Below are 72,089 nucleotides of genomic sequence, written 5' to 3'. Positions count from 1 at the left end.
TGCCATAACTCAAACGTGTTTCGATATAAAATACCGAGCAGTTGTAGTTGATAGTGTGGACGATCTCCGACTTCTTTAGGATCCTTGAAGTAGCTTTGCAATACTATAAGAGAAAGAGAAATAAAAGAAGTAAGCATAAAGCTTAGTAAGTTTACTAGCAAATAAATAACAATATTTAACTTAAATAATTAAACTCAATGTCTATATCTCTAGTTTACTCTTTAGTTAATCTTATACTAGTTCTCTTACTTGTTTACTTAGAATACTTGTGTGCATAACTTACTCAATCCTTGCTGCATCGTTGAACATCAATTGATAGTATAATAAGTTCTTAAGTCTTACAACTTACCTGAGCTTGCCATTTATGCTTTAAACTGAACTTTCATGAACATGATTCGTTTACAAGCCCGTTGAGCTACATTGGAATAATAAGGATACTCGGGTCTCTTCTGATAATAACATGCCAAAGCCATGTCCCAGACATGGTCTTACATGGGATGTTCTCGTGATGGTGCCCATGCCATGTCCCAGACATGGTCTTATAGGGGACCTCTCATCTCGGTGCCAACGCCATGTCCCAGACATGGTCTTACATGGGACCTCTCGTCTCGGTGCCCATGCCATGTCCCAGACATGGTCTTACAGGGGACCTCTCATGATCTTAAGGATGCCAATGCCATGTCCCAGACATGGTCTTACATGGGATCTCTTTACCCAAATGTCATGACATTCATATCCAGTACCATCATTATGTATCAATGGGACTTTTAAATTTTAATTTTCTATCATTTCATACTTGGATCATCATCAAATAAATTCATAAAATAAATTCATAATTGCTGGAAATTAACAGCATTAATAATAGATATTGAAATATATTTATTTACCGTAAACTTACCTCGGTACCAATTATAGCCAAATTCACCAACTTAGTCTTCAACTTTATTCTTCCCTTTGTCTAACCTCGAGTTTCGTACTTCTTGATCTAAAATAGTAAATTTAACTTATTTAATAATCACATTCATTAAAACAGCCCTCGACTCTAACTTTTTCAAAATTACAATTTTGCCCCTAAACTTTTACATAATTACATTTTTGCCCCAAGGCTCGGAAATTAAACTTCATCTCTTATTTTTATGTTTTATAACATTCTGAACATTTTTTCCTTCTATGAAAACATCAAATTCCCACTCTAACATGTACTTATGAACATTAGGTATTTTTACCGATTATGTCGTTTTACTCGCTTTCACTTAAAATCGCTTAGCAAAAGTTGTTTAACATAATTTCTAGCTTCATATTCTATCATAAAACATCAAAATAAACACTTTTCACCTATGGGTATTTTTCCAAATATAAACCCTAGGTTAAATTATTGCTAGAATAAGCTAAATTAAGCTACCGGGATCTCAAAAACGTAAAGAACATTAAAAACGGGGCTTGGGATCACTTACTATGGAGCTTGGAAGCTTGAAAACCCTAACTATGGCTTCCCCCCTTGCTGATTTCGTTCATATGAAGAAGATGATGATTTTTGCCATCTTTTTCCCTTTTAATTCATTTTAATTACTAGATTACCAAATTGCCCTTAACTTAAAAATTTTCTATTTCACTTATCTCATGTCCATTTTTGTCTACCGAGTTACCAATGGTATAATTACCATATAAGGACCTCCAATTTAAAGTTTCATAACAATTGGACACCTCTAACATGTAGAACTCAACTTTTACACTTTTTACAATTTAGTCCTTTTGACTAAATTGAGTGCCCAAACGTCGAAATTTTCGAACGAAATTTTCAAAAAATCATTTGTGAAATTGTAGACCATAAAAATATAAGAAAAATAAAATTTTTCTCATCGGATTTGTGGTTCCGAAACCACTGTTCCGATAACCTCAAATTTGGGCCATTACAACTCTCCCCCCCTTTTTAGGATTTTCGTCCTCGAAAATCTTACCAGTAAAGAGATTCGGGTATTGCTTCCTCATTGTCTCTTCCGGTTCCCATGTTGCTTCCTCAATCCCGTGCTTTTGCCATAGCACTTTCACCATATTTACCTTTTTGTTTCTAAGCTCCTTTGTTTCTCGTGCTAATACTTTAACCGGTTCTTCATTATAAGTCAAATCCGGCTGAATTTCTACTTCTGTTGGAGTAATAACATGTGAAGGATCTGATCGATACCGTCGTAGCATAGATACATGAAATACATTATGAATTTTGTCGAGTTCCGGTGGTAAAACCAATCGGTAAGCAACTGGTCCAATTCTTTCTATAATCTCATATGGTCCGATAAATCTTGGACTCAATTTACCCTTTCGACCGAACCGGAGAACTTTCTTCCAAGGAGACACTTTTAAGAATACTTTATCACCCACCTGAAATTCAATCTCCCTTCGTTTAAGATCGGCGTATGACTTTTGACGATCGGAAGCTGCTTTTAAACTATCCCGAATCAGTCTTACTTTTTCTTCTATTTCCCAAATCAAATCAACCCCGTGTATCTTCTTTTCACTGAGCTCTGTCCAATATAATGGTGTTCTACATTTTCTACCATACAAAGCTTCATACGGAGCCATTTTAATACTGGACTGATAACTGTTATTATAAGCAAATTCAATCAAAGGTAGATACCTTTCCCAATTACCTTGAAACTCTAATGCACAACATCGGAGCATATCTTCCAATACCTGAATTACACGCTCAGATTGGCCATCTGTCTGAGGATGAAATGCAGTACTGAAATACAACTAAGTACCCAAAGCTTCTTGTAATTTGTTCCAGAAACGAGACGTAAATCGGGGATCTCTGTCTGATATAATGGAGACAGGCACTCCATGTAGTCTAACAATCTCAGATATATACAATCCAGCCAATTTATCTAAAGAATAATCCATACATACTGGGATAAAGTGCGCGGACTTTGTCAATCGGTCGACAATTACCCAAATGGCATCTTTCTTCTTCGGAGATAACGGTAACCCAGATACAAAATCCATAGTGATTCTTTCCCATTTCCATTCCGGTATAGTGATTGGCTGAAGCAACCCCGAAGGTACCTGATGTTCAGCCTTAACCTGCTGACATACTAAACATCTTGATACAAACTCAGAGATATCACGTTTCATACTCGGCCACCAATACATCTTTTTCAAGTCATTATACATTTTATTACCTCCCGGATGTACGGACATAATACCACTGTGTGCTTCGTGTAAAATCTTCTGTACAAGTTCTGAATTCTTCGGTACACATACTCTGCCTCTGAATAATAAACAACCATCAGTTCCAATCTGAAATTCTGAATCATTACCTGACTCGCAATGCACCCGTTTAGCCTGTAATTTCTCATCATTCCTCTGAGCTTCACATATTTGTTGACGGAATGTCAATTTAGCTCTCAATTCAGCTATGATTGAACCATCATTAGACAGTGACAACCGGCTATTCATAGCTCGTAAAGCAAATAGAGATTTTCGGCTCAAAGCATCAGCTACCACGTTAGCCTTACCCGGATGGTAATCAATAACCAAATCATAATCCTTTATCAATTCAAGCCACCTGCGTTGTCTCAAATTCAAATCTTTCTGTGTCATCAAATATTTCAAGCTTTTCTGATCAGTATAAATATGACACTTTTCACCATACAAATAATGCCGCCATATTTTCAATGCAAATACAATAGCAGCTAACTCGAGATCATGTACCGGGTAGTTTCTTTCATGTGGCTTAAGTTGTCTTGAAGCATAGGCTATTACTTTATCTTCTTGCATCAAGACACAACCCAAACCATTTAATGATGCATCACTATAAATAATAAATTCCTTACCCGATTCAGGCTGTACCAACACAGGTGCTTTCGTTAACAACTCCTTCAATCGGTCGAAACTTTGCTGGCATCTTTCTGTCCATTCAAATTTAACATCTTTCTGTAATAAACGGGTCATTGGAGAAGCTATCATAGAAAACCCTTGTACAAATCTCCGATAATAACCAGCTAAACCCAAGAAACTTCTAACTTCAGATACATTCTTCGGTGGACTCCAATTGACAATAGCTGAAATTTTACTCGGATCTAGCCTGATGCCTTCCGCGGATACAATATGTCCGAGAAAACCTACCTCTCGAAGCCAAAATTCACATTTACTGAATTTAGCATAAAGTTTCTTTTCACGCAGAATTTGCAACACTATTTTCAAATGTTCTGCATGCTCAGTTTCATCCCGAGAATAAACTAAAATGTCATCAATAAAAACTACTACAAACCTATCTAGATACGGTCTGAATATCCGGTTCATCAAATCCATGAATACTGCAGGTGCATTAGTCAACCCAAACGGCATAACCAGAAACTCATAATGCCCATACCTGGTTCTGAAAGCTGTCTTTGGCACATCTGGCTCTTTTACCCGTAACTGATAATAACCCGATCGGAGATCAATCTTTGAAAATACTGTGGCACCTTTCAGTTGATCAAATAAGTCATCAATTCGAGGCAATGGGTACTTATTCTTTATAGTTTCCTTATTAAGCTGCCGATAGTCAATACACAATCTCAAAGACCCGTCTTTCTTTTTCACAAACAGAACTGGAGCACCCCAAGGTGATGACTCGGACGAACAAAACCTCTGTCAACAAGTTCCTGTAACTGTGCTTTTAACTCTTTTAATTCTGTAGGAGCCATACGATACGGAGCTATGGAAATTGGGGCAGTTCCCGGAATCAGATCTATAGAAAATTCCACTTCTCTTTCTGGTGGCAACCCTGGTAACTCCTCTGGAAATACATCAGAAAATTCACATACAACTGGCACTGCCTGTATCTTTGACTCAAATACCTTAGTATCCAACACATACGCCAAATAAACATCATACCCTTTTCTAACACACCTCTGAGCTGTCATAACTAAAATCATATCGGATAATCCCTTTGTCTGATTAGATTTAACCCAAAGTAATTCTCCATTCTGGCATTTCAACACAACATATTTTTGTCTACAGTTTACTACTGCATCATGCTGAGTTAACCAATCCATGCCCAATGTAACGGCCCAAATTTCAGTGATATCGGAACAGTGATTTGAGATCACTAAATCCGACAAGTATGTTTAAAAATTTAATAAATTAATAATTATGAGTCAAGTGTGAATTTAGAAGAATTTTGAATTAGTGAATTTTGTGTAAAAAAAAAGAGAGAAAAGAATTTAATAAGTAAATTGGGTCTAAAATGAGGTATCGAGACCTCGAATTCATAAACCGAGCCATAAATATTTTTAGAAATATTTATGGAGTGTAAATAAGTTAGTATTAAAGTTTCGTCAAGAAATTTTAAGATTTCGGTAGTTAATTAGGTGAAAAGGACTAAATTGAACTAATTGTAAAATTGTGAGATGTGATTAAATAGCTTAAGTATTTAAAAAGATGGATTTAAAGAGCAATTAGACCCAAAGGTTAATGGCTGGACGGTTTGGGTATGAAATAAGCAAGAAAACAATGTGAACAAGGGGCAAAATTGGAAATAGCATAAAAGTTAGTAATTAAATAATGATGTAATTGAAAAATCTAGACATTTTCTTCATCTTTCTCAGCCAGAAACGTCGTACCAGGTCTCCTATGCTGGTTTTTCATATTTTTACACCATGTAAGTTCAATTTTTACTATTTCTCAGTAATTTTTATGTTTTGGTGACTTTTACAATTAGGTCCAATCATCTAATTCATTAGTTTTTGATTTGGTGGGTGAAATTGGAAGTTACCCTGGCTGAGTAAGGGTAGTATATGATGAATTATTATGAAATTGAAGTTCTAATTTCATATTAAGGTTGTTTTATTAAGTCATTTTGATAGAAAATGGTATTTAGGACCTAATTGTGAAAAAGTTGTGAATTAGATGTTGGTGTTGAAATTGAGAATATCAAAGGTTGTGAAATAATTTATAATGATAAAATAAAGTGTTAATTGAGAAAAAATTAGTTCAATTGATGGGTGAATTGAGTAGGGACTAAATTGTAAAAACTGTAAATTTTAGGGTAAAAGTGTAATTTCAAAATTTGAACAGCATAAATTGTGAAGTGAAGTAGAAATCAAATAAATGCTAATGAGTAGAAATAATTTATATTATAGATCAAGAGAAACGAGATTCAAGTCGTGATCGAGGGAAAAATAAAGTTTACGAGGAATAGGCTCGATTGCTAATATTTTATATCAAGGTAAGTTCATATGATTTTTCATAATGCAATGTGTAATTTAATGTTTTGAAATGAAAATTTCATGAATGATATAGTATATTATTGTATATAAAATGTCATTAAACTGTGATAATTGTAAAATGATATTTGAATAAAAGTACAAATTAAATGGAACAACGGACTTGAGTACTTTCATTCAGTGGCTAAGACGAATTGACGGAAAAGACCATGGTTGGACCATGGCAGCATGTGAAATGTGATTTCCGTATAAGACCATAGCTGGGCTATGGCTTCGGAGAAATGTGATTTGTGCTTCCGTATAAGACCATATCCGGGATATGGCATCGGTGTGATATGTGCTACTGTATAAGACCATATCTGGGATATGGCATCAGTGTGATATGTGATTCGTATAAGACCATGGCTGGGCTATGGCCTCGGTATGTGATATGTGACTATGTGCAAGACCATAATTTTACTATGGCATTGTGATAATGAGGTACTCAATTCCGTAGTTGTTCCCTAATTTGATTATGAACGAAAATGTAAAATGGCCCGAAAAGATTAAGAATTGGTGAATACTATGAAAATGACACGATTTGGAATAAGTTCTTGATACTTGATGACATTGAGATTATGGATCTATGCTTATGAAGCATAATTATGTGTTCTTACCATGATGGATGAAATGATATTGTATGGATTTAGTGAATAATAGTGGTGAATGAATAAATATGGCCTTGGCAGTTTTGGATTACTGCAGTAGTGTAACTTTTGAAATTCACCATAAATTGTGGAAATTGAGTTAAGGGCTGAATAAAATATGAGATTAAAGCCTGATGAGTCTAGTTTCATATAGAGGAAACGGTGCATGCAATTGGATTTTATGTTATAAGATATTTAAATTGTTGTGAGACAGAGTTTGAATGACTTCGAGATCCCCTGTTCTGATTTTAGAAAATCATTAGAAATTGTACAATTGTGGTGTTTTATCTTAAAAGCATGTTGGTAATTGCTTATTAATTTCATATGGACTTACTAAGCATTTATGCTTACTCCCTCCTTTTCATTCCTTATAGTTTTGACAAGCTAGCTCGGAAATCGGGAACGGTCGGAGGCCCACTCACACTATCCGTATACCATCTTGGCATAATGGCTTGTATATTTTGAGTACGGCATGTATAGCATTATAATCATTTTGTATATATGGTCTTATGATATGGTTATTGAGTGGTATGGAAATGCTTGGTAATGATTAGCCATTGGAATGGCTAATCATGATCATATTTGGTGTTATGTATGTCAAATTGCTAGCTAATCCATGGAAACCATGAAACAGGTAAAATTTACCATAAAATAGATTCAGACAGCAGTAGAGATGAGAATTTGAAAAATCACTAAAAATAGTAGAAATGGAATTAAATAATGAATAAGTTATGGAATCGAAGCTTGATGAGTCTATTTTCATATGGAAGAAGCGAAACAGGTATATGATCTATATTTTATGAGATGTTTAAATTTTTGTGAAACAGGGCCAGAGCGATTTCTGGATCCCCTGTTCTGAATTTGGAAATTCACCATAAATTTTAAAAAGATAATTAGAAGTCATGCTTTATATTTACAGATTCCTTATTGAGTCTAGTTTTATTAGAAACAAACGGCATAGTCATTTAAGCTCTGTACATGGAGATATCTGATTCGTAATACACAGAGGTCAGAGTAGTCGAACCCTGAAACAGGGGAGACTTTAACTAATAAACTGTACTAATTGGCCCAACCAAAAATTCTAGAAAACAATTAGTAGATAGATATATGAGTCTAGTTTCAGGAAAAATTTACGGAATTGGATTTCGAGTTTCGGAACTCGAGATATGAATTTTTAAGCAACTATGACGCAGTTGGACAGCTTGTCCGAATTTGTTTAAGTGCTCAAATAAGTTTAGTAATGCCTCGTGCTCGACTCCGGCGACGGTCTCGGGTAAGGGGGCGTTACACCCAATATCACATCAAACTCATCAAAAGGCAATAACATCAAGTCAACCGGGAAACAAATACCTTTTACCATCAGTGGACAATTTTTACAAACTTTATCCACTATCACAAACTGGCCCAGGGGGTTCGAGACTTTAACCTTAAATTCAGTAGGTTCAACAGACAAATTTTTAACAAATGCTAATTTTGTGCATATATATGAATGTGTAGAGCCAGGATCAATTAATGCAATAACAGTAGTATCATAGAGAGAAAATGTACCCGCAATTACAACAGGAGAGGACGCCTCTTCACGAGCTCGAATAGCATATGATCTTGCAGGTGCTCTAACATCTGATCTAACCGCTGAATCTTTGAATGCACCCCTATTACTTGCCCCCACTCCTGAGTTTCTCTGCGGTCTACCTCTGGTAGGAGCATTACCTGATCTCGCACTCGTTATTTCTTCTCTTTTAGTTGTTTCAGGACAATCCCGAATAAAGTGATCGGATGCTCCACATCTGAAACAAACATTTTCACCTGCTCTACACTCTCCGGGGTGGCGTCTCCCACATTGAGGACATTCCGGTCTAGGAGGTTGAGTACTGCCAGTACTTGCAACTGTAGTGGTTTGAGCTCTAAAACCCTCGAATCTTCTACTTCTGCTTCGGCCAGAATATATATGTGGAAAATGTGATCCGCTAGAGAGCTCCCTAGGCCTCTTAGATGTAGACTGAAATGATTTACTCATTTGCCTCTTCTTTGTATCCTGCGCTCCAGCTTCAGCTTTGCTCTTCTATTTTTCTTTTAACAAGTCTTCTACTTTACAAGCTCTTTCTACCAGAACAACAAACTCTCTGATTTCCAATACACCCACTGATAGTCGGATGTCATCATTAAGCCCATCTTCAAATCTCTTGCACATGTTGGCTTCGGTGGATACAAATTCCCGAGCATACTTACTAAGTCTGACAAATTCGCGTTCATATTCAGTCACGGACATCTTACCTTGTTTTAGCTCAAGAAACTCCTTCCTTTTCTGCTCTATAAATCTCTGGTTGATGTACTTCTTTCGAAACTCCTCCTGAAAGAAATCCCAAGTAACCCTCTCACTCGGTACGATAGACACGAGAGTCTTCCACCAATGATAAGCGGAATCTCTGAGAAGTGAGACCACACACTTCATACATTCTTCCGGTGTACAAGATAATTCTTCAAAAACCCTGATGGTATTCTCAAGCCAGAATTCTGCTTTTTCTGCATCGTCATCTTTGGTAGCCTGAAATTCTTCAGCCCATTGCTTCCTAATCTTATCAACAGGTGGTCTCTCCCTGATAAATATACCTGCAGCTGGGGAAGCTACATGGGGAACCTGTGAATCTTGAGGGGGTGGAGGTCTTACAGCCGGATTCGTACGAACGAACTCGGCAAACCAATCAGTCATGGCTTGGAAGAAGGCTTCTCTAGCTCCTCCTCCCTGTCTATCTGATGCAAGTCTTTCACTAACATTAACATCTGATGGCACCGTCCCTTCTGCAGGAATAGGCGCATTACTCTCTACTTCATCTGTACTAGCTCGTTCAGGATCCATAACTATAAAAGAAAACATTTTAAAATCGTCAGGAGTCGTCACACTATCAAAATATATAAGTATGGCATGTATAGGTAGACTCTTATTCTTACTGAGTATTTCCGAGAACCGACTAAACCTGCTCTGATACCAATAAAATGTAACACCCCTTACCCGAGACCGTTTCCGGAGTCGAGCACGAGGCATTACTTAGCTTATCTTACCAATTCGGAGCATAAAAGCTAGGTTTGAAAATTTATTTCATTATTCACAGCAAATCTGTCCAATCGCGCAGCAGTTACTAAATTAATTATAACTTGAGCTACAGAACTCGAAATTTAATTCCGTAAATTTTCCCTGAAACTAGACTCATATATATAATCACCATAAATTTTTAGAATTTTTGGTTCAGCAAATTAGTACAGTTTATTAGTTAAAGTCTCCCCTGTTTCACCACCTGACTGCCCTGACCTCTAGTCACTAAAAATAAGTTTTCTCACTGTAGGATTTTCATATGAAGTTCTTACTTGTTTCTACAGAAAATAGACTCATTAAGGAATCTAAGCATGTAAATTTCAACTCATAACCATTTTTGTACAATTTTTAATTATTTTCTAAACTCAGAACAGGGGACTCCAAAAACAGTTCTGACCCTATCTTACTAAAATTCACATATCTTAAAATATAAATTTCCTTTTTCTACACCGTTATTTTTCCATGAAAATAGACTCAACAAGCTTTAATTCCATATATCATTCACCCTCTAATTCATTTTATACTATCTTGGGTGATTTTTTCAAATTCACGTCACTGTGCTGCCTGAATTCTGTTTCTTTGCAAAATTTTATCCTTTCATGATTTCCATGCATAATTTATCACCTAATCTTTCATAACAACAAACACCTTCATCCTTAACCATTTTAATAACCATACATCATCAAATACTTACACATCACTCATTAGCAAAATCATCATTACAAACATACAAAATAACTAAATCCCTATACATGCCATAACTCAAACGTGTTTCGATATAAAATACCGAGCAGTTGTAGTTGATAGTGTGGACGATCTCCGACTTCTTTAGGATCCTTGAAGTAGCTTTGCAATACTATAAGAGAAAGAGAAATAAAAGAAGTAAGCATAAAGCTTAGTAAGTTTACTAGCAAATAAATAACAATATTTAACTTAAATAATTAAACTCAATGTCTATATCTCTAGTTTACTCTTTAGTTAATCTTATACTAGTTCTCTTACTTGTTTACTTAGAATACTTGTGTGCATAACTTACTCAATCCTTGCTGCATCGTTGAACATCAATTGATAGTATAATAAGTTCTTAAGTCTTACAACTTACCTGAGCTTGCCATTTATGCTTTAAACTGAACTTTCATGAACATGATTCGTTTACAAGCCCGTTGAGCTACATTGGAATAATAAGGATACTCGGGTCTCTTCTGATAATAACATGCCAAAGCCATGTCCCAGACATGGTCTTACATGGGATGTTCTCGTGATGGTGCCCATGCCATGTCCCAGACATGGTCTTATAGGGGACCTCTCATCTCGGTGCCAACGCCATGTCCCAGACATGGTCTTACATGGGACCTCTCGTCTCGGTGCCCATGCCATGTCCCAGACATGGTCTTACAGGGGACCTCTCATGATCTTAAGGATGCCAATTCCATGTCCCAGACATGGTCTTACATGGGATCTCTTTACCCAAATGTCATGACATTCGTATCCAGTACCATCCTTATGTATCAACGGGACTTTTAAATTTTAATTTTCTATCATTTCATACTTGGATCATCATCAAATAAATTCATAAAATAAATTCATAATTGATGGAAATTAACAGCTTTAATAATAGATATTGAAATATTGCATTTATTTACCGTAACCTTACCTCGGTACCAATTATAGCCAAATTCACCAACTTAGTCTTCAACTTTATTCTTCCCTTTGTCTAACCTCGAGTTTTGTACTTCTTGATCTAAAATAGTAAATTTAACTTATTTAATAATCACATTCATTAAAACAGCCCTCGACTCTAACTTTTTCAAAATTACAATTTTGCCCCTAAACTTTTACATAATTACATTTTTGCCCCAAGGCTCGGAAATTAAACTTCATCTCTTATTCTTATGTTTTATAACATTCTGAACATTTTTCCCTTCTATGGCAACATCAAATTCCCACTTTAACATGTACTTATGAACATTAGGTATTTTTACCGATTATGTCGTTTTACTCGTTTTCACTTAAAATCGCTTAGCAAAAGTTGTTTAACATAATTTCTAGCTTCATATTCTATCATAAAACATCAAAATAAACACTTTTCACCTATGGGTATTTTTCCAAATATAAACCCTAGGTTAAATTATTGCTAGAATAAGCTAAATTAAGCTACCGGGATCTCAAAAACGTAAAGAACATTAAAAACGGGGCTTGGGATCACTTAATATGGAGCTTGGAAGCTTGAAAACCCTAACTATGGCTTCCCCCTTGCTGATTTCGTTCATATGAAGAAGATGATGATTTTTGCCATCTTTTTCCCTTTTAATTCATTTTAATTACTAGATTACCAAATTGCCCCTAACTTAAAAATTTTCTATTTCACTTATCTCATGTCCATTTTTGTCTACCAAGTTACCAATGGTATAATTACCATATAAGGACCTCCAATTTAAAGTTTCATAACAATTGGACACCTCTAACATGTAGAACTCAACTTTTGCACTTTTTACAATTTAGTCTTTTTGACTAAATTGAGTGCCCAAACGTCGAAATTTTCGAGCGAAATTTTCAAAAAATAATTTTTTGAAATTGTAGACCATAAAAATATAAGAAAAATAAAATTTTTCTCATCGGATTTGTGGTTCCGAAACCACTGTTCCGATAACCTCAAATTTGGGCCATTACAATGCCCCTTCTTTTGGACATTATAACTTAGATTGACGTTGCAAAAGTTTGGCAGCTGAATATACAATACTGGCATCACCTGCATAATGGAATGACATTTACTTCAACATTATTCATATAAATATTTAAGTTGCAGATTAATGCTTAAACAATACCCAAAGAAATGATGATCTAAATGTTGGAGATATTAAGTGGAGATGATATATTCGAAGATTATATGGAATTAAACAGTAGACCTCGAGGTGTAGGTGACACTTTCCAAAGAGAACTATTTGCTCCGCACAAAGTTGCTATAGGGTTAAGACAAAGGTCCTCCCGGGATACAACGAAGCTTTTGAATTTCCTTTGATTAGCAAAATCGATGAATTCTCTAACTCTTACTCTAATTTCTGAAATTGGATTGATTGTAATGTACATTGTGACCATCATGGTCCCTCTTAGAAGAAATATATGCATTCAATGGATACTATTTTGAAGAGTCACAACCCTTAATGTTGGACATACTTCTTAGAAGAAACATTTCCCATGGAAATGTATCTATTGGATGATAAATTATCACTTTTTAATTTTAATAGTGCTCATGAATAATTAATTTGCAATCTACAATTTCCAACAATCCCCTACTAGATGACTAATGCAGAAAATAAGTATACAAGGATTATACATAAAGAAGGGTGTTCGCAGATTGAACATTCCTTTAATGCAAGCTCTTAAAGTATCAACAAAGTGAATGGTGGCTAGCCGCTTGAATCATCACACGTAAAGTCAATATCGGAAAATTTTCATATAACCATAACGTATTAGAGTAAGAGTTTATTTGCTTTAGCATCGTTATGGCCATGTGCTCATCCAGTTTCATGAACATGTATGAGAGAAAACCATAAATAAAATCTCGTTGAAGCAGCACCACTTCATGTCCATATAGGTGGATTTCATGACAATTAATGTCCATCCATTAAGAGTAAAACTCATCCTCTTAAAACATAAACACTAAATCTTGATTCTTGGTTCACATTGTCATTTGATAACTTGTTATTACCCTTTGAACCTCGAAACTAACTTTTGGCTAGAATAAGGTAGGGTTTCCATTATTAATGACGCGATTAGAATGGTTTTGATCTCATCTTAGTGGTGGTACTCTTAACCAAATCCCTTGACAAACCTTTTGTCAATAGATCCACTAAATTGTCAATTGACTTACCATAGGTAACAGTTATCACACCATCTCTAATCAATTTTCTCACATGCTTATGTCTGAAACTTATATGTCTAGAATTTTCATTGTACACCTTATTGTACACTTGAGACATGGTGGATTCACTATCATAATATACAAAAATAGCAAGCCTACTTTGTGGCCACAACTTTATATCTAGCAAGAGATCTCTTAGTCATTCCACTTCCTTGCAAGTAGCTACCAAGGCTATAAATTCAACCTCCATAGTTGAATGTGAGATACAAGTTTGTTTCTTAGAAGTCAACTAATGGCACCACCTTCGATCGTAAAATTTCATCTCGATGTGGACTTATTGTCACTTAGACTTGCAATTCAACTTGCATCCGAGTAACCTTCTAGTACCGTGGGATAATCATTATAGAATAATCTCAAATTTTTTTGTTTTCTTAAGATAGCCAAAAATCCTACAAATTCATTTCCAATGATTTGTACTAAGACAATTTGTAAATCTCAACAATTTGCACATAACAAATGCAATATCGGGTCTAGTACAATGCATACAATCGACTTCCAATTGCGCTGGCATACTCAAGTTGCACTATAGCCCTGCCATTATTCTCATTTAACTTGAAGTTTGAATTGTATGGAGTGTTCAAATTCTTGATATTCAAGTGTTTGAACTTTTCCAATACTTTTTCAATGTAGTGAGATTGGCTCAGTGTAAAGCCCTATTGGAAAATGTGCCCATATTGTACTAAACATGTAACTATTTTCTATTTATTTGAACGATAAATAAATAAATAAAGTTAATTTCACATTTCACTATTATGTCTTTTGTATTTATATCTTTTATATTTTGTATGCATAGTGACATTGTGACAAGCAAATATTAGCTCATTATTTGTCTAAAGTTCAAACTGAAGATAAGTAGCATTGTAAAGAACGTTTACATTGCGAGAAAGATAACTTACTTCAGTAGATAATCTAAATGAGTCTGTAATCCTGTAAAAGAATCAAAGTGAGCATTTGATTCAAATACTGAGAAGGATTATTTTGTCGTCTACAATTTCAATTGGGAAGATGACTAGTCTTGGCTATCGAAGCAGTTGACTCCATAAGTAAAGACATAGATGTATTCATTGGTAGAATGATACTTTAGACTAGACCAAAGATGAATTAATTCTGAATTCGTTTTTGAATTAATTCACTTGTGACATTCATGGTATGATTTACCTAAATCCTGAATCAGTCACTGATCATGTGTATGCAACTTATGTGCTTTGATATAAGTGGATGCTTATGCTCTAAAGATGACCAAGCCTATAGCCGATATTTTGGGTACATAACTTATGTATGGCATGACTTTACTAGCAACAGTGGAATTGTAACACCCCTTACTCGTATTCCTTACCGGAACAGAGTACGAGGTATTACTAAATTTTTTTTCAAATTTCGACAGCATTTCTGCTTGTTTTTGCTTAAACCCCCTGCAATTTCCAACCACAATTCAAATTTCCAACCAAAACAGTTGTATAAAGATACACAATTTAACTATTTATAAACGCCACATTTTAGATCGAACCATAACATATATATATACAGTGACGCCACATTACATAAAGTCGTATATACATGCCATAATTTCCGGAATACCAGTAGCAAAATACCCAAACGCGGATGATAGTGTGGATGATTGTCCGACTCTGTCCCAATTCTAAGTTGATGGATATCACTATAATCAAGGGAAAAATAAAAGCAAGTAAGCATATAGCTTAGTCAGTAAACATATGACAAGTGGGTAAATTTCCCACATGATTACACCAAAATATAACTTTTATCACAAACAAATTTCATTATTTGGTCAAATTCCAGCAAGCAGTATTTCTGCATCATGGTCACTAACTTATTTTTATCGGGAGATACAGGGCTCCAAATAAAATTCCGTAAATTTTTCCTGAAACTAGATTCATATATCTTTCCACCATAAAATTTTCAGAATTTTTGGTCGGGCAAATTAGTACAGTTTATTCATTAAAGTTTCCCCTGTTTCACTACCCAACAGTCCTGACCTTCCCTTACAAAAATTCACATAACTCTCTATACAAGTTTCAAAAAATGTTCTTGTTTGTTTCTATTAAAAATATACTCACAAATGAATCCATTCATATAAATTTCAAGCCATAATTATTTTTTTATAATTTTTGGTGATTTTCCAAAGTTGGAACAGGGGATTTCGAATTCAATCCAACCCTGTCTCAGTAAAATTTAAATATCCCCAAATATATAATTCCTTTGCTTTCCCAACTTCTTTCATATGAAAATAGACTCATTCAGCTTCAATTTCATATTTTATTCAACCTCCAATTCATTTTTCACCATTTATGGTGATTTTTCAAAGTTTCCCAACTGCTGCCACTCAAAACAGTTTTGCATTCAAATTGTTTCTTTTGTATTTTTTTATTTTTCCTCCCATCTTATACATGGGTTGATTAAGTATCAAACCCGATATTCCTCCCATAAACTCGTCCACCACATATATGAATATTCACCTTCTCAATTTACTCGTTGAACACTCGGAATGTTAACCGTTGTTGGTGGATTCCGCACTTAGCACCACCAATGAATCGGGGAATCAGCACACAGCAACCCCTTGGGGGAATCAGCACTTTGCAACCCCCTTCACATTTCAGATGCGGTGGAATCAGCACTTAGCAACCACCAAATGGGTCGGGGAATCAACACTTAGCAACCCCTCGGGAGAATCAGCACTTAGCAACCCCCTTTCACATTTAAAATACGGTGGAATCAGCACTTAGCAACCACCAATAGGTAGGGGAATCAGCACTTAGCAACCACTCGGGGGAATCAGCACTTAGCAACCCCCTTCCACATTTAAAATACGGTGGAATCAGCACTTAGCAACCACCAATGAATAGGGGAATCAGCACACAGCAACCCCTTTATATGCAATATGCTCCGGCCTATTCCGAGTGTTCAACCAAAAATCGTGTTTTGCAACTCCTTACCACATTTCCCAATTTAACAACATTTTTGGAATCTTGCCAAACATTTATTTTATATTCAAATAAATCTCAACACATATCAAATAATACGAAAATAATACATTAAGTCACGTGTTTACTTACCTCGGTGCAAAATATCGTAATTTTGCAATTCACTCCACTATCTTTTCTTTTCCTCGTTTGAGATAATCTTCCCGTCTCTCTTGATCTATAATAGCAAATTTAACTCGTTTAATGTTCACATTTATTAAAATAGTCCACCACCCAACTTTTTGAAAAATTACAATTTTGCCCCCAAACTTTTGCATAATTACACTTTTGTCCCCAAGCTCGGAAATTAAACTTCATCACTTATTCTTATGTTTTATGACATGCTGAACACTTTTCCCTTCTATGGAAACATCAAATTCTTACTCTAACACATACTTTTGAACATTAACCATTTTTACCGATTATGTCAATTTACTCGTTTTCGTTTAAAATCGCTTAGCAAAAATTGTTTAACATAATTTATAGCTTCATATTCCACCATAAAACAGAAAAATAAACACATTTCACCTATAGGTATTTTTCCAAATATGAATCCTAACACGAATTATTGCTAGAATAAGCTAAACCGAGCTACGAGGATTCTAAAAATGCGAAGAACATTAAAAACGGGGCTAAGATGCACTTACTATGAGCTTGAAAAAAGCAAAGAAACCTTAGCTATGGTGTCCCTTAAAATTCGGCAGCAACTTATGGAGAAGATGATGATTTTTGTCATCTTTTTCCCATTTTATTCTTTTTATAACCAAATGACTAAAATGCCCCCACTTAAAAAAAATCTATTTCTCTCATTTCTTATGTCTATTTTCGTTCATCAATTACTAATGGTCTAATTACCACATAAGGACCCCCAACTTATAATTTCATATCAATTAGACACTTCTACATATAGAACTCAACTTTTGCACTTTTTACAATTTAGTCCTTTTGACTAAATTGAGTGCCCAAACGTCGAAATTTTCGAACGAAATTTTTACGAAAATTTTCCGTGAAATTGTAGACCATAAAAATATAATAATAACCATATTTTCCCTCATCGGATTTGTGGTCCCGAAACTAATATTTCGACTAGGCCCAGAATCGGGCTGTTACAGGAATTCATAGTTCAATCAAAGAGTTAATTATATTATCTCATTGGCATTGTGTGGATTGAAAAAATATAATGTTGCATTGTTATTTATTCTACAAATATGGTGTATAAAGCTCAAGTCGCAATTTTTTAGATAATTTTTTGGTATAACAGTAAAAGAGGCAAGCACATATAGCTCTAACTTTGAATGTTTACCAAAACTCCATACCTCTTCTTCGGACATTACAACTTAGATTGAGGTTGTAAGAGTTTGGCAGATGAATATACAATCATGACATCACATGCATAATGGAATGACATTTGCTTCCACGTTATTCATATAAATATTTAAGTTACAGACTAATGCTTAAACAATACCCAAAGCAGTAATGATCTAAAATCAAAGGTACATGTAATTGTTGGCAAACTAAACTGAGAAGGTACATTACTGTCCAGCTCAACCGAGGCTTTGGCTGCAGCTATACCAATTGCTACACTCTGCATCATATCTAAACCTGTAGAAAGGGATGCAAGCATTCCACCGACTAGACAATCACCAGCTCTTGTAAGCCTTACAACAGATGCAGGGAGTGCAAGAAAATGCATAGCTAAGAAATTTGGGCTTCTATTAAGAAATTTAAAATCAGAATACAAATTTAAATGATATCTTGATGTCATATTTTCAAATAACTGTTGACTAAATCCATGTTGTTGTGTCTTTTCCAAACAAATCCTCTAAGAGATTAATTCCCCTTTAGTGCATAAAAGTACACCATTTGAACCAATAGTCAAAACAAGAATTTTTACACCCTTCTCAAACAAAAGCCAGATTGTTGGTTTTAACATCTGGAACAAAGCATCCGTAGAACAATTATTCCTTTTAATTGGACAAAATAAATTTTGAGAAAATAAATCATTTTCCATAGAGATTAATTTTCTTCATTAGGTGAAGCAAAAGTAATCTGCAGAAAACCTCTTGATTAGTAACCAAAAGATAGCAAGAGAGAGATAACTGTAAGGAAATCACTCAACTGTAACTTACAAATAAGATCACGGATTAGTATAAAACTGCAACAAGAAATAGCACTCACATACTTTACAATCGGAGCAATTATTTTAGGTTTTGCAATCGATACAGGTTCAAACCCCACTGGGACATTTGACTTTGTTGCTACTGCGGAGAAACAAATCTAAAGTGATGTTTTAAAAGTACGTTGGCAAGAAACTTCTAAAGCAGGAGGACTCAAATTTGCATCAACCATCAATAGAAGAGCAAAATGTATTGTGTTCTTGAATTGTAGAATCTACTCAAGTGTAAGAAACATTTCTTGTATTAAGTCAAAACAATGAGGGAAAAGAAGTACAAAATTAAGTATAGTTCTTAAAACTTATATAAGTTCCTACTTTTAGTGATATATAAAACAAACAACTTGTTCAAACCCTACTTACAATTGCTTCTATGCTGGTAACACCAGCCACCACCTCTCTAGTAACATCAAGTATATGACAGACTATGAGAGTCTTAATATCTTGGTGCTGCGTAATGCTTGCTTGAAAGCCCTCGTAGTAAATGTCACAATAGCACTTATAGGTGGATACAAAGTAAAAGTAATGATAGTAAAATTATTAATTTGTTTCAATTTAGTACAATTGAAACACATGTTAAAGTAAACCAAAAGTTTACTGATACAAATGCATTTACTACTTGGCGTGACCAGTTAGACCATCCTGGGTCATATATGCTGCGAAAATTAATTAAGAATTCATATGGACATTCATTAAAAAACTAGAATATTCTTTAATTTAAAAGAATTCTCATATGTTGTTTGTTCTCAATGAAAATTGATTGTTAGAAACTCACTAGCTAAAGTTGAGATTTAATGTTTTGCATTTCTGAAACGAATATGGGCATATTCATCCACCATGTGGATGATTTTGATATTATATGATTTTGGTAGATGCATCTACAAAATAATCACGTATGTATTATTAATTTGCAGCATGTTGTTTGCAATATTGCTTGTTTAAATAATTAATTTTAGATAATGTAATTAAGACAATTCATCTTGCTAATACTGATGAGTTTATATCTCAATCTTTTATTGATTGAGTTCGAAAAACTTTTGTAAAAGTTTGCGCATAATGGTTTAGAGAAATTATTGATTAAACACATCTGATTAATGTCTAAACCATTACTTATGAGAACTAAACTTCCTATTTCAACATGAGATTATGTTGTTTTACGTGTTGTACATATCAAACCAATAAGTTATAAATACTCCCCATTACAATTGGTTTTGGTCAAGAGTTAAATATTTCTCATCTTTAAATTTTTTATATGCGTATATATTCCAATTGCTCCACAACAACGCATAAAGATGAGTGAATCCTCAAAGAAAGTTGGGAATATATATTAATTACAAGTTTCTTTATATTATTAGATGTTTTGAATGTATTCAAGATTCAATTATAATTTGATTTGTGATTACAATTTTGATTTGAAAGTTTTCCTTACATTAGGGGGAGAGAAATAATAATTTGGAATGAGTTAAGGGGAGAGTAATTTGAACCAGAAGTTCAACAAGGATAACTTATTACAATTTAACTGTTAGATGTATTTATAAACTTAATGAGAATAACCAATTGTTATGTACCATCTAATATTTTAATTTGAATCAAAGTCCCAGTAGGACAATTAGTTATAATAAATAATTGATTGATTGGTTCAAAAGATAAAAATTCTTCTAGATGGTCATATAGTGGAAGTGGGTGCTCCAGAAGATACTCAAAACATAACTAATAAGTAAAACTTCAGAAGAGATTCAGGTAATATTATTTTAAAATAATGAAAATAAGATATCTCGATAAGTTATATCGATTTAAGAAAATGTGGAACCGAATAATAAAAGTGGTCGACAATGATTTTGCATGCAATATTATTATTGAAATAATGAAATAAAAGGAGAATCCTGAATAAATCTATTGAGAAATATAGATATGGAATAAACTGATTAAAATAAAAAGACGTAACTCAAGTACAATTAAATTCGTGAAGTTTTTGGACCAGTAGTTCAAATATCTAAAGGTATAAAGCCAATAAGGGTGCAATTGAAGTATTTTTGCAAAAGTGAAATAAAAATATGAAGTTTTTCACTAAGTCCTGGCATTGAAGTATTTTATAACACGTTATCAGCATAATCTTGCTCAAAGTGATAGTTCCTTTTATTGACGATCAAATTTATCCTCCATGATTTTCAATATCTTTGACAGCAAGATGCAAAGTTTTTACAGGAAGTTTCTTTTATTTAATGTTTAATATCTGATTATTATTATTCATTCTTCTTTCATTATACGATATCATTATTTTGATTAACTTATTTTACTTTTTGTTCTTAAGGATAGTGAATGATTTGATATCGTTATCTATATGAAATCGAGAAGTAAGATTCACTCTCAAAGTTTAATTACTTTTTGATATTTGCTTGGGGATGATATCTTTTTCTTCATTACAAAGGATGTTTATAATCACTACTTCTCATCCATGGTAACATAAGTCAATCTAATCAACTTCTTTTGAAATTTGATTTGATTTCTATTAAAAAGTTCAATTTGTATAATTCACTATCCGTATCTCAATGGATTTATAAAACCCTTCACACATTTAGTTATTGTGATTTTTATGTAAAGATAATTTTTTTTCATTTTTAATAGAATTGATTGGTTTAATTTTGATTTTGATTAAGATATATGATTATTGCGGAATATGAGTAAAAGTACTTACTTGTCATGAACTTTAGGATATTTAGCTTCTCTGGTATAATTTCATATCATTGTAAAATTTGAGATGAAATTGTGTCATAAGAGGTGGATGTTAGAAAATGTTTATGTTTAAACTTTTATAGTTGTAAAGTTATTTTAATTTGACATTATAATAATTTGTATTTTGTTGTGGTATGATATATAAAAAATATATTATCTAACCACAATAATTTATTAGTAACATAAATTTATTATTTGTTATATTTAATATATGTTTTATTTATACCTATTCATTTTATATGAATAAATAAAATTTTAGAAGATCATAAATTTTTTTATCATTCATGTTAAAAAGAAGTAGAGATCTAATTCTAATAACTATTATAATTTAAAATACATTAAAACTTTATCTTGATCATGATAGACATCCACTTAATAAGATATTCATACATTTTCAAAGTTTTTTCTTTTTATTTATTTCAACAGAAACCCATAATCTCTAGGTAAAAGATTTGTTGGTTTTGGGTTTTTCACTGGGATCAAGAATACTTGTTTAACAAAAATGAAAAAAAAAAGATGAGCTTTTTCCCGAAAAACAAAAGTAGAGCACAACCACAATACACTTGATAAGAGAAACAGAGAGAAAAATAGAGGAAATATCAAATTTATGAACATAACTATCGATTTCTCTATACTTTCTAGAAAGAACTAGCAAAAATAGATGGGAATAAATACAAAGGAGATATCAAAGTCAATATTAATACGATGATAGTGACCTGGTGGACACCGAACAATGGTGACTGGTGGTTGTCGGTAATAGGGATTTTGGGAGATTTCAGATGATTTTTAATTTGGGGAGATGAGATTAGAGATTAAGGATTTATGGTTACTTGTTTAGGGATTTCATAAGAGATCTTCTTGGAGGATTACGTGCATGTCGGATGGTGGTGATTGGTGGTGAGTGTGTTGTCGATGTTGGGCTATCGACAATATGGGTTTTGGGAGATTTCAAAGGATTTTCAATTTTGGGATACCAGAAATCAAAATAGGGTTAGAGATTCTTGATTTTTTTTTGTTTTTAGGATTTTTTTATTAAATTAATTTTAGTTTTTAGGATTGGGTTAGATTTATTAAATGTATATTGGCTGAGTAGGAGTGCTGGGGTGGGCCGGTGGTTGGGGCGTGGGTAAGCAGTGGGCTAATAGCCTAATACATATAATATATAATATTATTTATTAAGTTCAGTTAATTCGGTGAATTACTCGATTTCGAATCAAATTAACCCTTAACTAAAATTCCAAAAAATATTTAATCGACCTCTAACTGAACTAGATCGGTTAACCGAACGATTAAATGAATTAGATTAGTTCGATCAGTTAATTCAATTTTAACCGAATTTGAACACTAGTCACGACTTTAATTTACTTTTTCTAAAACTAAATATTTTTAAAATGTATTTTTCATTAAATCAATTTTTAATATTAAAATATTTTTAAATATTTTTAAAATGTAACGCAAATTATTTTTCAAATGTATTTAGATAATCAAATAAAAAATTGCTGATAATAAGTATTATTGAAAAATATTTTTATTAAATACACTACATTTAATACATATTTAAATATTTTATTTATACAGCCCAAAATAAGCGAAATCTTTTATTTATACATAGATGTATCAGCCCAAAAATAAGCGAAGCAAATGACTTAATGATCTAGTATCCGAATTCCGAACAAAAGCCCACTGTGATTCCCCAATTTTACGGCAGTTTCTCTTCCGCATTCGGCGGCTGTAGTAAAATCTCGTTTCTTTTTTCTGGTTTTCTTTTTAGGATTCTCAATCAACGACAATTGAATTTCCAGGTATCCCATTAATTGCTAATTATTTGGTTCTATTTCGGGATTATTTGATTTCTTTACCCTACTCTTGTAATTTTGGTATGTTCGTATAATCTAGATATGGAAATTAATTCAAGGTTTTTGTTATTGAATTGATAGTTACAAGGAATTGAAGAGTAATGGACAACATAGTAGATTCCTTAAACAGCGCCTACCAAGAATTTGTTGGTGCGGCAGCTCATGTTCTCGAAACTAAGGAATCTTCAGCTGCCCAAAAGACGGCAGCCACCGATGCTGCCTTGGAGAACTTCAAGCAGAAATGGGAATTATTCAGAGTGGCTTGTGATCAAGCTGAGGAGTTCGTCGAGTCCATCAAACAAAGGATTGGATCCGAGTGCCTTGTCGATGAAGCCACTGGCTATATGGCTGGGAAGTCGGGGCAGCACTCAACCGGCCTTCCTCCCATCAGTGCCGTTCGTTTGGAGCAGATGAGTAAAGCTGTACGGTGGCTTGTGATTGAGCTGCAGCATGGTTCGGGAAATGCTGGTGGTGCAGCGACTCATGCCCACCCTTCGGCCCCTTTCGATGCTAGATTCCCTGAAGATGCTGCTCAGTAGGTATTGTTTGCTCTTCTTCTATACACTACAACTCCAACAAGTGGTTTTGAATGCTGACCCATGTTAGTTCTATGATTCAATTCTAATGTTCATTTCCTTATTTACATTGAATAGACATATCGTAAGTGTTTAAAGTTGCTGGCGGAGTGATAATAATCCGTTGGTATATGAGTGGTTATGTTGTAGAATTCTATGGCATCTTTTGTTTTACTGCTACAAATCTATTTAATGATGTAAATCATACTGCAACTCTGCCAGGATATTGGTTACTGGGAAGCATCCCTTCTCAATACTATGTACTTTTTTATCATCACGAGTTCAATAAATTCATTTGTTTTTGCACAAAGTATCATTAGACGTTTAGTAAAGTGAAATGAGATTCTGTATTTCGTTTGTCTTTGTTCCTAGTATATAATGTTACTATTATTGATTGAGTGTTGTCTTTATTGCTTGGACTTGGTTGAGGCGTGGATGGGGTGTGCGGTGCGCGTTTTGCATTGGTATGTTCTTTTACTTTTATTTTTTGAAAAAAAGGTTTTCTATATATCCGGTATTTAGAGGATTATCCCCATACTCATGTCCGGATACACGTCAAATATGGATTTTAGACTCCGGTACATCAACAAAAATTAAGACTTGTGGCAATATGGAGCAATGTCATGTGTTAGAAGAAAACAGTGTATGGGCATCTTGACAATTCATGGTTTACAGATTGTTATGGTGCATGTTTCAACTTTTAACATCCTTTGATAGATCTTTTTATGTTTCCTTGAGTGCCCATATTCGACATCCTTTTCTGACACTCACCTCTGAGTCCTATCAACACACATTAGTTAAAAAAGGTTACTAGATTGCCTTACCGAACTTGTCGTTGTCAACTATGTTGTTTAATAGCTTATTTTGCTTCAATCTTGATTTTTCCTACGGTTAATATCTAACAGTTTTCTTTATTATTTCTGATGATAATTACTGTTCATATTACCCTGTTCAAAACTTTCAACTTTGATGAAGAACAGACAATAAGGCTTCCCCGGGTTTTGATGACATAGCTCGTATTTCATATTTTCATTGGCACAAGCACACACATATACGTCCACAACTCGATGAAAACATTACCACATCTACATGTTTTTGACAATTTATGATATTGTAAACATATACTTCATCGAGTCTTCTCTTTCTTGCTGAAGAATCATAGAAAATGGAAATATTACGTAAATGATACGTATGAATATGATTGCATGAGCGATTTCATGAAAATGTGCTTTATTATTCTGATTAATGAAAATTCTTTAGGTTAAAATTAATCCTAAGTGTGCTAAATTACAACTTTTCAAATTAAAAGAAAAAAAAAGGAATTATACTGAAACGTGGGGATTTCTTTTCACATTCAAGATGGAGTATTTTGAAGGTTTTCTAGTTTTTTAGTATCAAATACACATTTTCTTCGATCCATAACTTAGGATATGATTGGTAAAATAGCCTTAATAAGTAGGAGATGTTTGATTTTAATTTTCAATTTATCGATTAATATCCATCCATCCTTCGTCGCAAATCTTAGGTAAAGGTATATTGAGATCTTGTATTAGGAGTCAGATCGCATTTTGTCTTATTTACTTAAGAAAATGAGCAAATTAGTCTCTGTACATTAGGTCAAAAACTAAACAAATCATTTCTGTTAAAAATTTATCAATTTTTACTATTAAAAATTTACATGGTTGATGAAATAACTAGATAGTGACACATGGCATGTCATGTACACCTCATGTTGACATATAGTGACAAGTTTTTAATAGTAAAAATAGACGAATTTTTAAAAAAAATTCAGTTTGCTATTTGATTTAACGTATAAAAACTAATTTATTCATTTTTTAGTATAGAGAATAAAATGCAACTCGACCTCTAATATAAAAGTTTTTATGATATTTTTACCTAAATTTTATTAGATTATTGCCGTTCGTTTTGTGCCTTTTGCTTATAAAATTGTAATCATTAAAAAGAAAATGAATGTCTTACACCTTTATAACATTAAATTTTGCCGGGTCAATGTATCGACATGATTAAATTGCCAGGTTTATGCACTATTTAATACCCTAATTTTTTATATGCACAAATGTGGAATACTTAGGGTGAGTTTGGATGGGCGGTGTGTTTACCTGCGGTTAGTGTAAAAACAGCGGTGGCGGTGAGATTAGATACTATAGCGTGAGACAAAAAGTAAGCTAAACGCACCGCACCGCCCCAATCGCCCATCCAAACTCACCCTTAGTTCATCACTTCACCGAATAGGTTAAGGGTAAAAAGAGAAAAAACAGATAATTATTTACTTAATCCTCTTTACATGAAAATTTATTTTAGCTTTTTATTTAACTTGTGTTATTTGTCAAATTATAGAAAAATAAAGTTAATTATCACATCAACAATTAATTAATTTTTTAAAATTAAAAAATTCATAAAAATATACAATTTATTTAAAAAATAAAATTTTTAAAAATTATAAAAAATATTTTTAACTTTTTAAAAAATTAATTATTTCTTGACGTGTTGAAAGCGAGATTAAATAATTTTTTTTTTTTTTTGTAAGTTGGAAGCGAAACCAATAATATACAAATTTAAGACAGATGAAAATAAAAAGACAAATGAAGAGGATGGAGAAAAACTCAACCTTCAAACAATCACGGTAGTTTTAGCATCTAAACTATTCCTATCAGTGTTCATGTGCATGAAAAAATGTAGAAATATCTAATTATAGTGGAGTTTGATACATACAAGTCGGAGTGACATACAATCATGCTATTTATTCTGGAAGGCCTAACTTTTGCTCATATAGTTTCAGTAAATAAGGATCTTTATAAGGGATGACAAACCTTTGAAGGAATTTCTTTTCAGTAGACTCCACCAGAAAATTAAGACTGAATTTCTGGATCAAACCTTTGGATAACAAAGCTTGAAGAACCAAACACCTGGGGATAATTCTCCTCTCCAAGTTATACGCAAGAAGAACTGGACGCTTAGCAATGTACGACGATTTCCATCCCATTTTGTCGACAAAAAGGCTCATTATCGCACTGATCTTCTGCTCTGAAAACATCATGGTTTTCGGATACTTCTCGAAAGCTGAAACAACTTCTTCATTAGACCAACCCCATTGTTTAAGAAGATCGATCTTCCTTTCCCATGTCGATTTGCTAAGCTGTAAGAATGCTTGAACAGCTGTAAGGAAACTACGTTTTGAAGGATCAAATCCCAGTTTCTTTACTTCTTCAACTATTCCTCTAAACTTATCAGGCTTGACTGAAAAGATTCTTGGGTGAAGGACAAGTTCAACAATAATAGTTGATTCAGGCACGCCGGATTCTTTCAAGATTGCAAGATTAGGAGCAAAAACGGATTGAAATTTACGCGTAAGGATACTAGAATCGTTCTTGTATGCTAAAAGCACCTGATCATCGTCGCATCCAGTGAATTCCTTGAAGGAGTTGAAGTTTGGGATGATGGAGTTATCTAAACTAGTTCTGAAGACACTTGGGTTTACAGCCAAGATTCTTAAAAGTTGAAAACGTGAAATCCTTCTGGAGTAAAAGAATTGAAGTTTGGGCAAAAGGTTTTTCTCAGGGTTGCACAAAAGAGATTCAGGCCATCTCTGAATGATGTTTCTTATCTGGGCTTTTGAAAAGCCATGTTTTTCTAAGAAGGAAATCACAGTGTCTGGTTGTTTAGAGGTCTCAAAATGGAGCTTCTTAGACACTGATACAGCAGATTGCGGGGACAGCCCAATTGTGTTTATGAGGTAAGAAGTCTTAAACCAGTGTCTACTTTCTGCGATTCCAGATTCATATCTAACAACTAACGCTGAAATTATTCGAAGAAAACTCGCATTCTTAGCACAAGTTGGTGGAATCCAAGAGCCATTTCTAATGAAGACTTGGTTTTTGAAGATAGAATAAATCATTGGTTTCAAAACTGAAACGTCAACACTAAAGACTGCAAAATTAAGATCAAAACACTGAGACGAAAACACACCTTTATTTCAAACAAATCTAACTTCTACTAAAATGTCCATTGTTGTTGTCCCGCTTGACTAATTGACTTCCACATTCTAATTGCTGCCGCATGAAACCATTTCTCTCCATTCCTAGGTTCCCTTTTAGCTTTCGGTAAAGCAGATTTGGTTGCAAATTCAGATAGAGAAAGGTTTTTTGAGTTTAGGGATCCACTCGATTAAAGCCTATCATGTGTTCGATAATTTGCCTGTTAGAACCTTCCTCACGTTTCACGCGGGCATAAAACGGTTTCTCGTTTTCTATCACGGCTGCGTATGAAACTTTTTTTTACATGTGGTGCCACGAGTAAAGATGTGGTGATGTAGCATTATTTTATTTTATATCATATTAAAAATAATTAAAAAATTAATATTTTTCATACAACAGAAATTAATATCTTTAAAAATATAAATTATTAAAAAATATTAAAATATTTATTAAAATTTTATATTATATTATTATTATGATATCATTAGTTAATCTAAATAATTATCACTCTCTCGATGATTTTGACAATTGATGTTGATTTATTAAAACATTTATTCTAACTCAAAACAACTTCTTTCCGTTAGAATAATGTTTTTTTTTATAAAAAAATTATATCAAAATTTAATTAAAATAATTAATTATTAATTATTTAAACTAACTCATAACATTATAAAATTATAGAAATTAAATTATGTTAAAATTAAAATTAAAATTTAAACATAATAGAATGACCAAAAACGAAATATAACTATTTTTATAAGGTGAAAAAGGAAAAGAAGATCAGTGTCACCTTTTAACAAACAATTTTTTTTAATAGTTTAATGATATTAAATTACATGGATTAATTAATATTAGAAATATTATTACACGGGTATGCATGTGAAAATTATAGATTTAAAATATAAATGTGTTTAAAATAGCATACAATAAATAATGAAATGTATGGTTTAAAATTAATTAATCATAATAGCATATGAAATATGTATTATATTAAAACAAAAAATTAAATTAAATTATGAGTAAAACGACATTTAAACACATAAACACATTAAATAAATAATATTAAATGCATTACAATTAAAATAAAGATTTAGCTGAGTGGTTAATTAAAGGCTTTTCTAATGCGATTGGTATGGGTTTAAATCATATCATATTTATATTTTTATTAGTTTTTTAGAGTGAAAAAAATTAAAATACCCTTTAATAATATTACTTTTTTAATTTAAGATTTTACTAATCCAATTGACGTGGATTCAAATCTCACTATATGCATATTTTAATTGTTTTTTGTTAAAATGAAAAAACTAAAATATTTAATGGTGTAATTTATTTTAATTATGAAAGAGTATTTCTTAATTTTTTAATCGGATTGATAACCTGATCGAGGGTGATATTAATTTATTAAAAGGCTTAATAAATAATATAAAAATTATAAAAATATAAGAATTTGGCACGTGTGAAGAAGGAATGCCTTTTACGTACAGTAAATAGATATTTTACAGCTGCAGTAGAAGACGTTGGGGGCGACTGAGGAAACGGAAACAAAAACGTTATACAATTTTCAGTTGTGTCTTCACTGAGTTGCGTAATTTTCACTTTCTTCCTTCTTTTCCTATTTCTTTAATCTTCAAAACATGCCATTTTTCCTCTCTTTTTTCGGGTCTTTCCCACTCTCTCTTCACTTGCAAAGCTTTTGATTAGGATAAATTTCCTTTCGCTCCAAGCTTCGATTCCACTCAATAACAAGAGCGCTATCCTTCGCCTACTTGGTTTAAATGTTAGAACCTTGTTTGATTCCACTTTCGTAACTCATTGTTCCCTTCAAAGTATATATATTTTCCTTTGATTACTAATTTGGTTTCTTTTTCTTTCTAAGATTAATGGATTTCAGCAATGAATCAAGGGTGTTGCATCGCTGTTCTGCTCAAGTACTTGATGTTTGTTTCTTTTACTTTTATTACTAGCTTTACTTTTGATGTCCCTTTTCACTGTTCAATTTTCTATGGATAGCTATTCAACGCTTTGAATTGTGATCCGTTATCAATTGTTTTACTTTTTTTTTGGGGGGGGGGAGGTGTTAACAATTATTTTAGTGTGTAACAAAGGACTTTAAAGAGTACTGGAGATGAAAGTTTTCTGTCAAGTTATCATGGCTGATGTGCTGGTGTTGTTTTAATGTCATTTATTTTCCTTGAATTGAATTGAATTAGATATTCATCGTTTAAGGTTTTGCGCAGATCGGAAATCTTCTCCTTCTATCATTGTGGCATCTCGTACATTCTATTATCAGAATATGCAACTTTACATTGGATATTGCTAATGTGCTTGAAAGCTATCTTATCTCTTTGGGACTGCTGGGTAGATACAAATCCCTCCATATAGCCAAGCTCCGCTATCTGGCTATTGTGATAGAAAGCGAAGAAGCTTATCAAACTTCAAAAATTATCGAGCTTTTGCAATGGCTGGAAGCTGTTGGTGTCAAACATGTTTGCCTTTATGATAAGGAAGGTAGGAGTTCCGGTTTCTCATTGTCGCTAGGTTCATTAGGTGAATGATATACCCGCAGTTTTTATGTTTATGCAATAGTGTTGTTGTAACATTCTGTTGTTCTAGGAATACTGAAGAAATCAAAGGACTTCATCTTGGAAAACTTGGATGGTGCAATATTGTTTCAGGTACTATCTCTCTGCATAAGGTTGAGCCACTCTTTTATGTAGTTTACCATGACTTATTAACATCGTTTACTTGATATAAATTAACCAAATTGCTGATCAGTTGCCAAGACAAACTTCCATGTTTTGTAACAGCAGATTGATCTTTGATACTCAAGGGTTCTTTATGATACCAAGCAGCCAAAAAGTTGTGGTTATGTTACTAATGTCAACTTCACGCACAATCTTGAACCTCCTATAAAAGCTTGATGAATATTTGTAACTTTTGTATTGGTCTCATTGTTGACTACTTTTATACTCTTGCACTCCTAGGTTTCTTTCCAAAAAATTTACATCCTAGAGCTATTCCTTATACCTTTTGTTTGCTTGGCTCCAAACTGGTGTGAAGCTATTGATTACTATTTTGATGTGATGTTACTAAAGGTACTAAGCTACTGGCAACCTTCCATATATGCTATGCAGGATGCTCATGAAAATAATGTGCTATTAGACCAACAACATATGACTCTGGAGTTTGTGTCATTTTCTGATGGGAAAGAAGCAGTTGCCAAAGCAGCCAATGTACTTTTTATGAAGTACTCAAAATCAGGTGTGACTGACCAAAATCAGAAAGAGAAAATCTTCACTGAATCTCAAATGAGCGAGGCACTCAAAACCGTTGGTTTGTTTCTTTTGTCTGATCAAGTTGGTGAACTTTAGGTGTTATTACCAGTTCTTTTTACTATTTGTTAATTTAAATTTTGGAACTTCATCTTTTCTGTTAGGGAGCGGAGGGCCAGAACCGGATCTTATATTAGTATATGGACCTGCCAGGTGTCACTTAGGTTTCCCTGCCTGGAGGATTAAATACACTGAGATTGTGTAAGTATTCTCTTAACGTAAATTCTTTGGGACTTGGAATAATGGAAACTACCATTGGTTTTTTCTTCTTCATCAATGATGCGTAGAATGGGATTCTGTCTAATGAAAGACTGAAACATTCTAAATGGTCTTTCTTGCAATTTATCAATGTGTTTTATAAAAGAAAAAAATGAATAAATGTAGATCCGGTGGTTGTGTATTCCTCTTTCTGTTTTATGTTTGAAGGGAAAAAGTAAAGATTACCATTGAGGAAATACATAAAAGCTCAATTAGTTAATTTTTGCTTCGAGATTTTTAAGGAATTGGTTTTATCGTGCATGATCAGGCATCTGGAAGTATTCGTAAACCTATTTTAGTCTAAGCTTGAGTGCTGCTGTGGTGTTTGCATAGGTTCTAGCGTGTTAAGAGATATAGTTAGCCATTTTAGAACTTTAGACCTTTTTTTTCCACAAATAAATCTGCTCCCTTATGCCTAATTGTAATCTGTTCTTTTTAAACAGACATATGGGTCCCTTGAAGTCCATGAATTATGGGTCACTAATTAAGGCTATTTACAAATTCACAATGGTGCGACAAAACTACGGTAAGTTTTCCTTTGACTTACACTATAAGTTATAGTAACCTAACAAAAAGGGTCAAAGGAAAAATAATGAATGGAAATGTTTTCAATAGAAGATAAAGAACCAAACTGATATATATGAAATGGTGTCCCAAACTAGAGTTACTATAATTTATGCAATCTTTTTCTTTCAATTTTTGAAGCTCCAAGTTTGCTTCTGTCTTTGTTCTAACACAGTCAATTCTAAACCAAGCCTAAGTTCCATGTGTTTTTATCTATATAACTTAGCCATTCAAGATCTCCATCTGAGGAAAAAATCTTGTTGTCATGTGAGACTGGCATGAGGTTCTTGCTAATGTTTTATTATCATTATTTGGTAGAATTGAGCGTGTTGTGGAAATGACAATTGCATTTTGGTGAAACTGATCTAGGGTTTCATGTTTCAACAGGTAAATGAAGTGCTGAATTAAGAGGTCATTTTCCTGGACAAGTCATGTTATAGATAATGTATATGCGAGTTTCAAGTTTGCCCAGTAATATGGAAACCTTGTTCGCTGATAAATTTCTAGATGCAATCAAACATATATTAAAACATATTTATAGTTGTTAATTAGAAAATTAACCCTTTTATTGTAAACAGACGGCCAAGTCAAGTGATTAAAAACAGGGTTCTAGTTTTAATGATTAGATATGTAAGTATTTGATATACTTATGGAGCACTTTTAGTAGTAAATTTGTAAACATCAATTGGAAACGTAATTACAGTAGGCAATGGCTATGAAAGTAAGCTCTAGAATATCAAGGGTGGTAAATAACAGCATAGCAGAGAAAAAGCCTGCATCACTATCTGAGCTCAATTCTCTGTTTCCGGACACCGTCAGTGAATCTATACTCTCTAGTCTGTAATTATATAGATGAAGTATTTTGATATTGACATACGAAAAGGTAACTATTTGCTTCCTAGCAATCTGTTCCATGTAGCTTCAAGTAAAAGTACATGGGGTGGTAAAACTGAAGTCAATAACAGCAGGTAGTTTATAGAAAACAATGTAGATGAATCAAATAGATAATCGGTTTATTTCTAGTATGGTTTGTCGAAATGATAGCAGATATCAAATAAGCAAACAATGTTACATGATGCATCATCATAGGTGATATAAACATAGGGATCTGCAATAAAACGTAGTCCATGAATGCTTTTACTTGGTCTTTAAGATGTCATGGAATGAAGCAGGCTTCCTCCTGGATTCAGCACAAAGTTCCTGGAAACACGAGACGATTGCCTTATATTTAGTTATACAAACTCGAATATAAAGTTGAGAGCGTTATCTTTCAAGGAATATGAACTTTGTTTGTACCTCAATTGCAGAAGCCAAACGTAGAATTGTAGCTTCACCCCATGGACGGCCTATTAGTTGTAAACCTATTGGAAGTCCTTGTTTGTCATGACCAACCTGGAATCGACAAAAGAAATAAGAAAATGAGCCAAGAATGGTGATGGTTTCACAACAACAACAGTTTAGGTATTCTTATGGCAAAACATGATAAAATCGACCCGGTTTAGGTTTGGAGGTCCAGCTGGAACACAAAATTTAATAAGTTTGACAAAAATACACCCAAAGTTTGACCTTGACTCAACTAGTTTTTGTCCTCTTTCCCCCTTTCTTTTGGCAAATATCATTCTTGACATTTCCGTTTTCCTGATCAAAGTCTAAGCTGTTATGCAACAAGGCATAACCAAATCCAACAAAATATAAGATCAATTTTCGACTCTCAAGTAAAAAGGCAGCGCTCTTTCAAATTCAAGAGGCAAGACCTTTTTCAATCATTCGCTCAAGAAAAAGCGATGGAAATCACTCCAATGTTTCCAGGATCCTTGACTCAGAAGTGTCAAATTGAGTAAAGTTCAAGTAAGATGTTCAAATTCTTAGCACCAAAGCTGTAGGAAAAAAAAAGGTTCCTGTAAGTATATCAAACTGGTCTGCTCCATTACAGAAATAGTAGATTTGAGTTTTGACCCTTTCTCCTGTCAATTGTTAAATTTAATGCTATACCATTACGGAGAAAAGAAATGCATATCACTTACAGGGACAGTAATGGCAGGAAGACCAAGAAGATTAGCAGCAAGAATGAACCGCATGAGATAACCTATAACAAAGTGAGCCACGTATCAGAAAACAGTAGTCTATACGATACAAAGAGTAAGCCATATGTCACTCTGTATGATGATATGAATTAAATTGTTCGGACTCAGATCTGAATATCAGATATATGTCCAACACCGGTTTCTAAGTTTTCTTATGTATTTGGAGGATCATCTATCCATTCCCTAGTCTGGGTATGCTTGAGATATGGGTGTCAGATATGGGTTTTCTAAGAAAAGAGTTGAAGCAAAATAGATGACAAACCTGAAACCTGCATGTTCGATTCTCCATTTTCCAGAGCACTAGGTGGTATTTTTGGTGCTGTCATGCTGTTGCAAATAAAAAAAAAGGAGTCATTTAGTGAAAGGATTACTGAAAGATATTCTCATATGCAAATAATTCGGGAGTAAGAATTAGTTCTTAAGCAGCAGAGTTTGAGCAGAGTTCCTTCAGCGTGCGGAAAGAATGGTATCTGGTAGTTTTGCAAGTTACACCATTTCCCTTTTTCTAATGACTTGGTACATCCTCCCACCCGAACACTATAACTTACCCAAGAATGGGCATGTTTAGTCAAACAGAATAATTGTTTAAAGGCTAAACTCTTCAAAGAAGAGGCTTGAATCAGTTCAATACCAGAAGTCGTTGCAAATGATGATGACAGATGAGCCCACTGATAAGAATGGTATCTGGTAGTTTTGCAAGTTACACCATTTCCCTTTTTCTAATGACTTGGTACATCCTCCCACCCGAACACTATAACTTACCCAAGAATGGGCATGTTTAGTCAAACAGAATAATTGTTTAAAGGCTAAACTCTTCAAAGAAGAGGCTTGAATCAGTTCAATACCAGAAGTCGTTGCAAATGATGATGACAGATGAGCCCACTGATAAGAATTTCATCAAAATAGTTAAACGATTAAGTTTACATACCCAGTTGTTGGGGTCACTATGACATCAACCTTCTTGAAGATCTCCAGGTGATGGTGCATTATCCTTCGCCTGAAAGGCTGAAACAAGTAAGGCCAAGTAGGAAGTAACAAATGCATTCAAGTTTTAAGTCAGTGAGGGGGGCGGAGAGGGGGAAAAGCGTTCATCAAGTGTGGGTTTAAGATGATAGAAGTGTGAACTCTCAAAGAATGTGCCCAATACACTGCCCTTTCTTTTCTTCTCTTTCTTTTAATTAAACTTCCAATTCAAGTAAAGACAACATTGTCAATTATTATCAGATTCAAATCCAAGATTTCAGTGCAATGTTGCTCCTTATCTCCCTGACATCTTCAGCATTCTATGGTTAAAAAAACCAGACCAGTGGTAAAACTAGTCGAACCAATACTGGTCGGTTTGATCAAAACCATTTTTAAATATTCAAAAAATAAATTTAAAGTTTAAGAAATAAGAAATACAGCAAAAAATTGATAAGGATATGTTTTTGACTTAGTGGTAAGGTTTTTAATATAAATCTAAGAAGGTTCAAATCTCATCATTGTTAAAAAAAAAAAAACCTATAGAAAGCAAATACTAATCTTTTTACCGGTTTGAAAAAATCAGCTATATGCACTATATTTTCCAGACAAACCTCCAGTTCCCAGTCTGACCAGCCAGTTTGGCCCAGTTTTTTTTTTTCCTCGTTGTATCCTTCTTTTGGTTGACTATGCCATCACCCTCACTTTTGTTCCCTTCCCTTCTCTTCATTTTACTTTTAAAAAAAAAATAGAATTCACAGTTCGATACTAAGAACTCAACATTCTATCATCCAGCAAGCTATGGCAGATCTTTCAAGAGCATATTTAAATGGAAACCAGATTACAAATAAAAGACATTATTTGCCAACAAAAGCAAAGCTCTTTCCCCTTTAAGGATCATAAATGTTGAGGATTCATTATGTGTTGAATCTTCTTTTTTCTTCTTTCTTTTGTGTGTGTGTAATTTTGAGATGCTTGCTGGTTGCAAATAGCTACTATAGATCCCAAGATCAAGCAACAGAGTTGTAAATCATACTATTGTCATTTTTGCCTTACCTAAGACACTGGGCAGCAACATAGTCTGATGCAGTGAATGTTCGAAAAAGTGCCATACAAGTGCGAGTATCATAATTCAATTTCACACCTTTCCTACAAAATTTAGAAGGAAATTAGGCCATATCTGTCTAAACTAATAAAGCATTGAAGATAGGGAACTACAATAATACTTTTATACTTACAATTATTAGTGTTAATAAATCCGCAGTTTTAGTTAGGCTAAATATTCTAAAGCAAAGAAGCTTACCCATCCTCTATATCAGGATTTAGCGAGCGTATCGATTCAGATCCAATTGAAACAAGATGAGCTATACGCATCTCATGTAGTTCTGGTATTACTATCTCTATTGTCTTGAAACATAACAACATCAGTAGTAAAATATGAGTATGTCAAATGATGAAGAAAATGGGAAAAAACAGCAAACAAAAATGGTAACCAACTTACCTTACATCCATGGCTTTTTGACAGAAGGTTGAGAACATCTTCACAGACGTCAGAGATATCAGTTGAATGCACATCATTAAACCACTGCAGGGGAAAACTGCACACTGAGAAACATTTATTACAAGAAATAACACTACTTGAATTCAATCTACTTCCAGTTTACCTCTGTATACTTCCCCAGTTGCAATGATCCCAAAATGTTAACATTCTCAAATGATGACAAAATAGGCAAACAAGGGGGAGACTACAAAATACATTACAACAATGATTATTAATAGATGCAATGAAAATGCAAGGCTGACTAGCTTAACTCAACTAGTAACTTAAAAAGAAATTTACGGTTCCATAACATGGAATAGGAAAGATGGAATTAAGAAACAGTAATTCAGTAGAAGTAATATTTTTGGACAAGTACTACTAAGGCTGTCGAGGTTACCGGTTTCAAACTGATTCTGTCCTCAGGACTTGAACCCAAAATAGCTGCATACCTGGAAAAGGCCTCAGCACACTTAGCAATATTACGAAAACACCAGTTTACCAATATTTTCCAAGTTCCACCACTATCAAAAAGTTTAGCTGCTCAGTTTACCAAAAATCCAGAATTTGCATGGTCTAACTGCTTAGAGATTACATCAATTTGTTACCACAGCAACTGTAATATCTATTGACAAGCACCAGGTTCTTACACTAGTATGACATCTTCCACTGTTGATGCTATTGGTCCAGCAATTTCCACAGTCCCAGATCCACATAATGATCTACGCAGATAAATCATTGCAAAAACAATAAATTTAGTCCTGGAGGTTTTAAAAAAGGCTTGCTTGAGCATTATAAAATTTTGGTTAACAATTTCCATGATAACCAACAATGAAGTATTCTTATGCTTTCAATAAAATATAAATCAGTAATTTGTTATGCAGCCTAGAAGAAGAGCTTACCCTCCCATGTTTGTCCTTCCATAAGTTGTTTTCAAGCCCACTACACCACAAAGGGATGAAGGAATGCGAATAGAACCTGCCTTTTTTATTCAGTTAACCAGTTGAATATCAGTATATGGTAAATGAAATAAAAAAGATTCAAACTAAGGTAATAATTTTTCCAACCTCCACCATCTGTTCCTAGGGCAGCAGAACATAGTCCAGAAGCTACAATTGCTGCTGGGCCGGAGGAGGATCCACCTGTATATCTTTCATGTGCATAAGGGTTTCTGGTTGTTCTGTACCTCAATACATTGACAAGTATAAATATGAGATAACTTCTAGAAATTTGTGTGGAATAATAGCCAAAAAAAGGTAAATACGAATAACTGCCAATAGAAACATTACTGAAGTAACATATGCAAGTGTGCATCTTTATACATCTCGAAAATAAAAAATTTACCCATAATTTGGATTGTTTCCAGTTGTGCCCATGCCAAATTCATGCATATTGGCCTTCCCAATAAGAATCACACCACAGCTCCGCAATCTTGAGACAGAAACTGCATCCTTCTCAACAGATCTAACCTCATGCATCCATGTTGATGCACCTGTAATTAAAAAGAAAATCTAATCTGTCTTTCCTGCCACTAAAAAACATTTCTAGGAAATTTATTTTGAGAAAATAAATGCTGAGCTTATTTACCCTTAGTTGGATGAGGATAGCAGTCTATGTCATCCTTGATTGCCATGAAAATTCCATCCAAGATTGACAATGGATTTCCTGCATGACTCACAGCAACAGTTCCTCTTTAGAGATTTGAATTTACAAGATTTCTGCAGATAGGAACCCTATAGTAACCATAATATGTGGATGAAAAAGCTTCGTGAACAGATAATGCTGAAATACCTTCCTTAAACCTTTGTGTTGAAGCTGCTGCTTGCATCCTGATATCCTCAGCATCAAATGAAATCAATAATGGTGTTGGGGCCTTATGATATTTACACCCCTCAACAAGTGTGATGACTTGTTCTGCTATCTATACACCAAAAGGAGAGAATCTTCATTGTAACTGATTTAGAGCCAAAAAAACTCTAGCATTTCATATGAATTACCTTAGAAGGTGTCACAAGTTTTGATCGATAAGCATAAGCAAAGTCACGAATCTTCCAGTACCGGAACGATGGAAGTGTATCCCCACTCCAGCAGCTAGCAGGATCATAATGAGGAAGACACTTAAGGGCTGATTCAACTCTATCAGTAGGTTTCCCTTCTTCATCCACAATGACAACAGAAGGTTCTGCTTCTGGTTTGATATCACACAAACAGTCAGCTAGGTTTCTAACTAACCAATGACACATGGGAAAATGCACAACTATCGACAAACTACTCAACAGCTAGAATCAATATTCATGGCTTGAAAAAATGGTACACTTTTCATCAAAGGAACAAAAGTTTCTTACAAAAACAATCAAACAAGAAAAAGAAGGTTAAAAAGGGGTGATAAACTAAACCTTGAGGAGGAAATTCAGGTTTAAACATGGGTTTTTCTGGTATCTCAGTGTTCTGCAACATCTGCAAATACCAAAAATCAAAAATCATCATTAAAATTTTCTTAAGAATACCCGTATTTTAAACTGAGTAAGGATATTAAAGCCGAAGAAAGAGAGCGACACAAAACAACGAACCTCAACCATGTTATTCTCCTTTTTCATGAAAGATATGATCAAAGAACCTATAATTGGAATTTCAATTATCCTCACAAACAACTTCAGTATCGATCCCGTCAAATGAGGAGCTGCACCCCAATCGATCCAAATCCAAAATAAGAGAACAAAAAAGTTTATCAAATTCCAAGTCAAAGGGTCGGATTGTATCACATTTCCCATATATAGTTAATAAAAATTGATACCTTGGATTGTTTCTTTCTCGTATTTAACGGTCGACAAGTCCAGTTCCTTGGCCGGAACCATTACCCGCTTCTTCCCCATCGTTGGTAATGAGTGTTTTAGTGGATTTTTCTTCTCGTGAATTTATGAATCTGGGAGTTGTGATTATGTGATGGTAAGTGTTCAACAAAAGGAAGTGAGTCAGTCACTCTGATAGAGGAAGTGGTTGGTACCCATTGTTACGTAAAAGCTGCTTTGCTATGGTGGGGAGCGTGAATTGGTCCTTCATATTTTGTGGTCCAAATCTATAGAACTACACCTAGAAATTGACTACTTCTGCTTAGCTTTATGAAGGGATAACAACGTGTTTTAAATATGTAGTTAGAAATGAGTAGATGGGAGCACGTGAGTCGTGACTTGAGGATACAAAACAAAACTTCATTTGGAATCATCCGTCTCAATTTTTAATTGAATGCAAGCTTATTTATACCTTTAATTACAAATTACATAATTTATATTTTTTAAAATATTAATTATTATAAAAAATTATTATCATGACAAAAAAGTTATTAAATAAATAAAAATAAAATAAAATCATCATATATATTATGTTAGTCTATAAAAGAAATTGATAATACAATTACTACTAGAAATAATAAGAAAAATAAACATCATATGTATTTTTATCTAATTGTTCTAATGTTCCATATTTGTTGGGTTATCCCTTAATTAATATTTAACATCTCATTTTCATCAAATGTTAGTCATTGATCGAGTTCATCACCACCATCATCTGAATTTGTATCATTAAGATTATTAACATCTCTTTCTTTCAAATACTCTTCGAAATATGAATCATCCAAAATCTACTTATCAATGAAGCTATGAAGTTTACAACATGCAAGTACAATCTAACATTGTTTTTTTAAGCTATACTAAGGTGATATGGTTAATATGAGGAATATTTTTTTAGAACAACAAATGTCCTCTCAATCACGTTTCGAAGTCTTGAATGTCTCAAATTAAAGAGTTCATGAGTCATCTTTGGTTCTTGTGTCTAGCTCCATTTTCTCAAATTGTATCATAATTCCCACAATATGGTGTAAGAAAACTTTTTGTATTTGAATAATTAACATCTACCATATAATATTTGGATTCTTTAACACCCCAAAAATTTAAATAGTTGTCTGGTAAATTTTGTTAATAGTTAAGCCTTTGTATTTGTGGCTAAGTGCTTTGTTTATGTGATTGATGTCAGGGGTTTGAACCTTATTTTTGAAAAGTTTTGCTATTCTAATTTGATTTAATCTTTATCTTTAAACTATCCATTTAAGTTTAATTCTGTGTGAATTTATGTCAAGAATGAGCTCGTTGGTTCAATAGTTAAGCTTTTGTATTTTCTCTGGTCATGTGTTTGAGTCTCAGTGCATGCGTTAAGAAATATTTTTGCTAACAGTCAGAATTTTAGTTATTGGTTTTAATTAGAAAAAAATCTAGTTAACGTTCCTTCTTCTTTTTACTTTTACTTTTTCTTATTTCTTCATCATTTTCTTCATTTTTCTTTTTCTTTACTTTCGATTTACTTCGATAATTTTGCTATTGGGTCTAACTGAGGGTTTACGTTGTTCGTTGCGTTGATTGGAAGGTGATTGATTAATTTTTTGCTATTATCTCCTCCTATTTCTGCAAAATTTCTGTTGTTTTTCATTCGTGTGTTAGGAATTGGGTTTTTCTATTGTTTCACTTGAATTCTCTGTTAAACGATTGTTTGACTTTCTTTTTATGTGTAGATATTGAAGGTAGTAATTCCCAACACGTTAATTTGAGTAATCTCTAGTGATTCGACGATAAGTGTTGGTTTCGTTTGAAGGATTTGCGTCGAAACTTTTGACATAGTTAGTTTTGTGCTAAACTGTGTGATTTTTGTCGAATAATTTGTTTACTTGGTTATTAGATGGTCATTTTAGGTCTCGGGAGTCTTCTGCGTTGTTTCTACTTTGAAACTATTTTAGATGAGTAACGATAACTCGATTCTCTGCGAATTTCAATCATAAAAAAATGGTTGTTGACACCACATGGCTGGGTGGTAGGCGTGTGAGTCACACAGTTGTGTGTCCGACCGTGTAACTCACTATTTGTGAATTAGAGTCATACGGGCTAGGAACATGAGCGCGTGTCCAGGCCGTGTAACTCACTGTTTGTGAATTAGAGTCATATGAGCTAGAGACACGGACGTGTGTCTAGGCTGTGTGAAAGATATTTAAAGCTTTAAGTCACACGGGCGTGAGCATGGTCGTGTGTTAGACTGTGTAACTCACTGTTGTAAGTCACACGGTCGTGTGAATGTGTGACACAAAATATCTGTCTGCTTTAGTGGTTATGTGTTCTAGGTGTGTTAGGGAGGTCCCAAGTTCAAGCCAAGACTTAGGCAAATTTTAGTATTTTTATGAGTAAGCCCTATCTTTGGTCAGTAGGCTTTTAAGTAAAAATTGGCAAATAATTAACAGAATGGGTCTATTGGTCTGGTAGATAAGTGGAGTGTTGGTGTGAATGAGGTCTTATGTTCGAATCTTGGTGTGGGCATTATTTTTTCTCGTGCGTCCAGGAGAGTTTGAAATGGACTAAAAATCTGAGTAGTGGATTTAATGGGGAGTTTGATGGAGAGAAATAAGGCATTGGAGTGGTTATCAAATATTATATTCATTTTTTTTCTTTTTTTACTTTTCCCAAAATCCCTCCACCCTCTTTCCATTTTTCTATTCATTGCTGCCGAATTTCTGCTCTCTTTCACCTTTCATCTTCTTGATTTTTCTTTTTCCACTCTGCCTCGTGTCGCTCTACGTTTGTTTACGATCGTTTGGTAAGTTTTAGATAAGTGATTTGTCTCCGTTTGTTAACTTTCTTCTGAAGTGTTTTGTTTATGCCAATTAGGGGAGGATTCAAGGGCTTGTAACCACCAATCGGAGTCTTAGTTTGTGTGAGAATTACTGTTCATCGGTTGAAGGTAAGGTTTAGTCGCTTATGGGTTAAAACCTCGATACAAGTTCGATTTGGGATCACGTTATGTGATATTAAATTAGTGTTATTTGTTCATTTATAGGCTTTGGAGTGCTTGGGGGCTGTTTTAGTATCAAACAAAACTAGGTGTGTACCCAAAACGCAGAAAATGGGATTCAGCGAAAAGCAAAAATTGCTTGCTGTTTGGACAGCAGCAATAGGCTAAATTTAAAAAATCAGCATAAATTATGGAAATCAAATTAGAGGATTAAAAAAATATGTAATTAAATATTATTGAGTCTAGTTTTTCATAGAAGAAACGGTGTAAGTAATGGAATTCTAAATCGTGAGATATAATGAATTTTGTGAGACAAGGTCAGAATAAATTCGGGTTCCCCTGTTCTGACTTTGGAAAATCATAAAAAATTGGAGAAAAATAATTAGGGGATAAAATTTACATGTTTAAATTATTAATGAGTCTATTTTCAATAGAAACAAATGGTAACATCATCCAATTTTTTTACTAATAGATAATTAATTTTTAGCAAAGAAAGGTCGAAGCTATCAGACAGCAGAACATGAGTAAGATTGAAGATTTTACTGTACTTATTGGTTGAACCAAAAATTCTAAAACTTTTATGGTAGAAATGTATTTGAGTCTAGTTTCAAAGATATCAAGCGAACCTTAATTTGGAATTTTGTAGCTCAAGATATAAATAATTTAGTAACAGTGACTCAAGTAGACAGCTTGAAGGAACATATAAGTAAATAGTGAAAACGTATATGAATATTTAGCTAGTACGGGTTACATTAAAAATGGATCACACGACCAAGGCCAATTTGAGCCGAGTGGGCCACACGGGCCTGTGGGCCCACACGGGCAGACCACATGGCCGTGTAAGCCCATTTTCACTAAAGTGATTGCTAAGGTTGTACGGGTCGTCCAAGTCGACTGTGAACCTACTGTAGGGTCGGTAAGCATCACTTAGACTCATAGTTGTACAAACTGACTGTTTGATTTATATATGTGTTGAGCATGATGATAGTATGTTTGTATACTGAACTGGTTATATGTACTGATGTCCTGAGATAGCATGTCGTGACTTGTATGTTGCATTGCATGGGGTTGGGTTAATTATATTTGGAAGAAGTGTACTAGAGGTGATAATGGGTTGGGCTACCCGGCTCGGCCTAGCGGCCTGCTCAAAAAATGGGAGGGTTCGGGTAAATATATAGGCCTGAAATATGGGTTTGGGCAAAAAAACGAGGCCTATTTAGAAAACGGGCCTGGCCTTGGGTAAAATTTTTTTGCCCGAGCCCGACTCAGCCCGGTCCTAATTATATATTAAATATATATTTTTTTATTTTTAATTAGATATACTTTTTAAAATTTAAAATGCTATTTTTTTTTAAAATATGCTATTTTGGTGTTGTAAAATTTAATATGGGTCGGGCTCAGGCTTAGCAATTTTCTTTCAGGTTGGGCTTATACAATTTTTTTGGCCCATATTTTGGGTTGGGCCGGGCCCAAGCATAGAAAACATGCTTAAAATTGTGTCTGGAAAGTGTACTGAAAGGCTCTTAAGCCTAACATACTGGCAACTCAGCTGCAAATTACTATTTTGTGCCGCATTCGGTACTACCTGGAGTGTGGGGATGGGTGAGTTGATTTGATCCCCACATGGAGTGTAGGGTTAGACGAAGATAGTGTGTAGAGGCTGGTTGGGTAGGACTTTGTTACTGAATATTGCATGACTGCTACTGATACTGTGATGGGCTAAGGCCCTACTGCATATTTGATACTGTACTGAGATGGGCTAAGACTCAAACTATTACTGATACTGAAAAAGGGCTTAGGCCGAGGACTGCTTTAACTGTGCACTGTGATTTGCTACTGTTTGTTTTCTATGGGATTACACACTGAGTTTTCATAAACTCACTCCTTTTGTTTAAATGTGCACAGGTAATCCCCAGATCGAGACGGATTGGTGTGGCGAAGGACTCGATGATGACCACGGTTTTGGACTTTCATGGTTTTTAACCCATATTTACGATAATTGGTTTTATTTCTATTCTATTTTTACTGGCTAAGTCTTTGGGTTGTAATTAGACTTTCGGACTTTGGTTTTGGGTTTTAATTATCTTTACCTTATGGATTACAATTGCTAGTAGTAGGAAACCTTGGTTTTAAAAAGAAACAATTGTTTTTCCTAAACGCACTATTGTTTAATCTGTTTTAAAAGCTTTCGCAAACGAATAATGTTTTGAAACTATCGATTAAATGAGTAACACAATTTTGGAACTAATAAGATATTAAGATAAGGAATTAAATGGAAATGGTTTTAACGCATCGACACGATTTTCAAACACCCTATCATGTGACCTCGCTAGATCCAGCCATAACGTCTGGGCCGGGTTTGGGGTGTTACAGTTCTTGTTACCATCAGCTTAAGGTTAAGGAAATTGATGTGTTTAAAACTACTTTTCGGACATGTTATGGGCATTATGAGTTTCTATTCATGTCTTTTGGTTTGACGAATGCTTTGGCTGCGTTTATAGATATGATGAACCGGGCATTTCAGCCATATCTGGATTGGTTTTTAGTAGTTTTTATTGGGAACATTCTGATTTATTCAAAGGCTGAGGATGAGCACAACAAACATCTTCGAATAGTTCTGCAGGTACTCCGCGAGAAACAGTTATATGTTAAGTTTAGCAAGTGTGAGTTCTGGTTGCAAAAGGTTACCTTAGTGGGGCATGTTTGATTGCTGAAAGGATTCGAGTAGATCCCAAGAAAATCGAGGCTGTGATCGAGTGGAAACAACTGAAGAATGTGTCTGAGCTTCAGAGTTTTCTAGGCTTGTCAAGTTATTACTGAAGGTTTGTCGAGGGATCCTCCCTTATTACGTTTCCCTCGACTAAATTGTTATGTAAGAACACCCCGTTCATGTGGTCTGATGAGCAACAGTTGAGGTTTGAAAAGCTTAAATCTATTTTGACACAAGTTCCTATTTTAGGGTTTGGCACAGCCTAAGTCTAGTAGGGAGTTTGTAGTTTATAGCGATGCTTTGTACGTCAGTTTGGGGTGTGTTTTGATGCAGGACTATAAAGTTGTGGTTTATGCATTTCAACAGTTCAAGTCGCACGATGGCAAATATCATACGCACGACCTTAAGTTGGCTGCAGTTGTCTTCGCTCTAAAATCTAGAGGCACTATCTGTATAGTGAGAAGTGTATCATCTACACCGACCACAAGAACCTCAAGTATCTGCTAACTCAGAAAGAGTTAAACTTTAGGTAACGTAGATGGGTTTCGTTGCTTAAGGATTATGATTGCACGATAGAGTACCATCCCAATAAGGCTAATGTTGTGGCCGATGCTCTTAGTCATAGAGTGATGACCGATAATATTTAGACACCCTAGGTACACGCCGATACAAAAGGAAAAACATCACGTTTGAGTTCGGGATCGTTGTTGGGTGCTGAATCGACGATCAAAATTAAGTACCTAACCTGCGCACAAAAAACAAAACCGTACGCTAAGTAAAAACTCAGTGATATTTCTATAATCCGGATATTTAAAAATAGAACAATATAATTTATATAATAAAATGTTAAGCACAATTGAACATTTAAAACCATACAATACTAAATTTTCCATCACTTGCTATAGAAATAACTTTTCACAATTTTAATCACATTTCATTTATGCAATTGCTTTATCCATACCATATTCAATTCACTATTCCACTTCATTTCTCATATCATTCCATTTCAATATCAATTATAAGACTTTATTATTCATTTACCCCTATTAACATGACTCGGACGGATACACAGATCCAACCAAAACTCATCAATTTTGCACCCAGTGCCTCATCAGATAATTTGAAGTAATAAATTGACACCCAGTGTCTCATCGGTTAAACCGAAGTAAATTGGCACCCAATGCCTCATCGAATTAACCCGAAGTACTAAATTGACACCCAGTGTCTCGTTGACCTGAAGTCGAAGAAATCCCTGAACTCTTCCAATCCTATGGCATGCCATCTATATCCGACTTAGCTCGATAAAATTAATAGGGTTTCAATTCATTTTCCAAATACAACCAATATTCATTTCAATTCAAATAATCAATATATTCAATATATATATATCAATTCAATCAATATAAATTCAATAAATTCATCACATACTAAATCAATCCATTTCAATTGTAAAACACAATAATTCTCACTTTAATCACTTACCATAACATTTAATCAAAATCCAACAATTAATAATTAGATTCGGATTATAGAAATACAAACTAGAAATTCTAAGCTATTCCTCGTCGATTTTATCTTTTCCCTTTTTAGTCGAGGATTCCGGTATGACATTAGCTACGGAATTAAACAATTAAAATTCATCAATACAACACAATTCAATCTCATATTTAATATTTCAATTTTTACTCAATATTTTCCTAAATTCCAATTTAGTCCCTAAACCGAGACTAATTTTATTTCTTCACAATCAATCTTATATTTTCATACAAATTTCACTTTAGACTAGATTTAACTCCCTAATTTCACTTAAATCCCTAAACTTTATATTTTCACAATTTAGTCCCTAATACTCAAAATTTACAATTTATTCTACAATTCAATCATTTTTCATTTCTAACTTAAAAATCTATCAATTTAATCCCTAATACTAAAATTATTCAACATAAACATCACTTAAAAATTTAATAAATTCTAAAATTTTGACATGGGTCAGGTAGTATTTAATACCGGGATTCCAAAAACATAAAAATTACAAGAAAAGAGACTAAATTGACTAACCAATTGAGCTTTGAAACCTTAAAATTCTAACTTTTCTCCTTCTTTCTTTTTTATTTATTCTTTATTTGTTTTATTATACATTATTATATTATTATTTTGTTTTATTATAATATAATATAATATATATACTTAATACTTAAGTAAATATTATAATATATATTAACTTAAAGTTTAATAATGATTTCACAAAAAAAAATCTAAGCCTGCCTCATAAAGAAACAATGGCATAATTGTTTCTTGAGTCCTTTTAGTTTTTCTTTAATTTATAATTCAAATTTCACCCTATATGCAATTTAGTCTTTATATCTAATTTACTTTTAATTTAAGTAAATTCACTTAACTAAAACCTAATTAACTACACAACTAGCTTCGTAAATATTTTTAATAAATATTTACAAGTCTAATATACAGGAATAGAGTCCCGGGAATGAACTTTTTTTAATTTGTTCTTTTTAATTAATTAACCATCGAAACGTTAAAATTTCTTAACGAAACTTTAATACTACCTTAATGACACTTCGTAAATATTTATAAAAATATTGACGGCTCAGTTTATAAAAACAAGGTCCTGATACCTTATTTTCTAAAACCACTTGAACTTAATAAATCACTTATATAACATAAATTATCAAATCAAAAACCTTTTTAAAAATCGCATTTGACTCGTAAATATTAAATAATAATATTTATGAACTTACTCATCGGATTTGGTGGCCCTGAAACCACTGTTTTCGGCACTACTAAAAACGAGTTGTTACGTGGTGGACCATGTAACTCACTATTGTATACCACACGACCGTGTGTGACAAAAAAGGGCCACACGGGCGTGTGAGTCAAAGCACTAAAATTTTTCCCTAGGGCCGTAAGTGTCGCCCGACTCGAACGTAGGCCTTCCGTAGGGTTCGTATGATCTGAATTAGACCGTATAAGTTACTATCCAATGGTTTGAGACTGAATAGTTGATTATCTAAACGTATACTGAATGGGATGACTATTAATGATATTGATCTGTACTATTTGATTATGAACTGTATCTGGATAGTTGTATGTATGTTCTTGATATCTAACATTTGTAATCTGCATCTGCACTAGGTGGGAATCATGTAAAGGAGGATGTGATATATTATGGTTCAGTGGCTAAGCCACAATCTATATCTGAATCTGGCGTTTTATCACAATCTGATCTGGCAGCTAGTCTGCAATCATGTTGAACGTGTCGTACCGATACCATGTGGTGTGTAGGGCTAGATGAGTATTAAATTCTCTTTGTTGTGTGTTGGGTTGGTTGGAGATAGTGTGTAGTGGATGGGGGTAGGAAAATTGCATTTGTTTTTTATTTGTTCTCTATCTGAATTTGAATTGTTTTGCCTTTCATCTGATCTGTTAAAACTGTACTGAATATCTTCTGATTCTGATTTTGAACACGAGTTTGGGAATTTACTGTTATATTTATGATTCTATTTGAATTTATATCTGTTACACACATTGAGTTATCAACTTATTTTGTCTATTAACTGAATTACAGGTAACTCACAGTCTTGATCGAGTCAGCGTAGTGGAAGCTCAGTCGTTCTGCTTTATCACATTTTTTGTTATTAGTATTTTCAGAATTTTCTTCGTATTATGACTTTCTAAGATTGTTGATTTATCGACCAGGATTGTAGCTTTAATTATAAAAACTTATATAAACTTGGGGATAGTTTAGCATTCCTTTTAAAAAGTATTTTGGAGAAGTGATTTTGAGAAATACTTTTGAAAAGTTTGGATTCAAATTTAAGTGTTTAGTATTGCTGTCAAAAAGTTCTTTTGAGAAATAAAATATTCATTTTAGACATGATGTTATAAAGTAACAAATAATCATTTAAATAATGTTTAAATTAGTTAATATTATGATATTTTAATAAGAATATAGAAAATAATTTATTATAATTTTTTGTTAATATTTTAATATATGAAAAATAAATTTGAAATATTTTTTAAGTAATTAACCAGAGAAGGGAAAGTACTATGAGTTGGAAGAGTGAAAACGTAATTAAACTATCAAAAGTACTTTTGAGTGAGAAAAGTTAAAAATTTTTAACTTATTTATTTGGAGAAAAGTGCTTTTGAGAAGTTTAAAATCTCCTTCAAAAGTTGCTTGTTTAGCATTCATTTTGCTTCAAAAATGCTTTTAAAAAGCACTATTAAACACAACCTTAATTTAGAGAAAGAATTATGGGGTTTTTAACTGATATAGGTTAAAAAAAATTTAGTACTGAAATAGGTCGTCAGAAAGATTATTTGCGAAAATAGTATATTTTTTGTATTGGCGCCTATCTCAGAGGCGCCAATGAATTAAAAATATTAAATTTTTTTTCCTAATGGCGCTTATCTAATAGGCACCAATGTATATTTTATATTAAATTTTTTTAATAAAATATAATTATTTTTTTCTCGTGTCAGTAAATGACCCGGTATAATACAAAGTAGTGGTGCCTATCTCAGAGGCACCAATGGTGGTGCCTATCTGACAAGCGCCATTAGTGGTGTCATGTTGAGAGGCGCCAATGGTCTTATTTTTCCCTATATATACCCCCGAAACACAAACATAATTTTTAGCAGAGGAGCGGAAATAAGAAGGAAGGGAGAAGAAAAAAAGAAAGGAAAAGAAGAAGAAGGATAAGGTATTTTGGTTTATTTCTTTTTAAATATAATGTAGAGTCCTGTTAGTAATTTTATTATTTGAAATTTATTTTGTTAGGTTATTAATTTTTTTAGCTTTTGAATGAAAAATTTTGCATTAAAAATTTTATGTAATTTTTTTACATTTCGAAAATGTTTTAAGAAATTTGAAATTTTTTTTAACAGATCTAGTATTAAAGATGGAGAATCAATTTTTTTGTATGCGTTTATTTCGATGGAGAAATTTTGACAACAACCGTGGGATGTATATTTGAATATCGAAAACAAGTAGCAATGAGATTTAATAGAAATATCTCGTTTGATGATATGAAGGAAAAAATTAGTGAAAAAATTTATAGACGTTGTGGGAAAAGGATATCAAAAGTTTTCTACAAGTTTCCAGTTTCGATAGATCCAATAAAATTTACTGAAATGGAACTTGTAGACGATGAAGACGTGGAGACAATGGTCGCTCTTTATTGTGGGACTCGGAGCAACCAAAATTCACTGATTCAATTATTTGCTGAGTTAGCCGGTGTGGAGGCAACTGAAGATCCCACTCCATTAGGTGAAGAAGATGGAGTTCAAGCGCCGTGTATGGTGGTTCTGGTATCGTATGCTGATAGTCAATCAACTATACACGGGATCGATATTGATTTTAATGCTGTAGCCGAGACTGATATGGTTGGTGATGATGTATACTATAGTAGTGATCCTGTTGATTACGAAGTTGATAGTGAGAGTGATCCTGACGTGGACGAGGTCCCGGATGATATTGACGAAGAATGCGTGAATAAGGATGGAAACATTAACGCGTCTTCAGTTGGAAACCAGATTCGTCGTATTGTGATACACAATAATCCTGGGGCACACATGTCTCGGATAGACCTCGATGCGGCACGGGCAGTCGAGTTTTCGGAGTACCCTGAAATACTACATGCTAACCGAATGGCCATATATTCTGATCCGGAGGAGTTGTTCGTGGGCTAGAGATTTGGAAGTAAGGAAGAATGCATATTTGCCATTAAGTGGTATAGCATGAATATATCAGTATATTACAAAGTCATCGTGTCTAAACCAACATTATATATTGGAGAGTGTTGGAGGTCGGCAGAAGGCGGCAATTGGTGGATACAAGTTGCATTTATCTAGAAGTTGCAGATGTGGGAGAGACGAAAATTGGTTGGGCCTCACACATGCACTTCAACACGTATGACAAAAGATCATCGAAAATTTGACTCTAAAACTATCTGTACGTGCATCATGCCAATGGTGAAGACATGCCGACCATTAAAGTTTTGGTACTGATTGCCGAAATACAAGCACGATTTCATATCAAGTATCATATCGGAAGGCATGGATAGCTAAACAGATGGTAATAGAGCAATTGTACGGAGATTTTGATACATCGTATAATGAGTTACAGGGATGGATAACTGCTATGAGGGAACACGTGCCGGGGACTGTAATTGAGTTGCAGACACGATCTTATTACAGGCCGGATGACCAACTACAATTGAGAAAAAGAATTTTCCATCGATGTTCTGAACGTTTAATCAATGTGTGCGCGCATTTCCCCACTGCAAACCGTTTGTGCAAGTAGATGGAACCTGGCTATATGAAAAATACACACAGATCCTACTTCTTGCGGTTGCTCAAGACGGCAACAGGAACGTGCTCCCGATAGCATTTGCCATCATCGATAAGGAGAACATGGAATCGTGAGAGTTCTTTCTTACCAACCTGCGGAGATATGCTATTAGCAACGATAATATTTGCATCATCTTCGATAGAGGGAAATGATTAATTGCAGCCATTAGACGTTTCGGTGTACCATGGAGATCTGTTTACTGCATCTAGCACATCGAGGGTAACTTCCAGCGAGATTATAAGAATGCAGACTGGAATAGACAAGTTGTGAGAATGGGTAAAGAATTACCTTATCTTTTCAATATAAGGTAAAATGTTTTAGAGCAATACTATAACTTAAATTTTCTTAATACATATGCAGCGCACGAGCTAGAGCCACACATTTTTTGCCAAAGAATGGCCCGACTTGAGAGCGACATGGAGGGTCAAACCAACACATCTTTCCGGCAGTGGTTGGGTACCATGGAGCCGTGGCAATGGGCTTAAAGTTTTAACGAGGGCTTTTGTTATGGTCAAATGACCACAAACTTGGTGGAGGGGATCAACGCTGTGTTATTAAAAACACAGCATCTTCCAATTTCATCTTTCTTCTCGGCTACATTCTACAAGTTGGCTACCTTGATGCCAAGAATGAGTCAGCAACAAGTGAACCAGATGGAGGCGGGACATGTCTTTGTCGAAGATGTTAGGGATGCAATGGTTGCAAACTGTCGGATGGCGAGGTCGATGATAGTAGAAGTATATTCACGACATAATGAAACGTTTTGAGTTACAGAGACCATCGGTCGTCGACCCGGTATACCACCTAGGTCCTACGGAGTTGATTTCCGAAACAGATGGTGCGACTGCAGGAGGTTTCAAACACTTCATTATCCATGTGCACATGTTGTGGCAGCTTGTGCTAAAGTTGGGCTCAATGTAGAACAATTTATCGATGAAGTGTACACCATTGAACGCACGTTGCGTGTATGGGAAAACGAGTTACCCGTGCTTCCTGACCCATCTACTTGGGAGGTACCTCCGACGACTTTCGAGCTTGTCCTAGACAAAAGGTTGCGTAGGAACCCGAAAGGTCGTCCGCAATCATCCAGAATCCATAACGAAATGGACATTAGGAAGAAATCTGATGGGAAGCTGTGTGGCATATGCAGATTAGCCGATCATAATCGGAGTAAATGCCCGCTCTGAAACTACCATGTTGGACAATCGTCTCAATCGGGTAGAAATTGATATATAGTTTATTACATAAATTGATGGTTTGAATCACAAATTTGTCTACAATTTGTTGCAGTTATGGAGCAATTTGAAATTGCAAAATAAAAAAACCATAAAATTTTATTTACATAAAAGGCAAAAAGTCATTATATAAATACAAAGTTGACTATTTAAATTGCAAACGCAAAAAAATTATCTCCATTTGATAAATAAAATGCCAACAAAATTCATTACATAAATATGAGGTTGTTTATATTACGAAACCCCTAAAATTGATGGTTTGATGGTGTGGTTCTAGGGGTATATTTCCATTCCTCTGCTAAAAATTATGTCTGTGTTTCGGGGGTATATATAGGGAAAAATAAGATCATTGGTGCCTCTCAACATGGCACCACTAATGGCGCCTATCAGATATGCACCACCATTGGCGCCTCTGAGATAGGAGCCACTACTTTGTATTATACCGGGTCATTTACTGACCCGGAAAAAAAATTAATTATATTTTATTAAAAAAATTTAATATAAAATATACATTGGCGCTTATTAGATAGGCGCCATTAGAAAAAAAAATTAATATTTTTAATTCATTGGCGTCTCTGAGATAAGCGCCAATACAAAAAATGTACCATTTTCGTAAATAATCTTTCTGACGATCTATTTCAGTACTAATTTTTTTAACCTATATCAATAAAAAACCCTGCTAGGTTATAGCATTTTTATAATATGTAAATTAAGTAAAAATAATAATATAATATATATCCTTTATAAAAAAAGGTTTTTGTAAAGTGTCAAATAAATTTTGTAACACTTTTTATAAATAATATAATTCTTTTTCATAACTTTAAAAAGTTATTTTTTTTTTCAAATAAGTTATGATAAAAAAAACTAAAACATTTTTTTTACAAACAAGCATATTATTTTTATAACATATAACATTGACATATAAATAAGTTATGCTAATATAACTTGACCATAACTTTTTATAAATAAGTATATTATAATACTTTTATAACATATAAATTATTTTTTATAATAAAATTTATGGCCATAACTTTAAAAAAATTAGGATTTAAATAATATAATTTTTTGTTATAATTTTATAAATATGCATAAATTATTTTTATAATATAATTTTTTTAAGATTTAGAATATAATAAATCTTTGGTCGTACCCATCTCAAACACTATGTGTTAATGCTTATAATATAAAAATTTACAACTTAAATTTATATAAAAATAATTTTTTTACATTGAATTTTTGTGTAATTACATGTGCAATTACTCCAATTCTCAACCTCTCCTTAAGAATTGGAAAGTATAATTAGGGTGTTCCAATTACACCCAATTCAGTGAGACCCGTCAACTACAGTAGTTATCCAAACATGTCACTCCTATGTAATTACAAAGAATTACATATTTATACGTAATTAAAATTTGAATCAGTCCATAAGCTTTAAGGTATATTAAGTAATCAGGTCTTTCCATTAGCTTAACCATCAATTTATACATTATGTCAGTTTAAACTTAACGTAGAACATATTTAAAACATACTTATCAAGTTGTCAACATATATGCACTCACCATATGGATAGCTTGGATATAAAAACATATGACATCAACAAAATTTTGGAAAGTTAATTTTTTTAAGCGCACACGTTAAATCTAAGTTATCTATGCAATAGTTACATACATGTTCAAATTTTGATTTACATATTTTTAATATGCTTATACTTGAGCTTGAATTTACCATACAAGCTAAAGGTTAGGCTAGTAGAAGGAGTTTATTGATATAATATTAATATTTTATTAATTCAAGTAATACATTTCAAAATTTAGATATCAATTAAAATCTGGGCTATATTTTGTTATATATCTTTCATCATGTTATTTTGTGTGTTTAAATTATTATAACAAATTGATCATGTAAATTTTGGCATGTTATTCATGTTAGTTTTCGTATAATTTCAAGTTTTCTATAGTATATGTAGTTATTTTGTGGTGTATATTTTACTTTTGTTGTCATCAAATGTTTTAAATATATATATTTATATTTATGATGTCTTAAATATCCGAGTTAATTACACAAGATATTCCTAAATTATGATTCTGATGCTAAATTGGTCCTCAAACTTTAAAACATTCTAATTACTTCTTCAAACTATCGATGCTATATCAATGAGATCTTTCAATTATAAACTATTAATTTACCTATTAAATGACACGTAAAATTTTATGTGACATAATTTAAAAAAAAATTATGAAAAAGTAAAATTTTGTCATATAACTTTTAAAATTAAAACTAAAAATAAAATCAAACCTAAAAACAAGACTGTGAATGATAATTTTTGTAAAAGTTTTGAAATCCTCAAAACCAAGATTTTTACGACATTCATTTTTTACAATATTAATTTTTCTTTAGTTTTTTATTTTAGATTATGTTATATAATATTTGACATCTCATTTAACGATTAAATTAACAATTTTAGTGACAGAAGGACCTTATTAATATAACATCGATGATTTAAAGATGTAATTAGAATGTTTAAAGTTTGATGACTAATTTAAAACAAGAGTCATAATTTGAGGATGTTTGATGCAATTAACTCTAAATATCCCATATTGTACATAGTTACTTATAATTGTTCATTCTTAACTTTATATATATTTATTGAAATATTAAATTATTACACATTAATAAAGTTTTACTTTTTATAGAAAATAATATTATTTGATTTCCTAAAGCAAAGCAAGGGCATATTCTAGTTTGATAACTTGTTTGACAAGTATTCTCCATATTGGTTGGACTAAAGTGTTTTAATGAGTAAACCTAACTGTTTCTCCACTTCCACATAAAACTTTTGAAGTTTATCAAAAGTTTTCACTCTTATGGTGCATTAGGTACACATACTTATATATGAAATAATCATCTATAAAAGTTACACAATAACCATAAACACCTTAGACACCAATGTTCTCAGGACCGCATACGTTAGTATGCATAAGTTCTAAGGGTTGAATGACCCTTATACCTTTCACATTAAAAGATCTCTTAGTCATTCTACCTTCCAAATAAGACTTACATTGTGGAAGATTTACCTCTTTTAGTGAACTTAAATTCCTATATTTTACAAGTCTAGCGATTCCATCTTGGTTAATATGACCAAGTCTTAAATGTCATAAGTATGCCTCATTAGAGTGAAGTTTTAAGTTTCTTATACTTTAATTCAGATTCTAGCAGTGAGTACATCTTTGCTTTGATAAAATAAAGATTATTTTGGTAACACCCCTGACCTGATCTAATTGCCCGACCTGAGTATTAGGGTGCTACAAACAATTGCCATGCAATTTAAACATTTTACCTCACAACAAAAACCGTTATACAAATTAAATGTTGACATTTAATAATTGGATCTAATAATGGTAAAAATACTTTTATGGATCTTAAATTGAGTCTTCGGGGCTCTAAAAACAATTTGGGAACAATCCGGGATCATTTTGAAACAAAATAGAAAATCCTGAAAAAACTTGAAATTTTAGAAAAATAGGTGTCACACGGCCGTGTGACACAGTCCAGACCGTGTGGACATTTGAAGTCTGGACACACGATCGTGTCCCAGCCCATGTGTCCACCCATGTGGGTATTCAAAATAAGGTCACATGGTCATGAGCCAAACTGTATGTGCTTTCGATGTTAGATCACACGGTTGTGTCGTAGGCCGTGTGAAACCTGCGCCTAATCAATAATGACGCACAGTCTATTTTGCAAATTTTGCAAAAAAGTTAATTAGTTTTTTTTTTATAAATTTTGAATTTTATTACTATATTTTAGTAATTTTATTTATTATTTAATTTATAAATAAATCTACATATTTTTTCCTTTTTTAGTTAATCATGTATAGGTCATCTTGCTCCTATAATGCAAGCAAAAACAAAAACAAAAAAAAAGTTTATTTATAAATTTTAATGTTTATTATATATTTATTTGTTTTTTTATGTATAAATAAATCTATTTGTATATAATTAACTATGTATGGGTGAGAGAAAGAATGAAGATACATTTTGATTCAAAATTAATTTGATTTACATTCTATGACTTTAAACTACATAGAAGTTACAAACTATTTATATGCATTAATATTGTTGTCACATTTTAATTTAATCTTATGCTTTTATTTTTTTTTTATTGTTTGGAAGATGCTTTAATTCATCTCTTATTATAGATATAGAGCTCATATTTATCTTATGAGAAAAAAATGATATTTAAAATTTTGACACAAAAATATTCACTTAAAGGTTTGTCCTCAATTATTTATATATTTATAATTTTTGTTTCTTCTGAGAATTAAATTTTAAGTATTTTTTTTATTTTAGAAGATCAATTATTTTTTGAGTAACTTAAATATATACTTATTTTAAATAAAAAGGTCAAAAAAATATAACACCCGCGTAATTATAGCTTCAGTTCACATATTTTCATGACATTGATACTTGTTATGAATATCTTATTAAGTAGATGTCCATCATGATCAAAATAAAAGTTTTAATGTACTTTAAAATCTAATAGTTATTAGAATTAGATCTCTACTTCTTTTATACTTTTTATGTCTATAAATAAAGACTCTGATGAAGCATTGTAATCATCCCTTTTGATCAATAAAGTATATCATCTATTGCTTTCATATTTTCTTTGTTCTTTATTCTCTTTATTTTATAACAAAACTTAAAATTTTGAATTATCAAGTTTTATATAATTAGAATATAATAACTTACTCTATACAAAACTTATGTTTAAAACTTGTGTATTTTTTTAATTAAAAAAATTAAAATTATTATTTTTTAAATCATTCTTATTTTGATCTCGTGTTGAATTGTTTTTTTAAATAATTTTGTAATGAATATATTAATTAAATATTAAGTAAATGGATAAATAATAATAAATTCTACTTTGAAATAAATTTTATTATTGTACATTTAATTTTATTGTAAATTATATTTAAACATTATTATATATTAATGATTCTTATTTATCTATTTAGACGTTACAGTTATTAAAATTATTAAAATTATCATTTTATTATTTACTTAAGTACATGTAAAACGCTTTCTATATGAGCTGATAGTGTAATTATCACTCACTTAATTTAATTAATCTTACGTTTTAAAGATTATTTACATCTCTTCAAATTTTATTTTTTACTGATCATATATTTTGGTATTTTCATTTTTTTCCTTTTTATTTTTTAAGTTATATTTTTATATAAAAATGTTATATTAATGGACGTTAAAACTATTAAATAAAAATAATTCCTACAATAAACGAACTCTAAACAGTAGTAAAGAGTAGTAGTAGGATCTAGTCCACAGGGATTGGGCTCAAATCAATTTTTGTGTTTTTCTCGTGGATAGAATTTTGTTGTGGAGATAGTCGTGCCCACAACTCCAAATGGCCTGCTAAAAAATAGATAAAATAGATTAGTGGAATTTTGAAACGTTTAGAAATGAAATAACAGAGACAAAATAAATAATTAAGTAAATCAGAATTAAAAATTAAACTAGAAATAAATTTTGAGTTTTGATAACATAAAAAGTAAGCGTTAGCCCTAGACTGGTGAATTCTGATCTTTAAACCGATCCATAAAAATTAGTCTTCTCCCCCAAACAATAGCTAGTTATAGCGGCTATGAACGTCTTAACCGTCAATTCTTCCTCTCGTAGTTGGTCTCGGTACGACCTGCAAACCAACCCTTTCCGATTATCTAACTGCGATACACAAGTTCCTGATTCAAGATTCTGGCAGCCTTGTGCTTTGAAGAACACAACTCGAATTAACGGTCTCAACTGCGCGGGACATTTAAACTCGATCACTCTCTCTCTTGATTTGTTCTCGGAGATCCGAATACAACATGGCCGACTCGTTTCCCCAACTGTCTGCAAACACGACTCCAACCCAACGCGCTTTCTGATTTGAAATTGAGTTAACTTTAAGGTATGAATTTGTCAATCCTAATATTTAGGAAAAATAATGAATACCGATTGAAATAATTTTTAGTACGGATACGTATCTCACGATTCCTGATCGGAAAGAATACCGACCTAAAGCTAAGTTAGAATTTAATGAAACATGAAATTAATCATGCTTTTGTTGGTTAATGGCAAAGGATTAAATGGTAGTGGAGATTGATGGAAAAGAAAGGGGACTTGGAAAATAATTAAGCCAATAAAGAAATGGAAAGCTACTGAAACAAAAAAAATTGGCAGAATGAAAAGAATAAGCTACTGGCGTTTTGAACAAAAGGAATAAAATGGATAATTGCATTAAATTCCATCAATTTCCGTGTATTCAAGGAGTCTTTTCCAAGAGCACCACCTTACCTATTTATACAAAATCTACATACTAATTTTAGGCTTTTTCCACTTACCACTATCTACACAAAATAATTACAAATTTAATTTATTAATTTTAGCTTTTACAAGGTCAAAATCTGAATAGCCCCTCAAATGTCCCAAACTTATAATTCGGCCCCTCTTCTCTTTTTTATGTTTCAATTTAGCCCCTTATTTGCTTATTTTTTATTTTAAGTGCCCAAATTTCGTTCCTGACAATATTTGAACAAAAATTGCACCAATTAGCAGGGCGAGAATAAGTCGAGTTAAACACATAAATTATGCAAAATGAACAAGCTATCATATATCAATTTATTTAAAACTTAACCCCGCAACGCGGAGTTATATTTCTTGTTAATATATAAATCTAACCCTTAGACGCCACACATATTAACAATCGTTTCATGTTTGACCATTATTTTAACTTAAGTACAGCTTCGTGGGAAGTTTTTCAACTAAAACAATCTTGATTGTATAACTATAGACTCAACATCCATCATAAATATGTTCTCTTTTATAAGTAATCATGAGATAACCTTAACTAGAAATGCATATGAATGGTTGTCCTCTTAAAGAAAATCTAAAGTGAACCCATACGATAATACTTACCATAAGGTACGATTATAGTAAAACTGACTCGAAGAATTATCATGCTATCGCACATAGACCATTAATGGAGGTCATAAGTCTTGTTTAGGGGTATTCTCCCACTTAATCTTTTAAAAAATGATGCAAGGCTTAATTTGATTTCAAGCATAAATGATTTAATATGCAGGTAAGTTGAAGTGGCATTCTTTCCTAATCTATATGACATGTTTTAATATATATGCATAGACATGCTTATCGATTTAACAAAAATTAATCACATACAGTATTTATCAAAATATCATAATTATAATTAAAAAAATTGATTTTGACCAACCAAAAAATTCCACGGTTCTTCCTTAAAAAAGAAAAGAAAAGAAAAGAAAATTACAATATTTTTTCTAGAGTATTTTTTTGAGTCTTCTACGAAAAAGCCAAATACCCAATTCCCAAAAGAACATGTACCTCGAGAATTAACACCAATATGAAGAGCAAAAAAAACCTGCTGCACATGAACTTCTCAGAGAACCCCCACGCAAGAGTGCCACCGTCACGCATGTTGGCTTCTTCGTTGCACCTCCACACGCACCACAATGTTGGCTCTTCAATGCACCACTTGCCCATGCGGTACTCTATGTGGCTCTCACACGCTATAAGGTGCGAAGCCCCCGATGCTACGCGCGCACCTAGATGGCTAATACACGATGTCTCAATAATGTGATGCCTTAGCCCCTTTTGCTAGGCACCTGCCAGTTGGATAGGCCCAATGCCCGACCATGATCGACCCTCTTACACATTGCTCGGGTGTGAAGCCTCGGCACCTGCTCACGTTCCAGTTGACTAGGCTACCACTTGAGCTAAATTGTTATTAATACCTAAACAATGCAAGTTTCACCACTATTACCTCAATTGCTATGACTTCATTTAAGGGCTACACCTCGTCAGCTATAAACCTCAAAGACATATGTATGCACAACACACTGAGTGCCTCCGATCTACATAGTCAACGATAAGTGTTGGATCTTTCTATCCATAGATCACAATTAGAGTCCAGCCTAGTTCATGTCAATTCCATCATCACCTATTTAGAAGGCTACCATACTCCCTAAATGGCCAACCATGATAAAATTAGCGTCGAAAACATGTCAAGGCCTAATAACCTTTGTGGTTAACATCACCTATAAATACACATCCTTGGTCTCTGAAGGATCTTCTTCTTTGACATCACACTCTTATATTTTATACAGTTCTCTTCTAAAGCGACTCTCTACACCTCACCACTTTGTCAATCACAATCCTACATCTCTTACCTCTTTCTTCCTAACAATTGGATGTGAATCCTTGACAATCCAATCAAATCCACCAATCTTGCCACCCAGCACGTCAGCCAAGCTAACCATGTCCTTATAACCCTTATGAGAATTGGTATCATTAGCAATCTAGATTTAATACCATATTCCCTCCATCATATATAGGCTTGATACCAACATTTGATAAACAAACTACGCGGAATCTTAACTCCAACAGTAACTCTTCATCCTAGCAAATTTGGCACTGCAAGCAGATGAAAGCTCTGAACCAAATGTTACAGGTAGATAAGTTTAACATTACATAGATTTTTTTTTTACATCAAAAGATAATGTTAAAGAAAGAAAGTGCTTCATTAACCCTCGAAATTAGGTTGTGATCTTCCCACAAATATCTGTTCGCTAGCTCTCATTGGATCCACTTCCCTCGAGAGAAAGGGGACAGTTTAGATTTGATCCAAACAAAAGCCCGATTAGATCTATGGCGGTTACAGTAAGGAAGAAAAGCATATCACAAATTTGATGCACCTTAGCTCTCCATTTCAGGCATTCTTGTTACCAGAGACTCTGTTGACCCCTTTCCAAGATTATCTTTGATAAATCACGATTACTTTTTGTTAAAATACTTGGGAATCCGCGATTCCAACACCAAATCAAGAGCTTCAACTCCGAAAACCTATTTCCAACAGCCACATTTTTCCTACAGTAAGCTCAAGAGTCTATGCCGAACATTGTGTTTCTTCTATTTCTTTCAAAGAAGCAGGTTCTACTGCCCCGCTACCATTTGCCTATAATGCAAGAAATCAACAACTCTCTCAAGTTTTGTGCCTTTCACATTTAACATGCATAATTTTGGCGCTATGTATAACAAAGACGTCTACATCACAAAAAATCGAAATTTCTAAACATGCATTGCACTCATAAATTGGTCATCAGAAAATAGAAGATACAAACTGAACAAAATCAGTGCCTACTCAATCACTTCTTCACCTCCTCGTATTCGGCTTCTTGGGCCTGGTCACCACCTTGAGCACCTCCAGAAGAACCTCCTTGGGCACCACCAGAACCACCAGACATGTGCTCCCCAATCTTTGAGACGGCTTTATTCGCGGCATCTATCTTGGCCTTGATCTCGTCAACATCCTCTCCTTCCGTTGCCTTCCTCAAATCTGCAACAGCACCCTCGATTTCTTTTGCAATTTCACTAGGAATCTTGTCCCTGTACTCATTCAAGCTCTTCTCTACACTATAAATAGTGGTGTCCGCATTGTTTTTTACATCAATCAGACTTTTCCTTTGTTGGTCCTTCTGAGCATGCAACTCAGCTTCTTTGACCATCTTCTCAATCTCGTCCTCCGAGAGACCACCAGAGGAACGTATTGTAATTTGCTGTTCTTTACTGGTGGCCTTATCCTTGGCCGAAACAGTGACAATACCATTTGCATCAATGTCAAATGTAACCTCAATCTGAGGCATACCTCTAGGAGCAGGGGGAATGCCTACCAAGTCGAACTCACCCAAAAGCTTGTTGTAAGCAGCCATTTCACGCTCACCTTGAAGCACCTTGATACCTACTTGAGTCTGGTTATCAGCTGCAGTAGAGAACACCTGAAAATCAAAGAATCCCCATCATACATAGAAAAAGAAAATAAATCATATCCAAAGAAATATTTTTCAAAGCAATTAGAGTATGCTTATATGCATCTAAAAGTAAAGGTGTCAAACTTATTCTGTTCCAAGAGCTACGAAAAAAGCTTATGATATACTGATAATCCCCGCTAAGGAAAAAATGCAAACAATATGCACCAAAGACATACCTGACTTTTCTTTGTTGGAATGGTTGTGTTCCGGTTGATTAGCCTAGTGAATATTCCACCTAGTGTCTCAATACCAAGTGACAAAGGAGTTACATCAAGCAGAAGCAACTCTTTAACATCCCCACGAAGTATACCACCCTGAATTGCTGCCCCCATAGCAACAGCCTCATCAGGATTGACTCCTTTGCTTGGACTCTTCCCAAAGATCCCTGAAACTACTTCTTGCACTTTAGGTACACGTGTCATCCCTCCAACAAGAAGAACCTCATCAACATCATTTGTGGAAATGCCAGCATCTTTCAAGCAATTCTTACAGGGAGCTTTGGTCCTCTCAATCAAGTGATTTACTAAAGATTCAAACTTTGATCTGGTCAATGTGATATTCAAGTGTTTTGCCCCAGAAGCATCAGCTGTTATAAATGGAAGATTAATTTCAGTCTGCGATGTTGATGAGAGTTCAATTTTAGCTTTCTCAGCAGCTTCCCGAAGCCTCTGAAGTGCGAGCCTATCCTTCGAAAGATCAATTCCCTCAGTCTTCTTGAATTCACTCACCAAGAAATCCAGCAATGCATTGTCAAAATCCTCTCCTCCCAAGAAAGTATCACCATTTGTTGCTTTGACCTGGACATGATTGATATCAGTACAACTGGCCTAATCTCTCTAAAACAAACCCACTTAGAAAAAAAAAAAAGATGCTTATTGCTTACCTCAAAGACACCATTTGAAATCTCCAAAATTGAGATATCAAATGTACCGCCACCAAGATCAAAGACTGCAATGAGACCCTCCTTGTTGTTCATTCCATATGAAAGGGCAGCAGCAGTAGGCTCATTGATTATTCTCTCAACATCAAGGCCAGCAATTCTACCAGCATCCTTAGTTGCTTGCCTCTGGGCATCATTGAAATAAGCTGGAACAGTGATAACTGCTTTAGAAACACCCTTTCCAAGATAAGCCTCTGCAGTTTCTTTCATTTTGGTCAAAATAAATGCCCCAATTTGACTAGGAGAATATTGCTGCCCATTTGCTTCAACCCACGCATCTCCATTGGGAGCCTTGACAATCTTGAAAGGAACCATTCCCATTTCCTTTTTCGTCTGAGGATCTTCATATCTTCTACCGATTAGACGCTTGGTTCCAAAAACTGTGTTGGTTGGATTGGTCACAGCCTGACGTTTTGCGGGGGTGCCCACAAGTAACTCTCCCTTTTGGTTGAAAGCAACAACAGAAGGTGTCGTTCGTGCACCTTCAGAGTTCTCAATAACTTTGGGATTCTGACATCAATGACAGACTCGATCAGAGATGATGACCTTAACTTCCAAAGCTAACAACGAAATTGTTAAGGACATCCGCCAACTAGTCTAGATCTTACCTTTCCCTCCATGACAGCAACACAGGAGTTGGTCGTACCCAAATCAATACCAATGACATCATTGCCGGCAGGTTTTGAACTGCGTCAAAGGAAAACAAAAAGGCACAATCAGAAATTTACAATAAATAGACAATAATGAGAATAACCAAAACAATTGTTACCTGAATGCTCTACAAAAACTTGTCCAATTAATTCCCGCTGAGGTCTTGCCATTGTTAGTAAGCTGCACAACAAGCAATTAAGCATGAGGCACCATCCTTTTCATTCACTGGGAATATTGTTGAAGTAATTGGCCAATGAACTGAAATAACCATTTTCACATAACCAAATCTCAACCAAAATTCAAGAAACCGCAGAACGTCAAGCTTAAACGAACTTGAACCAAAGAGAAACACGTGTAACAATGATACCTCAAACTTAGTCAAGAGAACCAAACTATGAGAGACACAAAACAATAAATAAATATGTATAGTCGTCCTCTAATTTCCTAAGATATTAAGGGACGGCACGGTCCGCCTTTTTTTTCCTGACCATCTAAAGAAGCTCCAATTAACCAAATAATACTCCCAAAAGATTCAGTTTAAATGAACGAAAAAACATTTTTTTATCTACTACTTCTAGTAACCCACAGATCAAAAAGGTAAAAACATCTAGATAAATTCCTTTTCCTCGGCCTCCTCAACAACCAAACAGAATACAACATCACGAAGCACAATTCAATAAGCAAATAACAACCACCGAACACGAAAAGCTTTAAAGCAGACATAAGAGTTAGAAACTTACACATCTATAGGCAGAGAGAGGAGAAGCAGCGACGTCACGTCGTCGGAATGAACGAAGCAGAGCTGCCGTAGCCATAGCTATAAATTGATATAGAACAAGGACTGACAGAGATAGAAATAAGGGTGTTCCGTTGGTTAATATAAGATGAAGAAGAGGCGTCTAGGGTTTAGGGTTTTGCTTTATTATAGAGGGTTTTTTGTAATGAGGTTGAGATTTTCTGGCAAGTGATCGAAGGTTCTAGATTAACAACTGAATGGGCTCGGCTGCCCGCTCTTTAGACTGTGGTTCTATAATAATACGGTCGATAGTATGCCACGTCAATTAAATCAAAATCAGATCTGATGGTTAGCGTGGAGCCACGTCAATTTCTATTACTCCAACCGATAGGTGTTCGGTGTTAAGTAATTGAGTGTTAATATACAAGTTAAATGACTCGAATGAAATCCAATCAAAAGATTTTTGAAACTCGGTTAGCTTCTTCGATCATGTTTGCAGAAGAATCCTGTTGGTTCTTTCATTCGCTCTTACTTTTTATTATCGTTTTATCGATTGTATCTTTTAGGAATATTGACGAAACGTTTTGCTTTTACTCTTTATTATCATTTTTTCGATTGTACTTTTTAGGAATACTGACGAAATGTTACCCGAGTTGCACAATCATGACACAAAGGAGGCATTCTAGCTTTTAAGAATCACTTATCTCCACCAGCCGGCAACCCATGTAACTTTTTGTTGCTGTAAAATTTAACATATAAATTATGACATATAAGTTAATGATATCATGTAATTTTTTGTTAATGTATGAACATTATGTCTGGATGTAAAATATAATTCTCAAGTTATTTATTACTTCTAATATTTTGCTTTTTAGCTTAGAGAATAATTAAATTGTTTATTTCACTAATGATATTTTAGCACATTAAATATGTATTGCATTTTAAAAACAATAAAGTAGGTTGTATATTATTTGTCTAATATTATTTTTATATATTATTATTAATTCATATTTTAATAATAATTATATTAAGAATTTTATTAAATTATATATTTTTATTTTTATTAAATTGTATTTAATAATAATCCTATTAAAATTTAATAACAATAACAATAATAATTTACTTAAAAAATTATGCTAATGGTATTTTGGTCATTTATGTCTTTTTCCTTATGCTATCACAATATCTATTCCATTCAATCAAACACAAGAATATTATTACAACTCTATTTCATTCCATTCAACCAAACAATTAAATTATTATTACAACTCTATTTCATTACATTCAACCAAACAATTGAATTATTATTACAACCCTATTTCAATTACAGTCCAACCAAACGTAGTGTTAGTTTTTTTGGCAAACTACAATTCTGCCCTAAGATGTTGGTGATTAATTTTATTTTCCAACTTCACCGTTAGCTTTTTCACCGCTTGCTTATTCGATCTGACGAGATTGAAAAAGTTCTTTCATCAATCAAAAGTTATTTTAGAATCGAAATGAATCGGTCGGTTTGACCAGGAATAGGTTGAGGTATCGATCTGAAGACAAGGATGAACCGGTTGACCGACGAATCGATATAGACCGGTTGAATCAAACTAAAAAACTTATTGAACCTGTTTGTTCCATTTTTAAAATATTTTTATTTTCATGGATGTTTAATAATTTATTTGATTGAATCGAATAAACTAATCCAACCAAGAATTGGTAGCTTGGCTGATTTAATCATTTATCCGATTCTAAAATCCTTGATCAAAATCATGAAATCCAACATACTCACACTTATAGAAAAAGAATAATATAAGAAGAAGAAAAAAGGAAAAAAAATATAAAGTCAAAATAATATATGTATATATATATAAAGAGAAAAAAATAATTTCTTTTATTTTCTTTTTATCACAAATGATTGTACTAACATAGGCACCAACTTAGAAAAAATATATAATTTAGATAGGACTTGTGACTAAAAATAAATTAAGGCATGAAGATTAAAAAAATTTTAATTACTAAATTGTAAGTGCTAATGCATAATAATATTTTATTAAATAAGTCATAACTTCAAATAGGATAACCGATAACTTTATACGGGAGTGAACAATCAAATGGTTGACTTGAAAATTATCGAAAATCTACTTGATTAAGTTTATATTTTTCTCAAAACGAAATTCAACTTTTATTAGTTAGTTGGGTCTAAAAATCTACTTAACCAAAAATTTTAGGTAAAAAAAAGTAGCTATATAAATATCAGCATATTATTTAAAATTCAAATTGGCTCAAACTTGAGTAATATATTTGGATATCTTGGATTCAAGTATTTTAAAATATATAGATGTAATAGTTACCCTTTTTAAATGGACTAATTTGATTTTAGATTTCAAAATCAAAATTAATCTTATTTAATTGTTTTAACTGATCTTTCAAACGGATAAGAAAATTAAAATTAACTAAACAAAACCAATTCAATCGGGTGGATTCGGTTCGACCAATTTAGCTTGTATAATCCAACTTTTGCTCACTCTTTTGTTTATCATAAACGATAGTTTTTGAAGTTTTTAAAGTATCATCCACTTAGTTGACGACCCCTTCAACATAGATTATTGTCTCTGACAAAGGTTTTTGTCTCTTTAACTTTAATGAAAACTTGAATGCGTAAAGTTACTTGAAGAGGCAATTGATTCAATAAAGTGGAAATGCGTTGTTTGGATTGACCGTGCATGCCACATGGCCCCACCTACCAAGCAAATGTGAACATTTACACTTGGTAAAGTTTGAACTTGTGTCCTACAACATATAGGGCACATATGGATAATTACGCTACCACTTGAGCTAATTTGTTGTTAGAACCTTGACAATGTGTGCTTCGCCACCATCACCTTGCTAGCCATGAGTTTTCCCAAGAGCTACACTTCATTAGCTATAAACCTTGCAAACATATTCATTATAATACGTTGAGTGCCTCGATTTACCTTACTATGAATAGTGTTAGATTTTTTATATATAAATCACATCTACAGTCTCACCTAGTTCATGTCAATCCCATCTTCACTTATCTAGAAGGCTACCATGCTTCCTAAATGGTCAACCATGATAAATTCAGTGTCAAACACATGTCACAACCCCATTACCTGGGATGGCTAACATAATCTATAAATACACATTCTTGATCTAAGGAGGATCTTCTTCTTCGACCTTAGTCTCCTATGCTTCATACTTTTCTCTTCTTCTAAAGCAACTCTTTGCACCTCAACATTATGTAAACTAGCAACCTAATGAAAATATCCTCAAAAATCCCATCATATCCACCTGCCACTCAGCATGTCGGTCAAGCCAGTAATCCCCAGCCACCACGTTCTTACAACCCTTAATACCAACAATTACTAGAATTGATACCATCAACAATCCAAGTATAACACCACGTTTCCTCCTTCACCATATTTACGCTTTATACCAACATCTGATAAACAAACTACTCAGAATCTAATTTTAACACTAATTCTTCGTCCTAACAATTCTTGGAATTGCAAGAATAGAGCTTTATAGATGAAAGCTCTGAACCAAATTATGTATATATATATATAGGTATCGTTAGCATACATAGATTTTTTTTTACGACAAATAATAATGTTACAAAAAAGTTTTTCATTAGCCCTCGTAATTCTATCTAAGAAGACCCAAGTACCCTCCCCAAATATTTGTTCGCTAGCTCTCATTGGAGCTTCTTCTTGGCTTAAGAGAAAGGGGACCAAGTTGAGATTTGTCCCAAACAAAAGCATTGGTCATAAATAGCGTATAACGGATTTAATGCACCTGGGCTTTTTCTTTTCAGGCATTCTTGTTACCAAAGACTCCGTAGACCGATGCCTTTCCAAGATTTTCTTCGGTAAATCCCGCTTGCTTTTTGTTAGATTTCATGGGTACCTGTTATTCCAAACACCAAATCAAGAGCTTCAACTCCTCCAAACACCCATTTCCAACTGCCACATTTGTCCTATTGCAAGCTCAAGAGTTTTTGCCAATCATTGGGCTTCTTCTGACTATTTCTTTCAAAGAAGCAGTTTCTATTGCCCCACTAACATTTGCATATTATGCTAGAAATCAACAACTCTACGACATTCAACATGCTTAATAGATAGTATGTGTTCAATGAAGATATCTAGATTACAAAAATCGAAGTTTCTAAACATGCATAACACTTATAAATTGGTGACTATAGCTATATAACATTTCTCGAAAGATTACTCGAAGTAATATAGGTTCCGTTTGTTTAACTGAAAATAATTTCTGAAAAAAATTGTTTTTCTAGAAAAATTAATATTTTTTAGTGTTTTAATGAATCTGTGTAAAATAATTTATGTTGTTTGGAAAATTTCTTACAAATATTTCATAAAAGCTGTTTTCAATGAAAGAAACATACATTTGGTATTTTCTTAGCTTTTTATTGTTTAAGTGAGTTTATTTTATATCTAAAAATTTATATTTTACGTTGTTCTTTGTACAACAAACATGACATAAACATATTTGTTATAAAATATTATAGTGCAATTTTCTTTTAACAGTTAAAATTTATTTTATAATAAGAAAATATTTTGTAATAATCAATGTCATATATAAACTTAATAATAAATAATGCTTAATTAAAACTCAATTTAAATTATATATTACATATATGAGAGTCCATATTGACACATTAGAGTTGTAAGGGATAAATGAGGCTAAACAGTATTTAAACAAATACTCATATTTATATAATTAAAATATTCATATTTTTATACTAGGTTAAAATATTTCATAAGTCCTTTACTCTTCGTAAATTTGAAATTTATTCTATGTGCTTTTATTTTTGGGTTAGTCCTACTTTTTAGATCAAAATTCAGGTTCAATTGTTAGTATTATTAAAAATAATTTGTTAAATTCATGTACATTATAAAGTCCTTTTTTTGTTACGATAATACCGAGTATTTTTTATTTAAAAATGTGACATCAAAAAAATTGACAAAAAAATTAACAGTGTTAACAATTAGACTTGGTTTTCAAATTTGAAAAGTGGATGGACTAAATTCTTAAAAATAAAAATACAGGGACTAAATTCTAAATTTGTGAAGAGTACATAAACTTATGACAGATTTTAACATTTATACTACAAAATATTTATTATTAATATATATAATTGTAATAAATATTTATTATTAAAATATTAATATTGAATATTTTTCAATAATATATGAAAATTATTATTTTTAAAATTTATTATTAAAATAAAATTGAAATATTAAATAATTTATTTGATTTGATAGATAATTAAATATGTATATTTAATATATAGGGCAAGGTACGTATAGCACTGTGTTCCAAGCTCGAGACCTTGAGAGCGGAAGTAGAGTTTTTCTAAAGAAGTGTGGTTAGGTTGCGGAAAATTAGGAAGAAATGAGTGAAGAGGTGGGGGGATTTCCTGGTCAGGCAGTGAAGAAAGTGAGGCGGAGAGAAGAGGACCCTCCCGATGGCGGAGGAAGGAGTGAGTAGACAGAGCTTTTGGTTTCTAAACCTTTCTCGTTTAAAGATATGGTGATTAACTCGCCTCCTTTGAATAATTCTCTAGAGAATAAATGGGAAGGGGATGATATTGATTTGTTAGATGGGGATATTCGAAAGAAGGTTATTGATGGTGTTGCCTCAATTGATTTTTCTAATAGAGTCTATTCAATAATTGAGGAGAGCATGTAAAAAGCTGTGGTCATCGAACTTTTAGGGAGGAAGATAAGGTACAATGCCTTATGGAACAAAGTTTGTTCGCTGTGGAAACCATTTATGCGCTTCCAGCTTATAGATATTGAAAATGATTATTTTCTAGCGAAGTTTGAATCTTATTCGGACTATAGTGACATTAACGCAGATATGTTGTGCTGATGGAAACTCGAATTAGTGACATTAACGCAAATAAATTGATTAGAAGTATTGGTCTACCTTATTCGCATCAGGTGGAAGTAGTGAGGATTTCAGGTGGGATTTGAATTCTTTGGAAGGATAATATCCGACTAGAGGTTATGGTTAACCGTATGCAGTTTATTCACATGAAAATTAAATTTGATGATGCTATGGATTGGGTGTTCTTTACAGGAGTTTATAGGAGTCTTTGTAGAACACTGAGGAAGAAATTATGGTATGGTCTAAGTTGTATTGCAAAGAATAGACAGCTCCCATGGTTGGTTTCCAGGGATTTTAATGCTTTGCTTAACGAGCAAGAAAAGAAAGGTGTCTTGAAAAGGATTATTGCTAGTTGTCTGGTTTTCTAGCAGATTTGTCAAGTTTGTGAGTTGAAAGACCTTGGATTTAAAGGCCCTAGGTTCACCTGGAACAGAGGGATCATATTTAAACGTCTTGACAGAGCCTTATGTAACTCTCACTAGAAGTTGATGTTCCCTAATAATATTGTCTTCCATATGCTGAGAATCAAATTTGATAATCGTTTGCTCTCAATTTCGTTTGGAAGCAAGGTGAGAACAAAATCCCCCCGTCCTTTCCGGTTCTCTATGGTATTAGGGAACATCAGTTCCCAATGAGAGTTACATAAGGCTCCATCAAAGACGTTCAAATATGGTCCCTCTGTTCCAGGTGAGAACAGAATTAGTGACATTAAATCAAATAAAGCGATTAAAAGTATTAGTCTGCCTTATTTGCATCGGGTGGAAGCAGTAGGGTTTTCAAGTGGGATTTGGATTCTTTGGAAGGATAATATCCGAGTGGAGGTTATGGTTAACCATATGCAATTTATTCACTTGAAA

At 33.4% G+C, this 72,089-nt stretch overlaps 5 protein-coding genes across 10 annotated transcripts; 2 read left to right on the top strand and 3 right to left on the bottom strand.

The window, feature by feature from the left end:
• Positions 1 to 23,386: 23,386 nt before the first annotated feature.
• On the top strand, positions 23,387 to 24,527 carry LOC107947394 (mediator of RNA polymerase II transcription subunit 32). Its single transcript, XM_016882056.2, has 2 exons — positions 23,387 to 23,588; positions 23,724 to 24,527. The coding sequence occupies exon 2, from the start codon at positions 23,744 to 23,746 to the stop codon at positions 24,179 to 24,181; it is 438 nt and encodes a 145-aa protein (XP_016737545.1). The 5' UTR covers positions 23,387 to 23,588; positions 23,724 to 23,743; the 3' UTR covers positions 24,182 to 24,527.
• A 2,305-nt stretch (positions 24,528 to 26,832) lies between these two features.
• On the bottom strand, positions 26,833 to 28,541 carry LOC107947393 (uncharacterized). The gene has a single exon (XM_016882055.2). It carries the CDS (start codon positions 28,131 to 28,133, stop codon positions 26,979 to 26,981), a length of 1,155 nt encoding a protein of 384 aa, XP_016737544.1. The 5' UTR covers positions 28,134 to 28,541; the 3' UTR covers positions 26,833 to 26,978.
• A 1,180-nt stretch (positions 28,542 to 29,721) lies between these two features.
• LOC107947390 (dehydrodolichyl diphosphate synthase complex subunit NUS1) lies at positions 29,722 to 33,063 on the top strand. 2 transcript variants are annotated; one of them, XM_016882052.2, is made up of 8 exons: positions 29,722 to 29,989; positions 30,089 to 30,149; positions 30,450 to 30,720; positions 30,826 to 30,887; positions 31,347 to 31,545; positions 31,649 to 31,745; positions 32,246 to 32,328; positions 32,754 to 33,063. In XM_016882052.2, exons 2-8 carry the CDS (start codon positions 30,093 to 30,095, stop codon positions 32,759 to 32,761), a joined length of 777 nt encoding a protein of 258 aa, XP_016737541.1. In that variant the 5' UTR covers positions 29,722 to 29,989; positions 30,089 to 30,092; the 3' UTR covers positions 32,762 to 33,063. The 2 variants fall into 2 exon arrangements, with proteins under 2 accessions (XP_016737541.1, XP_016737542.1); XM_016882053.2 differs by having other exon boundaries at positions 29,725 to 29,989; positions 30,089 to 30,140.
• Positions 33,064 to 33,358: 295 nt separating this feature from the next.
• LOC107947389 (fatty acid amide hydrolase) lies at positions 33,359 to 40,055 on the bottom strand. Of its 5 annotated transcripts, none has more exons than XM_016882051.2 (20): positions 39,742 to 40,055; positions 39,518 to 39,627; positions 39,344 to 39,404; positions 38,945 to 39,135; positions 38,739 to 38,868; positions 38,535 to 38,612; positions 38,292 to 38,439; positions 38,015 to 38,127; positions 37,850 to 37,925; positions 37,598 to 37,669; positions 37,348 to 37,399; positions 37,075 to 37,155; positions 36,912 to 36,995; positions 36,714 to 36,817; positions 36,467 to 36,559; positions 35,379 to 35,447; positions 34,713 to 34,777; positions 34,391 to 34,452; positions 33,663 to 33,758; positions 33,359 to 33,566 (listed from the first exon to the last, which is right to left on the bottom strand). In XM_016882051.2, the coding sequence occupies exons 1-20, from the start codon at positions 39,818 to 39,820 to the stop codon at positions 33,504 to 33,506; spliced, it is 1,827 nt and encodes a 608-aa protein (XP_016737540.1). In that variant the 5' UTR covers positions 39,821 to 40,055; the 3' UTR covers positions 33,359 to 33,503. The 5 variants fall into 5 exon arrangements, 1 of the variants encoding a protein (XP_016737540.1); XR_005922211.1 differs by lacking the exon at positions 33,359 to 33,566 and adding an exon at positions 34,121 to 34,243 and having other exon boundaries at positions 33,695 to 33,758; XR_005922214.1 differs by lacking the exons at positions 33,359 to 33,566; positions 33,663 to 33,758; positions 34,391 to 34,452 and adding an exon at positions 35,082 to 35,201 and having other exon boundaries at positions 34,767 to 34,987; positions 35,296 to 35,447.
• A 22,169-nt stretch (positions 40,056 to 62,224) lies between these two features.
• LOC107947388 (heat shock 70 kDa protein, mitochondrial) lies at positions 62,225 to 65,694 on the bottom strand. Its single transcript, XM_016882050.2, has 6 exons — positions 65,315 to 65,694; positions 64,693 to 64,754; positions 64,532 to 64,610; positions 63,867 to 64,433; positions 63,160 to 63,780; positions 62,225 to 62,950 (listed from the first exon to the last, which is right to left on the bottom strand). Exons 1-6 carry the CDS (start codon positions 65,387 to 65,389, stop codon positions 62,321 to 62,323), a joined length of 2,034 nt encoding a protein of 677 aa, XP_016737539.2. The 5' UTR covers positions 65,390 to 65,694; the 3' UTR covers positions 62,225 to 62,320.
• Positions 65,695 to 72,089: the final 6,395 nt, after the last annotated feature.

Source organism: Gossypium hirsutum, chromosome D12 (assembly GCF_007990345.1).
Source record: "Gossypium hirsutum isolate 1008001.06 chromosome D12, Gossypium_hirsutum_v2.1, whole genome shotgun sequence".
Lineage (NCBI taxonomy): Eukaryota > Viridiplantae > Streptophyta > Magnoliopsida > Malvales > Malvaceae > Gossypium > Gossypium hirsutum.
This window is presented reverse-complemented; position numbering and strand designations above follow the sequence as displayed.

Excerpts from the sequence above, each read along its gene's own strand:
- LOC107947394 (XM_016882056.2), top strand. The coding sequence starts at position 23,744 with ATGGACAACATAGTAGATTCCTTAAACAGCGCCTACCAAGAATTTGTT.
- LOC107947393 (XM_016882055.2), bottom strand. The coding sequence starts at position 28,133 with ATGATTTATTCTATCTTCAAAAACCAAGTCTTCATTAGAAATGGCTCT.
- LOC107947390 (XM_016882052.2), top strand. The coding sequence starts at position 30,093 with ATGGATTTCAGCAATGAATCAAGGGTGTTGCATCGCTGTTCTGCTCAA. Across the intron at positions 30,150-30,449 it reads GTTCTGCTCAAGTACTTGAT|ATCGGAAATCTTCTCCTTCT; the intron begins GTTTGTTTCTTT and ends GGTTTTGCGCAG. Across the intron at positions 30,888-31,346 it reads ATGGTGCAATATTGTTTCAG|GATGCTCATGAAAATAATGT; the intron begins GTACTATCTCTC and ends TATGCTATGCAG.
- LOC107947389 (XM_016882051.2), bottom strand. The coding sequence starts at position 39,820 with ATGGGGAAGAAGCGGGTAATGGTTCCGGCCAAGGAACTGGACTTGTCG. Across the intron at positions 37,670-37,849 it reads GGAAGGACAAACATGGGAGG|ATCATTATGTGGATCTGGGA; the intron begins GTAAGCTCTTCT and ends TTATCTGCGTAG. Across the intron at positions 34,453-34,712 it reads ATCGAACATGCAGGTTTCAG|GTTATCTCATGCGGTTCATT; the intron begins GTTTGTCATCTA and ends ACTTTGTTATAG.
- LOC107947388 (XM_016882050.2), bottom strand. The coding sequence starts at position 65,389 with ATGGCTACGGCAGCTCTGCTTCGTTCATTCCGACGACGTGACGTCGCT. Across the intron at positions 64,611-64,692 it reads AGTTTTTGTAGAGCATTCAG|TTCAAAACCTGCCGGCAATG; the intron begins GTAACAATTGTT and ends CCTTTGACGCAG. Across the intron at positions 64,434-64,531 it reads TTGCTGTCATGGAGGGAAAG|AATCCCAAAGTTATTGAGAA; the intron begins GTAAGATCTAGA and ends CATTGATGTCAG.